Source organism: Mytilus californianus, unplaced genomic scaffold, assembly GCF_021869535.1.
Source record: "Mytilus californianus isolate M0D057914Y unplaced genomic scaffold, xbMytCali1.0.p SCAF_7, whole genome shotgun sequence".
NCBI classification, from domain to species: domain Eukaryota; kingdom Metazoa; phylum Mollusca; class Bivalvia; order Mytilida; family Mytilidae; genus Mytilus; species Mytilus californianus.
This window is the reverse complement of record NW_026262723.1, coordinates 74,252,074-74,324,162: the sequence shown is the minus strand read 5'-3', so window position 1 is coordinate 74,324,162 and position 72,089 is coordinate 74,252,074. Positions and strand designations below refer to the sequence as shown.

General features: G+C 32.4%; 4 protein-coding genes across 8 annotated transcripts in view; 3 read left to right on the top strand and 1 right to left on the bottom strand.

Annotated features, from left to right (window-relative positions):
• Window positions 1-23,862: 23,862 nt before the first annotated feature.
• Window positions 23,863-56,848, top strand: LOC127710300 (uncharacterized). Of its 3 annotated transcripts, none has more exons than XM_052216098.1 (3): window positions 23,863-23,941; window positions 24,475-24,589; window positions 26,465-26,692. In XM_052216098.1, the coding sequence occupies exons 1-3, from the start codon at window positions 23,891-23,893 to the stop codon at window positions 26,641-26,643; spliced, it is 345 nt and encodes a 114-aa protein (XP_052072058.1). In that variant the 5' UTR covers window positions 23,863-23,890; the 3' UTR covers window positions 26,644-26,692. The 3 variants fall into 3 exon arrangements, with proteins under 3 accessions (XP_052072058.1, XP_052072060.1, XP_052072059.1); XM_052216100.1 differs by lacking the exons at window positions 24,475-24,589; window positions 26,465-26,692 and adding exons at window positions 54,539-54,653; window positions 56,334-56,848 and having other exon boundaries at window positions 23,874-23,941; XM_052216099.1 differs by lacking the exons at window positions 23,863-23,941; window positions 24,475-24,589; window positions 26,465-26,692 and adding exons at window positions 53,833-53,930; window positions 54,539-54,653; window positions 56,334-56,848.
• On the top strand, window positions 33,780-36,476 carry LOC127710302 (uncharacterized). Its single transcript, XM_052216102.1, has 3 exons — window positions 33,780-33,889; window positions 34,498-34,612; window positions 36,280-36,476. Exons 1-3 carry the CDS (start codon window positions 33,839-33,841, stop codon window positions 36,456-36,458), a joined length of 345 nt encoding a protein of 114 aa, XP_052072062.1. The 5' UTR covers window positions 33,780-33,838; the 3' UTR covers window positions 36,459-36,476.
• On the top strand, window positions 44,013-47,114 carry LOC127710303 (uncharacterized). Its single transcript, XM_052216103.1, has 3 exons — window positions 44,013-44,110; window positions 44,714-44,828; window positions 46,921-47,114. The coding sequence occupies exons 1-3, from the start codon at window positions 44,060-44,062 to the stop codon at window positions 47,097-47,099; spliced, it is 345 nt and encodes a 114-aa protein (XP_052072063.1). The 5' UTR covers window positions 44,013-44,059; the 3' UTR covers window positions 47,100-47,114.
• Window positions 56,849-65,145: 8,297 nt separating the features above from the next.
• Window positions 65,146-72,089, bottom strand: part of LOC127710297 (cytochrome P450 2U1-like) — a 9,953-nt gene continuing 3,009 nt past the window's right edge. For 2 of the 3 annotated variants that reach the window (XM_052216093.1, XM_052216095.1), the window contains exons 2-7: window positions 71,977-72,089; window positions 71,523-71,679; window positions 69,826-69,962; window positions 67,219-67,315; window positions 66,397-66,588; window positions 65,146-65,490 (exon numbers count right to left, since the gene is read on the bottom strand). The exon at window positions 71,977-72,089 is cut by the window's right edge and continues 14 nt beyond it. In XM_052216093.1, coding sequence (XP_052072053.1) covers window positions 65,306-65,490; window positions 66,397-66,588; window positions 67,219-67,315; window positions 69,826-69,962; window positions 71,523-71,679; window positions 71,977-72,089 — 881 coding nt within the window. In that variant the 3' untranslated portion in view covers window positions 65,146-65,305. The remainder of the gene's footprint in view (window positions 65,491-66,396; window positions 66,589-67,218; window positions 67,316-69,825; window positions 69,963-71,522; window positions 71,680-71,976) is intronic. The other variant, XM_052216094.1, reaches the window with a different exon arrangement.

Here is a 72,089-nt window from a genome sequence, read left to right as displayed (position 1 = left end):
ATGTAAATACAAAATAAATAAACTAAGGGAAGAATAATACAAGTAACATGTTATACCGCTGTAAAATGTTAAACAATTAAAGAAAAACAATATGCTTGAACAAAAATATCAGTCATTTGCAATTACTTTAAACAAAGGTAAAAGAAAATAATTTTGTTGTTAGGTATATGTGTACAGTTCAAATAGAGAAAGGAAATATTTTTACAAAGTAAATAATGTTGATGTTTATAGTACGAAGAAGTGAAAATTTATAGTAATACCAAACACTTATCAAAGCTGGTATATAGACCAGATATAACCCTGAATAACAAAAAAGCATTACAATTAGTATCAACAGGTCAAATAAACAAGAAAGTACGATTTATGAGTACTCGCAATGCCAAAAATAAATGTATCGACAGGCAGAAGGATAGTTAGGAGTTAACCTCTTTATAGATCAAAATGAACGTGGGTGTGTCTCTATACATCCCGTTTGAAAAGAATACAAATTTAGTTATGTTTTAATTTGCTGATGACAAAATTGATATTAGTGCCAATGTAAACTATATTCAAAGATCTAATTACAACATTGGTAAGATAACCTTTACTAATAGGTTTGTTTAAAGGTTCGATGAGTTTACACGGATCACATAGTGATTTCCGCGCTTTAAGTACAATATTACCGTAAAATTTAGGATGTGAAATACCGTTTTTAATCAGTTTTCTACATGTACAGCCAAATTTACTAATCAAATCTTTGTATCTATGAAAGAATTTAGTAAAATTTTACGTAATTTATGGTAACGAAATCCCTGACTTAATAATTTACCAGTGATGCATTGATTACGTTCGTAAAAATCTATGACATCACTACACACACGGGCATAACGAACGAGTTGGGATATATAAACACCGTATGATGGAGCCAAAGGAACATCGCCGTCTAAAAAAGGAAAATTAACAAGTCGTCTCTTTTCTCGTAAATTTCAGTATGGAGTTTTCCTTTAGAGATTGAAATGTCCAAATCTAGAAAAGGACAACTACTGCTGTTTATGTTCGATTTAGTGTAAAGTAAGTTCTTTTGGGTAAATTTCGGTAATATATTTAGAGAACTCTGGATTATTTAACGAAAAAATATCATCTAGATAACGGAAAGTATTGTTGAATGTATCAACCAAATGTAACAATGACGTGTCTTTACTGACTTTGGTCATAAACTGAGATTCATAGCAATACAGGAATAAATTTGCTATTAAAGGGGCGCAGTTAGTGCCCATAGGAATACCTACTACTTGTCGATACACTTTATCGCCGAAACGTACATGTATGTTGTCCAGGAGAAAATTTAAAGCTTCAATCATATCTTCACATTTCCAGTAAGTGTATCTAGCATACTTTCCTTTTTCGTTACAGAAAAAGGCTTTAAACGAGTTACAGCAAATAAATTTGTAATGAGATTTTTCAAAAGACCATTCAATTAAATATGAAAACCTTTTCTTGATAAGATTGTGTGGAAGTGTAGTATAGAGAGTAGAAAAATCATAACTGTCAACAGAATTAAAAGACAATCAAAAGCATGTATTTAATCTAAAACCTCTAAAGAATTTAAATGTTTTAGACCTCTACAAATATAAACAAAGAAGATGTGATATGAGTGCCAATGAGACAACTCTCCATCCAAGTCACAATGTGTAAAAAGTAAACAATTATAGTTTAAAGTACAACCTTCAACACGGTTCCTTGGCTCAAACCGAACAGCAAGCTATAAAGGGCCCAAAAATGATTAGTGTAAAACAATTCAAACAGGAAAACCAACGGTCTAATCTATATAAAGAACGAGAAACGAGAAACACTTATGAACCACATCAACAAACGACAACCACTGAAATATATATTTGATAAATTTTGAGGGAGAACTCATATGTACATACCGCTGAAGCGTTTTGTGTGTTTGGACGTACATACTTCAGGATTATCCCGATAATTTACAATGTAATTGTAATATTTTTGGTGAAAATATTTTTAAATCGTATTATATCGTTTTCTTCTTGGAAAATATTAAGCCAATCTTGACCGAACTTGGCCATAATCATAAATTGAGGTGCACAATCTAAATATGTTTGCAGTCTTCCTGTAAAGTTTCAGCAAAATGGGTTGAAAACTAGAAAGAGTTAATTTCAATACATGTACCATCTTTTGTTATTTTGCTGAGAAATGACTAAGTTTCAAAGTCTGAGAGAAAAAAATTAAAAATAAATAACACAAATTTCATTACAGCAGGTACCCAACTTCAATATATGTACAATCATTTTGAGAAGTATAACTGATCTGTGTTGAAACCTGTAAGAGGAGTTGATTATACAAAACTGGTAAAATATTTTGTTAATGTTTTTGGAAATCGAAAAAAAGAACCGGAAGATATAAAAGGCATATTTAAAACTCATAATTCGAAAAAAAAAAAAAAAAAAAATGACAACACCATGACAAAGAACGAAAATTACAAAAACACTACACAGAAACTAAATAACCCCGCCAGAAACTGGTGTAGACTCAAGTCCTCCTGTATTGTAAGCAGTTCCTTCAAAAACTGTGGGAGGAGTTGATTAGGTGCCCTTTATGTCCAAGCCGGACAATAAAACGGACAAAGGAGAGCATACAATAGAAACCTTTTAAAATCAAAATCTGCCGAAAGTTACTGAAAATAAATATTATTCTCGAATCTTTAACATTAAAATAAATAGATATTGATCCTCAAAAATACGTAATGCTTTGACAAGACAATATTATCATGATTATAATATTTTTTTTAAATGTCTACCAAGTCAGAAGGTAATATGGTTAAAGTAATGTACTGTTCTGTGATGCAGCTACTTCCTCTTGATCTTCTTTTCATATATACATAAAACATGATTTTTTAAGTGCTTTTATATTTCATTTGTTATTTATTGCACAAAGGGGAATGATAACATCTACATTAGAATCTTTACTTCATTGTACAATAAAACTATATTACTACGCATTACTTTAAAACTACTCTTATGAAAGTTCTGACTGTAAACCCTTTATAAATGCAAACTAAAAGAATGAAGAAGTAATTAACCACTCTGGACACTATATACTTCAAATAAAATGTATATTGTTATATAATAAAAACAAATCCACAAAATTGCAAAATTCGGAAAAAATGTTTTTTAATGAGTTTTTCACTTTTCTGTGTTTCTTAATACAACAAGCAGAAAATAAATCGTCGGAATAACAGAGAACGCAATTAACTTTTTATACATTGTGACTTGGATGGAAATTTGTCTCATTGGCACTCATGCCACATCTTCTTATTTATATTGTCACTTAAAGCATTAGATATGTAGGACTCGGAAGTTCGATGGGGACGCTGAAGTGCGATGGTCACGCTGAAGTGCGATGGTCTTCGCTGAAGTGCGATGGTCTTCGCAGAAGTGCGATGGTCTATAAATGTCATTAGTTACAGTTTAATACTAAATGAGAGATCTTTCTCTTTAAATTTGTTGCATGAGGACATTATTCTCCTTTAACAGTTTATCTTAACGTAATCTCAGCTCTCAGCTCTCATGAGTTCCACGTTTACCGTAATATCACGTAAAGTCTCTCTGCGTACCAATATGTAGTTAGAGAATTCGAAGCTTCATAGTACGTAAAGAAAAACGAATCTTCTGTAGATTTCGAAAAAGGATCTAAATTATCTAAATTTCCCCTGTCTACTAATTATTTCCCTATTCCGGTAGTAGTAAAATATGTTTACAAGTTGTATTCATGTCGAATACTAGTATGCAAAAACATTCCATATTTTCTCCAGTTGCAGTAAAAACCACTGTCGGTGATAAGTTTATAAGGCCCTTATTATATTGCATTTTAAACAGCTATCGCATTTTCAGTCATTGAAATTAGCACTGGTTTTTTATAGAAAATAACCTTTGTATGTATCGTCTTGAATAATTGTATGAACGTTGGCTTATTTTTGTCCAAAGTATACTTCAACGATACAATTAGAACTGGAAATATTTATCATTACTGTGTTTAAGGTAAGGTTTGCATGAAACCTGGACTCTTTTCTTAGTGATATTATACCAATATGATACATCATTTTGTTCAGGGAGGAGTACCCAATCATTTAATGAAAAAAAATCGAACATCGCCCGTCCCGTTTTTTCAGGTGAAAAGCTCACAATTCCGATTTTTGACGATTTTTAGGGAAAATTGTATTTGAATTCTTCTGAAATAATAATGTATGCGAGTGACTATAACCAAATAAAACTGAATCAAACATGTATAAATAATTGTAGTCCAATCACTAATGATAAATTCTAATTAAAAAAATCATAAAAAATTTCCTAAAAACAAGATTTTTTAATTTGTTGGTTAAAAAAACCCTGTTGCCATGGCAACAAAAAGCCAAAAATATCCCTTTTGCAGGTCCACCGTTTTTGTAAAAAACTGTGAACCTAAAGATTTTACTATTTGCATTATAATGAGCTAATGAAATTGATATGTCCCCGAACTCGTTTTTACGGAAATGGGCGTTATGTGTTCATCTTGTCATTTCTGTAAAACACAAAAATATTTTTTTTGTTGATCTGCAAAGAAGAAAGTCATCTTTAATAGCATCTTTTTACAAAGAATCATTTTGTCTTGTAACACTTTGGGATTGACCATAATCAATGAGAGAAAACAGTGATTAACTTAGGGATAACATCAAAAGATTAATGTAGGATAAAAAACTTAATTAAAATAGTTTGGGGGTGGGGGGATAAAAGTTGCTGCAAGTTTTGTTAATTTGACATCGATTTTACATATATCCATATTGGTCAATCAATTTTTCCAAAATTAAGTTAAGAGAGGGGAGGGGGGAGGGGTCAGTGAATAAACTATGTGAATTAAGTTTATTTTTATTCCTACATTGATGTCGTCCCAGTGGGAAGGGGAGGTGTTTAACTTTGGTCATACTTGTGTATTAATACATGTACAATACTCTGATTTTGAAGGAGACACTTATATTCTTTCAGTGCTTCAAACTGTAATATTTTTAATCTTAGGAAAGCATTCAAATTGCCATTAAAAGTAATGAAAATTGCTTTATTGTCCCATGTTGGGTAAATTGATTGTATGCAGCAATTAGATGAAAAGACATCAGTGTTGACTAGTAAAGTCATTCACAGCAGCCGTGTTTATTCCATTCATTTAAATCTAGACATTAACAAATATTATTCAAATATGATGAACTATTTATGACTAAGCAGGGGGAAGATAAATTACTGGTATGATTTGTCCAATTGTTACACATGATGTTCAGATTTGGGGTCTTTGACCAAACAAACAAACTACATGTTCCTATGCACGATGAAAGACGAAACAGACGATGGCCTGGGAATACAAATGACCAGCCGTATATGTATTGCTCATATTTAAAATAAGAAATGTAGTTATGTAGACCTGTAATATGAAAATCTTACACATACTTTCAATAAATTAAAATCAGTTCAATGAAGTTCACAGGAGTAACGGCACTGTAGTTGAGGAGTCCCCACCGTCAATTGGCGATTTGATGTTCGCAAATGCAGTTTTACTGTCGATGCGTAGGGGAGACAGTAAAACGGAAATTTGCGACCGTCAAATCAAAATTGATTGTGGCTACCCTTCATCCACAGTAATGTAATTCCGATTCTAATGCATTACAAAAAGAAAAAATACGTTATAGCTTGGAATAAATGGGGAATGTGTCCATGGGACACTGATGATGCCCCCTCTTGCATAAACATAAAAATTATAAAGCATTACGTTTAAATTTTATAACATTTGGTTGAAGCTAACTAAAGGTAGAGAACAGAAACGAAAAATTCAGAAAACGACCTCATACAAATACTTCGAGCGTCGTCGCTACTTCATTGTGATCTCTTATATACGGAGAAAGACTAAAAACTAACAATTTCCCGGATTTATAGTGAGTCCGTTCATGTGTAGAGACACATGTCATCCTTGTTTTTAGATACATTGATTCAAAGTTGACTGATATGTATAGAAGTTTGTTTGATTAGAGGTTGTAAAATGTCCGGTGGCAAATACTTCATGCATGTTCAGGTCGACACAATACAATAGTTGTGTCTGAAAGACACATTTTTAATGCATCCATACAAAAAATTACTATTAGAAACATTCCGTCAGCCTTTGTAAAAGTGATTGATAAAATAACATTTATTTCGCATGATGTAAACGTGTGGGTTGTGTGGGTTGTGTGCGTATTTGCAGACAAACCTTGCAAATTATACATTTGAAAAGACCAAGTTCAACATTCTGTCATTCGTAAAAAATATGCAATAATAATTTCTGGGAATGTATATATGCATCCTCATAGAAAACAAGTAAAACACCTGACGTATTATGTAAATTCCAATCATTTTAAACGAAATTGACTAAAAGTGTCACAAAAATGTGCTGTTTTTCACTCAATCCTGCGTTTCTATAATTTGTATTTATACTTTATAAAAAATTGGAAACGGCGTGCATCAGAATTACAAATTCAATGAAAGAGACACCTTAACAGTCAATGAAAAAGTTATCGGGGTTCAACTTCTTGAAGCAGAATAAACAACATGTCTATCTTGTGAAAGGACAAGACGGGGACAAGCCATAAATTTAAAAACACAAGATATTGGATCGATTTCTATTGAAATGAGCTTCCCATACATTAGTTTTTTTTTTAGGATTTACGGCGGGAGACAAGAGAGAGGGGACGGAAGAAAGGAGAAAGGTATCCCCTGTCCGACCCCTCATAAATCTAGAACTGTAAAAAGTGACGACATCAAAATTTATATTTATTCTGTGTTTTTGTGGTAAAAAACATTGTGCATAAGTTTTATATCAGTTGGTTGAGGCAAACTAAAGTTAGAGAATGGAAACCAATTTTGTAAAAACGGACGTACACTATGATTCGTATATTCGGATGGACGTACAAACAGACAAGGATAAAATTCAATGCCCTCTTTGCTACGGCGGGGACATAAAAATGCACATTTATGAAATAAGGTAAAATTCCGCGAAACTTTTTGTGTTTCATTTGTTTGATGTGTTTGAGCTTTTTATTTTGCCATTTGATAAAAGACTTTCCGTTTGGAATTTTCCTTGGAGTTCGGTATTTTTGTTATCTTACTTTTTAATACAGTTTTATTATTGAATATTTTTTTTCTATTAAAAAGGAACAAAAGTGAAAACATTGGATATTTCCACTAATGAACGTAGTTAAATCCAGTTTACTTGTCGAAGTTAAAACCATGTTGAATCTTCATTCGATGACCAAAAAATATTGGAAAGATTGCAGTTTTTTTTTTACATTATGTTACAAAATTTTGGATATATTTCAAATAAAGGAATATATAACTCGTGACTATTTTCCCGGATATGGCTGTCCTTTCAGTCCTTTCAGGTTTTATCAGCTCTTCGATATGTTAATAAGTTTTGGATTTTCAAATATTTTGGCATCGAGCACCACTAAACAGACATTTATTGTCGAAGTGCGCATGTTAAGTTGGTATATGAAATTAAAGCCAATGATAACATACATCACTAATATGCATGGACGTATCTCCTAATAGATAGACTGATTTACAAATGAAAGTACATCTTGCAAAACCAAAACTTATTGACAAAGTTATAGTATTTACTATTCATTTACTAAACTTCAAGATAGAAATTGAAACTACTAGAATAATTTCGGGGTTTTATTCAAATAGAAAAAGAGAAACTTCTGCACCCTTTAGAGATTCAATCTTTCGTGCTTAAGATTTCTGATTGTTTATTCGTTCCTCAATGGACTACGAAACTGCGAAGTAATTATTCTTATACTTTGGAAATAATAACTGTGTCAAAAAAAAAATATCGAATAATTATTTTATTCATTTGCTTATTGAATAAATAATTAATAGACGGTCTTTTTACAGAACCACTGTAAACTGGATTTTCAGGAAGTTTACTAACTTTAATACGTTGTAACTAGATATTTCTATTCAATACATTCTAAATTGTTCTATTAACAATATCTGATTACCTAGCATAACAAATATATATTACAATACTAAAATTCCACATTCATATGTCATATATATTAACCTACATTGTAAGTTCTTTGTGTCTGTTTGTTTTGCTCACACATTGTTGTCAATATGATGAAATTCTTTGCGACTGTCATACAAGAGAGAGGTAAATTGGCTAGCTATAAAACCAGGTTTAATCCACCATTTTCTTTATAAGGAAATGCTTGTACCAAGTCAGGAATATGACAGTAGTTTTCCATTCGTTTTGATATGTTTGAGCTTTTGATTTTGCTATTTGATAAAAACTTCCGTTTTAAATTTCCCTAAGTGTTCGGTATTTTTGTTATTATACTTTTTTGTAACTGACGGCAAATAAATTATCTTGTTGTTCGGTATTGTTTAGTAGGTTTAACTCTCAATGACATAGACAAGTCAGGAATATGACAGTTTTTTTCCCGTTCGTTCTGCTGGTTGATGGGTCCTAATTTAGATTTTGTCAGTTTTTACCCCCTTTTTTAATTTACCTTGGAGGTAGGTATTTTTGTTGTACTTTTCCCTAGACAAAATCTCTCTAGAATTGTTACTTACTTGGGACATACATGTAGTATCTAAATGTAAATCACATTTGAGAAAAACAATTTGAACAAATCACTTTTAATTTATTAAGTGTTAATTGCACTTCCTAAAATCAATAGCCGATATTATGAATCTGAATTACTTATTGTGTTATATTCCCAAATAACAACATTTAATTTGATCTTGTAATACAATCATCATCCACAAGACAGCCTATGTTTACATTATTCCACAGGATATGCCGAAGCACAAGAAATAAGTTTGGAATTCTAAATACGTATTAACGAGCACATAGCAGTACCAGTACGGTGAATTGAACTTGATTAAGGGCAATTGTTCGACAAAAATAGGTATCGTAGCATATTTTTTATAGAAAATTAAATAAATCTCTCCGATTTATTAAGGGAAATAGGTTTGACGTACTGAAATCATATTAAATACTGTGAAATAACAATATACAAAACGGTTGTTTCTTTATCTTGTCAGTTGTCGGTAGGTTATCAATAAGTACCTCACAATAATTTAAAGGAAGAGAGTCGTTTTTGATTCTATTAATTGTTGAAGACTGCAATTCAAAATAATGATTATACTTGATAGCATTATTTCGAAGGTATCATTTTTAAACTTTTAATATTATTTCAAAGGTATCATTTTTAAACTGTTAAAGTTTTTTTTTTACTTTAAACTTTTAAAAGAGTGTACTTTTTTTTTTATCCCATTGAAATTCCGAATAACGTCAAATGTTTGTACATAAACTCATCATAGGTACCAGGCTTAAAATTGTGTACGTCAGACGCGTGTTTCGTCTACAAAAGTCTCATCAGTGACACTTGAATCAAAACAGTTTTAATGGCAAAATAAAGTACAAAAGGAGGATCCAAATTTTTGAAAGGTTTGACAAAATATTCCTGGGATATCTTAGGCTTACTCTATGAACGAATAAGATTATTTGTTAAATTATTGTTTGATCCTTTGCTTATGTTCATATTTGACATTTGCTTAAGTTTTCAGTCACATTGCTATGCAAATGATAAATTTGATAAGATTTTAAAAATTGACGGAATATTTCTTTTTAAAATTTCTACGGTAGGACACTTTACAGGGATTGTTTTTTTTTTAAAGTGAAACCTTAGACTGTAATGCAATAATTGAATTTATAAGCAAATAATTCAATATACATGTAAAAATAAATTGAAAAAAATAGGAAATTAATATACTCATTTATATTTTGTGAAAATTTTCACGGTAACGCCCACTTAAAGCAGATTATTAATAACATATTAATAAACACTATTCAAGTAGTTTCTATTCTTAAACAAGCTTGATTTTTACCATGATAGAATATATCAACTGCAATTGAAAGTAACAAACCCACTTTAATATTTAACAAGATTCTAATTGCTTTACTTGACAGCAGTGGATTGTCAGAATTAATTTGATCCTTTGAAGTGTGTAATTTTTTCCATGTAACTAGAATAGTTTCGATAAATTCATCATCAATAATCGTATATGTATCTTATCGATTTTTCTTTGAATTCTAGAACATAAAAGAAATAATAGGAACGTACATATTTAAAATGTTTTAACAATACCTGTATAAGAGTCGGGACTATTTACAGCTTAAAATATTGTATAGACACTTGTTTATGGTTGGACGTCGAATATTGAATATCTTTTTGGTACGGAGTTGAATATTTAATGGCCTATTTCTTCCTTTTGTCATATTGCATTAGTATTTCAATGTATTTCACTGCATGCAACTTGAATCTCTTTTCAATTCTGCGTTTAAAACTCCCTTTTAAAAAAAAAGAATTGGTATGAAACTAGCAGCTGACATTTATAGTACAGATTGTCTGATTCAAGTGATCGTAGCATACCTTATTGGTAATTCTAATGCTCAAAAGTATATAAATGAATATATTTCTTAATATCACAGATATTCATCGAGAAATTAAACAAAAATAGATAAATGAACATAATTGTTTGTTTTTTCTTGTTCAGGAAAGAAAGGCTGAACGAATATGAAATTCTATAAAATTAACAGATATAAAATAAAAAAAAAACGTTTGCTGTTCTCCGATTTGTCGCATGCTGGAAGTTTTTCCGAAATTAAACTCAAATGTTCACACATCACAATAAGAAAAAGAAGATATGGAGACATAGATATTTGTATAACTGCGGTAACTGTTTAAGACTTCCCAAATAATTTGAATAAAAGAGAATTATAGGGTTAACGCTTATGATGCAAATAATTAATACAGAATAACCTATAAAAGTAAATACAGAAGTCATTACACAAGATGACATGTAGAATTTCTCTCAAAAACTTATTTTTTTATTCGCAGAGTGTGTTCGTTATTACATGTGGAAAGCGATTCTGAATGGTCGAGTATATTGAAAATAAGAAATGAAATATGATGAGAAAATATTTTGAGGTGCAAATTTCGATGCTTTGAATCATTATTTGCATAAATTGGGTAATGTATTATATATTGGAATCCATTTCAGAGACACATCTCCAAGTTGGAGTCATTCAGTAGTAAAACAAAAAATAAGCTCGTACTAAATAAAAAGGATTTTTGATTATGGCTTGAATTTCTTTCAACATGTAGTCACAGAGTTTAGATTAAAACTCATTTTAGGTTTTTCAAAGATATGTTAATAATAATAAAAAAAAAACGAACAATTTGTTCATCACCAATAGTACTTTGCAATAACATATAATCTACACTGACATTACAGGATGAGAAAAATGACAAAGTGTCATTTGAAGCATTTAACAACAAATATGTTAACTCAATAAGCGCTTCGGTTCACCAAATTTTACAGTGTTATTTCCAGTATTTACAAATATGTTTAATTTAAGGGTGTAAACTACTGGTCACCCAAAGTTAGGCATTACAAATACAAACCGTATAGTAAGTTGTAACAGGCCCAGAGATAACAAAGTGAGAGACAATTCAAAAGTGAAAACAAACAGCCTGATTTAGGCGAATAACATTATGACAGACGGTAACCAACGACAACCACTTTAACTACAGACTCCAAGCTGAGGACAGGTATGTGCATATGGAGGATTTAAAAAATGTTTATAAGTGCTTAGCTCTCCTTTATCCTGGGATAGCGGTAAAACAACAAAACATAAGAACTGTGGAAATAAGTTTAATAGCTTGATAAGAAAGGTACTAAGCACTGAATAGTAAAACTTTGAGGTTTCTAATGACAATGCTTTAAAGCATTAATTGTATAACATAGTTACTTATTAGAAGTAGCAGTAGTTTACAGTTTTTCCAATATCATAAATTCATTATGAAAAAGTGAGGCGGAAGATACCAAAGGGATGTTCAAACTCATTAGCCAAAACCAAAACAGACAACGCCATAGCAAAAATAAAAACAAAACCAAAAAAAAAGCGACGAAAAGACAAACAACAGTTTACAAAATAAAGACTAGGCAACACGAGCCCCGCCAAAATCTGGGGGTGATCGCAGGTGCTCCTGAAGGGTCAGTAAATCTTGCTCTTCATGTAACAAGTTGCAAATCCAGGAAAATCAAATACTGGAGGAATAGTTTGAACTACAAATTGACCAAGACAAGGCGGGTCGACAGGACAAGCGTCGTCTGATATTTATGCAAATTTGTTATTCCACTTTCAGAAAAAGGGGGATAATTCCCCCAAGTGCCTGTTATCCGTAATGAAATAATTCATGTACTCCGTATTTACATGAAAGATGAACGAGATTTGCCTTTGAACTCTGTAAAGTAAAAAAAATCGTGATACATCGAATTCAACTCACTCACAAATATCTAATGATGTATACCGATTATATTTATTTGTCACTATAATCAAATGATTTGTTCAATTCTAATATAAAACGTAGTTACATTTTATGTGTGTTTTTTTTATAAAGTTTGAATGTACAATTATAAGATAAATATGACTTATTATTTTTATATAATATTTATGATAATTCTAATTTTTAATCTAATAATTATTACTACTGGTGAGATTCGAAGCATTTTATATATTTTTAATTTTTATTATTCTATCTTCCTTTGCGCTTACACTTAGGAAAGTGGTTATGACATCCTAGCTAAAATAGTCCTAACATAGCTTCGATATGCATGCTGAGACATGTTGTAAGTCAATCTTAATAATATCCTAATTTATTCCTGAGGTAGGCCAAAGGGCAGATCCTTGGACAACTTCGATAAACAGGCCCCATGTCTGTTATCTTTAAGTCGTCCCTATAATTGAAATATCAGTGAAGGAGGCGCATTATTCACACAAGGTTGGACAGTTTAATAGTTTTTTTTTTTTTTTATTGAATCAACATTTTCTGTCATAAATTGCTACCATTATGTCGGTAATGACATGAAACCATTTTTAAAGATAAACTTTATTCCAGTGGGAGTCTCCAAGCACTATTAATAAAATCAATGCAAAAACTCAAATAAATACTAAGTTTTTAAATATATGGTTTAAACATGTAGTCAATTAACATTTGAAATAAAATATTTTCAAATTTAGTTGTGTTAAAGATAATTCAACTACTGAAAGAATATTAATGCACAGTGCGATATACAAATCTATCATACAAAATAATTATGACATTGTGTAATAGTATTGCATTTTGCAATAATATATTATTTATAATGACTTTACAGTAGAAAAAATGTGTCGTTCGAAGCATTTGAACAGTATAGTATCTACGTATATTCTTGCTAACATTGGAAAAATATACTTTTCATCTATCATTGGCCCTACTAGCATATTTGGTACATATATATATTAAAGGAGACGTCGCATTATGAAACGACTATCCACTAAAGAACAAAGGAAAACGGAGTTAATAACTCATGTCACAGAAAGGCCTTCAACTACTAGTATGAGATAAACCTCTTTTGTGTAGAAAGCTATAACAGTCAAACCAAAATATCAAAAACTGAAAAACAAAAACAAACGAGCTGTTTTAACCTAATAACATCAAACGAAAAACAATTATGACAGACTACAACTGATGACAACCACTTGACTACCTCATACTGGTTTGAATTATTATATAATGGTAAACATTCCTAAAATGGTCAATTCTATCTCGAATTTGTAACTTAATACGCAAAAAAACGCAGAAATATCTGGTATCATTCGCCCCCCACCTCTCCCCATTTGAATTGTATTGATTTCTGCTCTTTAAGCGAGTACCTTATCATCACTGTTATTTAGGAGAACATAAGCAATTGGCACGTTAAGACACGTAAACTATACATGGACAAAAGAAATAAAATTAAAAAGACTACAATCTAAAAGAAAAAAGTACGTATAGTTTACATCTTTCTCGTATGATGTTAAGTAACGGTGTTGTATTGATCACAAGTATGTGTCCAACAATTATTCACACTTTTTAAAATTTCAGTAATTTTTCGTTTTTATTTTTTTTTTTATGGACAGGCTTTCAAATTGTTACCCTTTTAACCTTTTATATCTGTTTGGGTTCCTCAACCAATTTTGCCAATATAACAAAACAAAAAAACAACTGTCAAACAAGTGTGAGGTTTAGCTAACTGTAAAACCAGTTTTACCCCCCCCCCCGCAATTTACAAAGCCAGGAATATGGCAGTTGGTTTTTCACTTGATTCGTTGATTGATAGCGAAAATTGATTTTGTCAATTTTTACGAACTTGCCTTGGAGTTCGGTATTTTTGTTATAACTTTTTGTTACGCCATTCCTGCATTTTTATCTTCATAAGACTCCGCAGTGGTGTTCGAACCAAAGCAGTTGAAAGGTCAATTCAAAAACGAAGATGAAGAGCATTAAAAACCGAAAGCCGAAACTATGTGCAACATAAGGCTACTAGTATGGCAATCTATGCCTGGGGTAGTTAAAACATTAGTGTTTCGATCAATGCAACAATGCAACATTGTATTCCATACCACATGAGGGAGATGTATTCATTAATTTAAAATAATTTCCAAAATTAACAATACACGTTATTTTCATGCCAGTACCGAATTAATGGCTATTGGGCTGGTGAATAGAGTTTTCCATGTGAAACTGAAATATCTTAATTTAGGAAAGGGCAGTTATTGCTGTTAACATTTTAATTAATTGAAGTAAGTGCCTTTGTGTGGATTTTGGCAGTATATATTGAGAATTCCTGAATTTTTAACGAAAAAATATCATCAAAATAACGGTTTGTGTATCAATGAAATGGACTATCAAAAAGGCGCAATTGATGCCCATAATAAATACCTACAACCTATCGATAGACTGTTGCCAAAACGTACTTAAATGTCGTCAGATAGCTTTCTGAAGTAGCAAACACTTTTTTTACCCTGCTTTCCACATCATGTGCTGTTTATATATTCTTGTTCAAGTTAGTGGACATCCTGTTAGTAGCTGCAATGTGTAGTTGTTTTATTCTGTTTTTTATGGCATACGGTTTCGTTAGACTATAGTAAGGGTGAAATTCAGGCGCACATAAGACTGGTTAAACCCACTACACAGTGTGTACCTTTATCAAGTCAGGCTATCAAAACGTGGGTTGTTAATTGTTTACCTATAATTATACGTCTTTTTTCGTCACTGGATTCGAGTGTTGGTGGTTAAGGTCGTCTATCATAAATTAGTCTTTTTTGCAATTATGAATAAAAGAAACGTAATGTAAACGTCAAAGAGACAGTCATCCAGTAAAATTTGAAAAAAATCGAAATATACCAGAACAGAATATAAAGATACGACCATCATTAATCATAAGTAAAGCTTTACATCGTCACTGGGTATAAATGTAAAATAACTAAAATACCGAACTCCAAGGAAAATTCAAAACGGAAAGTCCCTTATCAAATGGCAAAATCAAAAGCTCAAACACAGCAAACGAATGGAAAACAACTGTCATATTCCTGATTTGGTATAGGCATTTCATTATATAGAAAATTATGGATTAAACCTGGTTTTATAGCTAGATAATTTACCTCTCACTTGTATGACAGTCGCATATAATTCCATTATTTTTACAACAATGAGTTCGCATAAAACAGACATAATAGGTAAAAATGTCAAAAATTGGGGTACAACAGTCAACATCGTGTTATAATCTCAATCAATATAAAAACGAACAACTATGTCAACAACGAAAAATAAAATGGTATATAGCACATAAGGAAAAATGAAAAACAGGAATACAAAACAAGACCGTAGGACAATTATCAGAAGAAAAAATTACAGCTTTAATAATTTCATCACAGTGCCAGTAAGTAGAAGACGGCTTTGTGTATTCCAGAAAACAAGTTTGCACTGTGATTTTCAAAAACACATTTGATTAAATAAGAACATGTCTATTTGATAAGATTGTTGAAGTATAATGAAGAGAGTCGAAAAAAAGTCATACCTGTTAAGGCTGGATTTGATCCGGCCTGTTCAGACACGTCGCACAAAACTAGTGGCCAATTAAGAAATATTCGAGTTGCTGCGATGAAATTTCATTTAATGTATACTTAACAAAGCTTAGATCTAAGGTCCTTCAAATTTGGGAAGAACATGGAAAATTCAGTTTAAATTTATCAAGACTTTAATGTTATTTGGTCATGCAGGACAGTACTTTCGTTTTCATTCATCACAGTGACTAATCTTTTTCCAACCAGGTATGCGTTGACCGAAAATCAACTAACTAGATCCAAAACTTCAGTATCAGTATTGAAAACAATTAATCATCTTGAAAGATTACTCTATATGACTTTTCAAACTGGATATAGTAAAATTGAAATTAATTTTACGCAATTAAGAAACTTTTCAATTTATCATTAATTGTATGAGGTATGCATTACAGACTAAAACAATGTTTTCAGATATAAATTATCAAATTACATTATTATATTTACGGTTGTATCTTTTTCAACGGACATATAATCTATTAATTTATTTAAATGTTTCAACTTACGTTATTGTACTTAATTCACATGACATTTTAACATTATTTCAATTAGCAAATACTTGTTTACTCACTTTTCCTAGTATTGTGTTATCATATATAAAAAAAGCAGACTCGATTACTCAGAAGAAAAATGTCAAAAACGATTATTGTTGCTAATTCATTTCGTTTGATGTCATGAACTACTGAAAATAATGTCGTGTGAACTGATTAATATTTTGTCTTGGGTACGGGATTATTTTATTAGTTGTTATAGGTTTAAGACTAGCTTTCAGTACCTGTGAGTACTCTAAGATTGATACTATGTGTATTGTTACTTGTTTGGGTTCTTTTTGTGTTCTTTGTGGTGATGATGAGTTAACCTTTTTCAACGGATTTTTATAGCATGCTTCTAAATTGTGCTGTTACACCACTATCCCGAGCTAGGGAAAAGGTCTGGGGTCCTTAAACATGTTTAACCAACAAATATTTTATGACTTTTCAGTTTCGCATTAGATAATATATTTATATATATTTATTTCATTTATTACATAATGATATTTTAATATTCTTGATCCAAAGCTTTTGATGACAGAATATTTGCTCTTATATTCTATAGACATATGAAAACAATATAAGTCTCTAGTGAAAACGACTTTTTATAACAAATTTCTATCAACATTGCAAGAAAAATAAGAAAAAAAATTCTCTCAAATGTTCATCTGAAAAGATTTTTTTTCTCACTCAAAGGTTCCTTACCCGACGCCGTGAAATGTGCAATGATCGTGCAAAACAATAATATTATAAGTGTTATCAAGTCAAAAATAAACATCATGAGAAGATTAAACAATAATAGCTTTCGAAAAAGCAACAGTACTAGACTAAGTACTCTCGAATTTGAACCCGTTATTAAAGAAAACTACCTTTTTGTGATAGGGGTTAGCAGCTGAGAGATTGAATACCCTACCTTTTTCATATATTTTGAATAACACAAATACATAACCTATCATATAATTTTTGACACAAAAAACTACTTAACGCTATCATGTTTACGCTATTTCATTGAGAGATAAAGATTTTTGACAAATATGAGATGTATTTACCACTGTAGTTTCATTCTGGGAAAACAAATCAACGTCTGATTAGTTTTTGATGTTTATGATTCAATCAACAACTGTGTCATTATATATATTTGATCTCACTTTCTCCATCTTATCATACATCATGAAGCTTGAAAAGAGTGGCCTATTCTTTACCACTCATTACATAGTACATTCACTCGACTAGCTAGCTTAGATAGATTCCTGTAGTAGCGAACACTTTTTGACCCTGCTTTCAACATCATGTGCCATTTATATATCCTTGTTCAAGTAATAGGTCATCCTGTTAGAAGCTGCAATGTGTAGTTTTTTTATTTTGTGTTTTTATGGCATAAGATTTCGTTAGGCTATAATTTAGTAAGGGTGAGATTTGTGCGTACATAAGACTGGTTAAACCCACTACACATTGTGTACATTTATCAAGTCACGCTATCAAAACGCGTGTTATTAATTGTTTTCCTTTAATTATACGTCTTGATATTTTTTTTCGTTACTGGATTCGAGTGTTAGTGGCTAAGGTCGTCTGTCATAAATTTGTTTGCAATTATGAATAAAAGAAATGTAATGTAAACGTCAAAGAGACAGTCATCTAGTAAAAATTGAAAATAAAATCATAAAAATACCAGAACAAAATAAAGATACGATAATCATTAATCATAAGTTAAGCTTTACATCGTCACTGGGTGTGAATGTAAAAAAAACAATTACCGAACTCCAAGGAAAATTCAAACGAAAAGTCCCTTATCAAATGGCAAAATCAAAAGCTCAAACACATTAAACGAATGGAAAACAACTGTCATATTCCTGATTGGTAAAGGCATTTCCTTATATAGAAAATGGTGGATTAAACCTGGTTTTATAGCTAGATAATTTACCTCACACTTGCATGACAGTCGCATAGAATTCCATTATATTGACAACAATGTGTTAGCAAAAACCAGACATAATAGGTAAAAATGTCAAAAATTTGGGTACAGCAGTCAACATCGTGTTATAATCTCAATCAATATAAAAACGAACAACTATGTCAACAAAGAAAAACAAAATGGCATATAGGACAATTATCAAAATTGACTCAACAGTACAGGTTAAGAATATACAAAGACAAATAAAAAGAACTCTATAACATGTAATTACGATGATAAATAACGTCAGTACCTAGAATCTATACTTCAAGACCATCATGTATTATTTGTGAAGTTGATACGGAATATTTATCGACAAGGCAACGGTATCTTCCGATAAACTTTTTTTAGAAAAAGGACGAGATGTTCCTTGACATAATCCTGGTTCATCAACTTTCTTCTCAGATACTGCCTGGTGACATTTTATAAAGTCTGAGTAGCAGCTTCAATCTCTTGAATACCGAATGAGTTTGGGAATGTATATCCCATATGCAGGTGAAGTTGGTATATTGCTGCTAAGGTGGGGGAAATTGATGATTTAGAAATTTGAATCGTCATGTTTGTCATAGATTATGGTACTGAGATGACTGCTTATGTCAAATTCGACGTATAAGTCTAAACATGAGGCAGAGGAAGCCGTGTTAATTGCTTCTTTTATTTCTAGTTCGGGAGGATATATCAATGGAACCCAATGAAAATAGTTTGGATTGTTAATGGAAATAACAACATCAATATATCTGAATGTGATACTAAATGATCTGGCTTCTTTGATCTTCTTGTTTTGACAAGTGTCTGAAGGGACTCAGACTCATATGAAAATAAGAAGAGGTTGGCGAGGAGAGGTGCACAGTTAGTATTGGAATGCCGACAATTTGTTGAAAAAGTCTACCTCCAAATTCCACAAATATGTTGTCAATAAGGAATTCCAACATACTGATCACTTGTTCCTCGTTCTCATGTTTTACCTTTTTGTTCACTTTTAACAAAATATGCCGTATGGTATCGCAAAGGAATACATTTATAGCGTATGCTACCATTTTTATGTTGAAAAGCAATGTGGGTTATTTCTTTTAGACGATTTTTCAATTTCACACGAGGAACAATATGTTGTTAATTTTACTTAAATTTTAATGTAAATTAAAATGTCACAAATACTACGATAGGTCTACAATCAAATCAAATTCTTTAATGGACATCTTTTTGTTTTTATATGAGAAACATCAAATAAAAAAAGGTAGAATAACAAATGTATACTAACACGTCAACGTGTGTGTCAAGGAAAGCTACTTTTGCTGCGTCTCTCTAATCCCACCACCCCCGACAAAAAATGTAAATAGACAAAATGTGACCAAAAATTTTATTATCGAAAAAATTGAATATTCAGGACTAACATAAATCATATGAATAAGTCAGAATCTACAATTAATGTCTCTTCATTGATGCCCAAGACAAAAATATATGAAAATCATACACATAATTGAAACGTTGAAGACCTAATTAAAACCATATAGGACCAAGGCTTATATTCACGACGGGGATACATTCCGTAATTTGAAATTATTTCCTAAGTTTAATAACGCCACATTTCAATGAAACAAAATCAGTACCAAAGTACTATGCTGGATTAGAATTTGACAAAGTATATGACGTACACTGTTTATAAACGCCTTCATAAACGAGTTATTGGGTCAAATAAGAAGAGGTTAGCATGGTCATATTCATCACGACCGACCGATCATAAAATTTAAATTGCTTGTTAATAGTAAACATATAAAAATACTTGTTTAAGAAATATACACAGCAAGTTTTTTTTGGGAATATTTTGGCTTGAAATAAGTCTTTCATTTGTGTATTTTAACAATAAGCTAAGTAAATGAATGTATTTTCAAAATTCTTTGGCAAAGCAATGAACATTAATATCTCGCCAATATCTGTCGAGTCCTTTGCAACGATTATTCACAAAAGTAATTAAAAAAAAAATGAACATCTTGCTTCAACTGAAATGCTTGACTAATAGTATGAGATAGTGTCGCGTGAATATTGTCACACTTTCAAATAATAGATAATAATTGCTAATAAATAACTCACCTGCAAACCAGTTATGACCTCTTCATAAAACATGACCGCATCTTCAGTTTCAATTATATCCGGTTCTCCTTGGAGTATTACGGTAATTGCATAATGTCCAAATGTTAGGTTTGACAAATCTTCTGGTAATATTGCAACCTGTCCCGTTTGATCATTCTCTGATACAATACCAGGAATTACAACATCTTGGTCAGCATGTATGAGCATATCAATGGTCATATTGCTACCTGTACTGGTATAGGAAAAGGATAAAGTGCTGGTATTCCCAGCTTCTACTGTGACATTATGACCGTTATCAAGTGTCAATCCATTCACAACTGTAAACAATTGATTGAATCAGTTTTGTAGCTAATCATACAAGAAAAACAAAAAATACCAATTCAAGATAGAGGAATAGTATAATGTTAATCACTTATCTTTACTTGTCACTTATCTATGATGAGTTTATTTGCATACAGTATTTCAAAATACAATTGTGTTCAAATCGGTAGGTTTTTATATGTTTGGACAAACTAGTTTCTCTCACGTATATAAGCGGATAATTCTCTAACTATGTAAAAATGTTCTTCCAAAATCTGAAACGATAGCATACTTCAAATGGAATGATTGTCAAAAGAAAGCAATGTTATCGAAAGCGATCAGAAGTTCATCTGCATAATGCTTTGATAAATTAAAACAACCAATTTATCACCTTCTAATATAACAAGATTACCTCGACTACCTGTATTTCATTTACAAAAATGAATTACTTCATCTCTAAGAGTCTACGAGTAGGGAGGGGGCTATATTGTATTCATTTGTCCGTCCGTTCATCTAACGAATATTTACATCACACTTTCTCAGGTAATACTATATAACTTCATATTTAGTCACCAGCTTGACAGTGATGAGTTGTAACATATGAGTACAGCTTGACAGTGATAAGTTGTAACATGCGAGTACAGTTTGACCATGGTGAGTTGAAACATGTGCGTACAGCTTGACAGTGATGTGTAGTAACATGCGAGTACTTTATTTACCTGTAAGATACCTTCCTGCATTTTTCAATATGTTGAATGAAACCTAAACATTTCGTGAGACTTTTCTCAAGTTCTCCTGAACGGAATTACTTTGTATTCAGCCATTCGATGCAGTGATAGAGTTGTAATGTATGCGCTTTGTAGATCTCTAAAATATTTACCTCCTGTTTTCCGGTACATTGAATTATGAGTATGCTAGTATTGGTGACATCTTTTTTAATAGTTTCTTTTTTAATATATAATTTTCAAACTCTTTGAAACGAACAAATTATTTTTATGTAGGTATGTTTATACTTTGAAGTATTTTCTTATAAACTTCGATATTCTATACAGAAATATGCTAATTATTGATATAAACACCTTTTTCATTCTCTGAAATACTGCAACAGATTTTAAAGACTTATACATACATACCCGTAAAACAAATGTACTGTAGGAAAAGAAGTACTAAACAATCCATTCCTAATCTGTGCTTCATGTGTAGAGTAAAATGTCTTGTTTAAATTCAATAAACGCTATTTTACATTTGAGATATTAGTAAAATAACAAAACTCTCATAAATCGGCATTATGACTTAATCATCAGATCAAAGAATAATCTCTGTTCTCAAATTCGATTTATATCTGTGTAAATTGAAATGAATTAAATCAATGTTTCTATGCGCGCATCTACTGAAATGTAAAACATCCATTAAATTAACAAATCAGCATTTCAGCTTCGGTTTTAATTTTTAATGTTGTTATTTTTCATTGCAAATTTATGTTTTTTTTTCAGACGAATGCAGACATTGATTTTTGAAATAAGGAAAAAAATTATAGATGGGATGCTTTTATTCTTATAATCACGAACATATTAATATGGCATTATCTTATTTTATTTATAGTTTACTGTAGAATTCGATGAATTGGAAAATACTAATATTTGAACGTTTTGTTTTAATAGCTAATCGTGATCAAATTGTTAAACTATTATTTGAAACTACTAGATATCAAAAATGCACATCTTCAGCATTAATTTTCAAAGAGTGCATCGGCAAACTAAATAATTATTTTTGGTTAAAAAAGACTATCAGGTTTCAATGGAAATCGACTTAGAATTAAGAATATTTTATGGCGCTTATCTTACTAAACTGATTTAAACAAGATGACGAATATTTTAAAAGGTTCTCCTTTACAGATACACGTATGCTTAGTTCGGCAGGAATTTAGGTTAGTATTAATTGTATAACCTTTACTGTTGTCCGCTCAGTTTCGGAGAAGATGATACAAATATAATTCCTCAGGCTTCAGTGGGAACTATTATATGGTTATTGATGCTATCATTTGAACAATTTGAAAAGATTTTGCCTTGATTTTGAAAAAGAGCAATATTGCTTTTCTGTCCGTACGCGACCGGTTCTTCCCTTTAGACCAACTGGTACCATTTTGGCCATCGGCGCTATATGTGTAGGAACGTGAATGTACATAAAAAAAAATATGTGTATAACAATGATATTTAGTTAGCCAATTCTTGAAATAGGAAATTTCGTAAAATATTGACAAAAGTTCGAATAAAATCATGCCTCATTCCATTTGAATAGCATTTTCGTTAAATACTGTTTAAACGAACCTCTTTTAAGAATGAGTAGATGACCCAATTGTCTCATATTGCTGCCGCAAGGAAACTTCGATCTTCTACATGTTAAAAGGCTCCTTAAAATATAATATTAGAGAGTTCTATACATAATTAAAATTAAACAGTAATGGAAATTTTATTAACGAAAGTGCCCTTTCACAATATCTACCAATACCCCACTACCGTTCAAACAAATTGACGTCATTGCTTATCATAATATGTGAATTTTTTTTTTAAATCTAATTAATCCAATAGATTTTCTAATTTGAATAGGTTTTGTGGGTAAAATGGTCTTAAAAAGGTGCTCTCTCAGAAAAAGCCAATGCTACTTAATTATTTTTAAAACACTATAAAATTCTCTAAACTTTAGCATATAAACATAATGTCCAATGTGGGGGCTGAATTGGAAATTTTTTAAAGACAAAATATCCAGAAGAACTAAGCTATTCACGGAAAACGTAGTAAATAGACAACACGATTGCAAAATCGGAAGTTCAAATTAATGCTGATAAACTTTTGTTGTACTGTAAACGTGTCACGTCCTTATCATTGTAACCTCTATCTGTTATGCTAAATTTATATCGTCTATTAACTTGTACAGAATATAATTCATTAATTAAGAGCAGAGTAGAGTGAAAATGATTAAAGAATTTACTATCATTTCCTTGGTTGTTGTATCAATACATGCGGTAAGTTTCAATTTAGTATTTAAAAGCATCGGGGACAGACCCAGGACAGTAAACAGTTTGGATGGGACTCAAGCCAAAAACAAAAAGGCAAAAAGCTACAAAAAAGATTAATTGTCTATGCATTATTGATTAATCATATCGCTGACTGTGACTTAATTGGTCTGGAGAGTGGATTGAGGGGTCAGGTCCTTCTAAACCGCGATTGAGGAAGAAAAAGGGAGGTGGCTGTGGATTGATTGTCTGTCCTTGTTATAATTTATAAATCTATGATTTGTTGATTTGTATGTATTGCTTTGGTCCGTATTGATTAGCAAATAAAGTTTATTATCATATATGTAACTTATTTGTAATACAATATTCGAAAAAAAAATCATTTGAATCTCTTAATGCATCTAGTAATTAGTACACAAGGATAATCCTATATGGATTAGCGTAATAAGGGTATTTGTATACAACTAAAAGTGCACAAAAGAATTATAGTTGCAAAAATAATCAAACAGTTATTGATTAACATGTGTTTTTTTTTCTTCCAGAAGACGATGTGTAGACTCGATTCAGAATGTGCATCAGATGAATGTTGTTACTATCACGAAGGACCTATGATTGTCAGCAAGAGAGATGTGTTGCCATTTAATTCCATGCATCAAGGTACATAAGTACTTCAGCTGTAAGCTGAGTCGGTATATATGGAGATATGGTGCAATGCGGGAGAATTATAGATTCGCCATCCTTCAGCCGATTTTTTTTACTCGATATCAATAAAACCAAATATTCATTTCATTTAAAAACAAATGTTCAAACAGTTAAACAAAGAACCTGGAACAAATATAATAAAAGCAGATGCGAGATATACATTAGACGGCAACCCAGGGCAACGACTAAAACATTCAAAAGTAAAATATCAATAATACCGAACTCCAAGGGAAATTCCAAACGGAAAGTCCTTTATAAAATAGCAAAATAAAAAGTTCAAACACATCTAAAATGGAAAACAACTGTCATATTCCTGACTTGGTACAGGCGTTTCCTTATGTAGAAATGGTGGATTAAACCTGGTTTTAAAGCTAGCTAATTGACCTCTCACTTGCATGACAGTCGCATAGAATTTCATTATCATTCCAAAAGACTTCGAGAGGTCAACATACTTATACATCAAGCTCTAGATCGTCTAGAGTCCTTAGGAAAGTTGTGAATAAAATAGGTTTTTCTACCATCCACACCCTGAATGACAAATTTATTTAATAGATATACTACATCATTTGGTCTCTGGTGGAGAGTTATCTCATTGGCAATCATACCACATTTTCTTATCTTTATAAATACAAGCACTGCGTACTTGTATTGGGACAGTCACATAAATATGTGGATATGTAAAAGTATATTTTGTTAAGTTCTTAACTCCCCCGAATCTGTACATTTTGTATCTGTGGATTAATAAAGGTACGAAATAGAACGTAGTTACTACTATAAAATAAGCACTGAACTCTATAATAACGGTATAACAGATAACAAAAACACAAAAAAAAATAAGAAACATCCATGTATTGGGAAATGATCGATGTTACTTGAAGCAAGCTCAAAATGCCTTACCTTGTGATAATAAATCATGTAGCGTTACATTGAAGTTTCGGCTGTTGTACTTTAGAGAAGCCTCAAGACTTTATAAAGCAAGGTTATAAAACATACAGGAATACTAAGCAATTGCCAAAATTGTATCTGATCTGTATAACATTTCAATATTAGAAAACAAAAGAAACATTTAGTCCGGTTTTAAACTATCAATATATATGAGTAAATTGATGTAAAACACGAATACCATCTGCAATGATTGAACAATAAAATTCTTACATGTATTTGCCAAAACGAAATATTGGCCAAATATAAAAATAAGAAGATGTAATATAACATGCAAAGTACATTTTGAAACTTGTTATAAATAATATTACCGCGAAAAGCTTTGTGTGAAGTTATACGCTTTAATAAGCGCATCTGCGGGGTTGTATTCCGAAGGCACATGCTTTCCTCGCGAATTCCGGTAATACATTATACAATTTTTAACGAATTGCTGCAGGCGGAACCATACTTTCTCAATGTAAGTTCTAAAATCTAAGACTTGTAAAACTTGTTTTACTTATTTGTGTTCTATGTACTCCTGTTGTAAACAAACAATTAATAAAGACAAATACTACCTTCATCAAATCTTGAGACGCCATTGAAAACACTCGCGTATTTATCACAATTGAGAAAGGAATACTCCATAAAAAGGCACCAACGAAAAATTACCATCAAGGAAACAAACATTCACAATTGAAAAAGAAAAATCGTCCTGTTGTTGTACATTTTGGTGTGTACCTTGTCATGAAAAATTCTAATATGATGTTTTTTTTTCAATTTGAGTTAAAAGCAATGTTATTTAAATTTCAAATATCCTGCTCGGCTTGGCATTAAGTAAGCAATAATTAATCCACCAATAACTATTTTACCTCTGGATATAAAATATTCAAGATATATATTTTCTTTCAGGTGGTTGGTGTGAGAAATATCTCGCTCAAGGAGCACGGTGTAATCCTTTTTCCAAATTGAACGGCCACTGTAGCTGTGGAAGTGGTCTTAAATGTACACGTTTTCCATACACAACTACATCATCAGTCGTTAAAAGAAAACTTCTTCCAGGAGATTACCTCTGCTCACCAACTCCGTAAACAGGAATAAAACTTAAAGATACTATTGGTTATTTCATATATTAGCGTTTAAAGATACTGATCTTTAACTTTTAAAAATATAGTAAACGTTTGACAGTTTCAACACAACTGCATAGGTTTGCTAAGAATGATTTTATTCTTAAAATTCTCTATGTATAATGGCGAAAATCCAATGTCTAAATTCTGAAATCATCTTCACGAACTAAATTAATCTTTAAAACACAACACCTTCTGCAAATTATCTCATTTTTTTCTTGGCGCCAATTTGGAGTTTAATTGTCCATTTCAAAACAATTAACAAAAAAGCTAATGCAAGTTAAAAATGTTCTTATATTCTTATATTTGGGCAGCAATTTAACAAGAGTTCAAACAAAACAGATCATTGAAAAGAATTACAAGAAGCCAAACCAAACAACGCAACAATTGATCAATATTTGAATAGCCCTATTCCTCCACCATAAACAAAAGTAAAGGAAACGGAGCATAGATTTAGTTTTGATGCAAATAGAAATTGGAGGTGTGGTATGATTTCCAAAGTGAGAACCATCCACCAAAGAACAAGTCTTAATGACCGTATAGCAAGATTCTGTAATCACAAAATATGAAACAATTCAAAAAAGAAAATGAACGGACTTGATTCCTTTAATAACATTAAACGAAAAATAGTTACGGACCATAACCACCTACTTGAGACTAGTACATAAAGAATTTGACGGCGTTAAACGTGTTTTGGAACGCTCAACACTTTGTCAAACAACAGTGGAACAGCACAACATTAGAACAATAAAAAAAATAGAAGTTGTTGCAATACTTCTTTGTTGTACAAATAGCGTGACACTCACCCTACTCGTAGCATCGAATTGTCCCGCTCTTACGTGACTGTGTATTTATACATCCCGTAAGCGGGGTAACGGACACTCACAAAATCAAGGCACTCGGGTAATGCTATCGAATGGGAATTACCATATTTTTGTACTTCAGTTAACCCATGCGGTTGGAATTAAAAAAAAAAACTCGCTGCCCAAAAGCAAAGGGAACTTAACAGCAGAGCACGACTAATAATCTCTTTCAGCGTAAATGTTTAAGAGGAATCTCCCTGGTACAACAGCAATATGCCAATAAAACTATTGCTGTTCGCTTTTTCTTAAAAGTTTGTTCCCGTTGTTTTCAACATTTTAAGTACATCTAGAAAACTCTTTATTATTTAAGGTTTATTACCCCTTGAACCTTTTGAAGGCCTGTGTATTACGAAATTTATAAAGTGCTATAAAATCGAAACAGTTAAGATACTGATTAAAAGAAGCTTGACATTTTGTACTTATATCAAAGGGAAACACCGTTCACAAAAGGAATATTCCTTATATTAGGAAAATTGGGATTTCGTGGTAAATAAAGCCAAGTATTTTACAGGAAATCCAGACTGTATTATAGAAATTCTCGTTTTAACTTTTTAAATACATATTACTTATTCGTTTGTTAATGTTACACTAGTGTTAATATTTTACAAACAGTCCTAAACAACCTTTCCAATCCAACAATCACTGCGCTGAGTCACTAAGGTTAAGCGCGTCCTAGAAGGTGTAATTGAACATGTCCATAGTTGTACTTGTTTCTAGTTACTATCTATATTTGAAAACCTATTTTAGGGAAACTGTTGCGAGCACAGTGCACGCAGTAATCGTTTATCGATTAAATACCATTTTTTTGAAATATAAAAGCACAAGTAGAAAGGCTATGGGTTTTTCTAATTCCCATATACTTATCATTGAAACAACAAAAGGGTAAAACATCCATAAACCATAAAGCAAAAACATATCATCAAGATAAGGGAAAGTGTGATTTTTTTTCAATGGAATTTGGAAGAATCGAGCTCTTTTAATGAGTTTGGGCATATTAATATGATAAAATATGATTCATAACGCAGGAACAAGTCTGCTATCTAAATGGCACATACTTCTAAAATGGACAAGATAAGCTTACGAAAAAAGGCTTAAAACACACATCAGTTTGTTATACTCAATCATTTGCTTACCTTTTTGGTACTGTTTATAGCCAAGTTACTGTTGTTTGTCTTTTCTGTTTTATTTTAACTATCAAATTATCAAGTCCTTAGTCTGTCTTTAGCGTAACAGTTTTTTTTCATTGTTCCTTGTATTTTTTTTACCCTGTTTTAGTTAGATATATTATCGCATTCATTATCCAACATTGCAATGCTTTCCAGATGAAAGTCCAAGCATACTTTTTTTTCTTTTCTTTGAATGTATCATATATGTTTTACCATAGCATGCAAAAAGAAAAGTATACACAATACAACAATTGGAATATTGTTAACTGTGATTTTTCAGTATTGTTGGCAATAACTAGAGCTCCCATCATTAACCGTACGTAGAATTGATAGCATACACCATCAAATCAAAAGTTTCCGCGTTATCCAGTCGTGAGGATCCTTCGGTCATTTAAGGAATTTTTTTATCTTATTTTTCTGTAGACTCAGCTTTGTCTTTTTACTACCGTGTATTGTCAAGCTTGGTGTCTCATAATTGTTTCCTAATAACTGAATGTACAATGTTGTAGCAAACTGAAGCAGCTGACCCCGCTTGTTTACCTTCAATTTTTAATGGCGGCAAACCTCGTGACACATTGGATCGGCATAGGCGAATAAAATCACCCTAGGACCAATTACGGGAATTACAGTCTGAGGCAATTATGTTATTTGTTTGTATGATAGTGTTTTGAAATTGTTTGCAATGAATTGGGGGTTTATTTAACCGGAAACCTCATTATTTAACATGAAATTTGACAGCAAAATTAATGGAATTTTTATGAATAATCAGAATATTGATCTCTTTTTTTAAATAAATAAAGTACTGAGATTGGAAAGCATGTTGATATACCAGTAAAGACCAAAATTAAATCATGAAAAATATATATTACACATAATAATTATAGAAACAAACAAATTAGAATCTACAATCACTAACTCTCTCCTCATGTACACTATGAAAGGTGTCACCTCTTCTCAGTTCCCATGGAACTTCCTTAGAAGAAAGTAAATATTTTCACAAATGTACCCAATGCTATCAAGTAGTACCCACTTTGTGAAGATCAAACTCACACTCTTCCATGTCTATTCTGGCATAAACTACCTACATACACATAATTTCACCCATTGTTTCCCAATATTGATTCCTCGGTGTTGCAATCCTGGAGTCGGTTTCAAAAAAAAACTTACGACTAAGATTGATCGTAAGTATAAGAAATATTCTTGATCTTAAATTTTTTGTTGTCTTCCTGTTCCTGTTAACCTGGTCTTTTGAAGTAAATATTTTTACTAAATCTATCTTGCATGTTACATCTCTTTCATGAATAACAAAATTTCACAGACTTACCATGTATACTTCCCTTTTATGCTCCTTCTTCTTCTTAATAACAAATGTTAATTAAACATTACGCTTACAAAGATAACTTAGTGTAGGAATATAACTTCTAAATAAAGGTACACAATAATTTTAAATGTTTCAAATCAGATATATAAATTTCTGAAAATACATAAAAGTATTTTATAAACAAATTATGAATAGAATAATCTATCAAATTTAACCAATTGTCTGACAATCTGCCATTACATGAAATATTCATTAATAAATATGAAATTTGGCGATGAATAAGGGAGATTTCACCACATATAGGACTACTATAGTATTCAATTCATTTCTATTACCTTGAAATCACTCTAATTGTGTCAATTCAACTTGGTTTTAACTTGAATTTAAAAAAAGAGAGACAGCTAGGATGTGTATAAAATAGTTTTTTTTTTGCCAATTAATATACTAATTAAAGTTTGAATTGTTTTTTTTTAAACTAATCCATACTTCCTGCACAAAAGTATGGCATTACGGTACATGTGCACTGACAAATTGTGTTCTTAGTTGATTTAACCAATGTAATTATCTAACTTTCTTTCATTTTGGGTGCTTTTTCGCGGGAAAATCGCTTAAAAACGTTAGATGCTTGTCATTTTGAAATTCTTTAGAATACGATTTGCTTGGCCTGTTTGTTCTGTCATGAAGCACGATGACCCGTAATGAAATGTAAACAAAGCAATGGAGGCCGGAAGAGGGGTTTTCTGAAGTTCTGAATGTTTTTTATGCATTCGAAAGTCAGGTTTGAAATGACCATTAGAAAATCTAAATTGTTGTACAATTCTTCACAATTATAATGAAAACATATCTTTAGAAATCTCACTTTATTTAGAATTGTAGAAAAAGCTTATTCTCGGCACTAATTGTATTAGCGTAGTGCGTCAATGCGGTGTTTACTCACGTGATAAGTACAATAACAAAGTCCGACCGAACTGACATTATGACCAATTACAGACATCGGTAGGATACATGACATTTTTCAATAATTATACATTAAGAAAATATGCTTTGGAAACATTAGCGTTGTATTTCCTCTTATGAAAATCGTGTGACATTGTCTTAATTCATAATTATATTGTACAGATAACTGTCCTTAAAATAATTTGTTGGTTGTAGATCTTTGATAGATTATGTTAATTTTATTCACATTGACAACTGTTTTAAACTTTGGATAATTTAGAGCTTGACAAATCTCGTTTGCAAATGTTAACTGTACGACAATCTCTAGATATCATTTGCCAATAAGTCATGCTTTTTTGTGTCGCAGTTTCCTGTCTTATTTTCTCTACCCTTCTCTTATTTCACAAATAATATATATCAATGCAATCGGAAAACAACTGACAAAATATAAATATTATTCTTGCAAATAAAAATCGTCAATGTACGGCAAGCTACGCGAAAGGACTCTATTAGCTACAAGTTAGCTAAAAAACCTGATGGTAAAATTGTAAATTGAACACAACGTACAATAAAATCATAGTTATCACCATCCAATATATATATACATCAAAGGAGGGGCATTATAACATATACACAGCAAACGAAGGGAGGTTGTAAAGTAAACTTGCGAAAAGCACTCATACATTGTAAGATCTTTGAATATTGTTTTCATTGGCACTAACATCGATTTTGTCATCAACAAATTAAAACATAACTAAATGTGTATTCTTTTCGAATGGTTTTTTGTGATGTATATATACACATCCACGTTTATTTTCTATTTAGAAATTGTTTTATCTATACATAACATCATACATATTTATTATAAGGTTAAATCCTAACTATCCTACTGCCTGTCGTTACTTTTATTTTTGCATTGCACAAGTCATGTCGTCTTTGACTCTCCATGGCGTTAACACACTAAATCCCTGCCTTGGATGTGTTTTAATTGATTTTAGTCTCTGATGCATGTTTTTTATTATTAATTGTTTTTGGCTTTTAACTAGGTTTCAGTAACTTCGAGTACTCTCAAATCGTACTTTCGTGTTAATTTGACCTGTTGACACAATTTGTAATGCATTTCTGTTAATCAATGTTTATTTTGTTTTATATATCGTCTTACTATTTTTAAAATGTACCACCTTTGATAATTATTTAGTATGACGAAAAAAAATCACTTCTGTATTCGTACTATGAATAACATATTTATTTTGTAAAAAATGTTTCTGTACTCCTAACAACAAAATTATTATATTTAAATTTATCTGTGTACGTTTCTTTATTTAACGGCATTTTGTCCTGGGTTAAAGTTGTCTTTTTGACATTGAAACATCTTTTTTTATTTATATTGTGTCATAGCTCAAACTTATTTGTTTAGTGTATATCTACTTGTTTTTGTGTAATTTGTCTTTTTGATCGAGTTAAGCCATTTTAATTGATATTTTATTGTGTGTCTTTTTATGTTGTAATGTTATACCAATTTTTTCAGGTAAGGGTGAAGGTTGGCGCCTGTTAAAACGTTTAAACCCGCTGCATTTTTATGCACCTGTCCTAAGTCAGGAGCCTGTTGTAAAGAGGTTGTCGTTTGTTGGTTTGGTTCATAAGTGTTTCTCGTTTCTCGTTTTTTATTTAGATTAGACTTAGACTTGGTTTACCTGTTTGAATTGTTTTACACTAGTCTTTTGGGGGCCCTTTATAGCTTGCTGTTCGGTGTGAGCCAAGGCTCCGTGTTGAAGGCCGTACGCGTACTTTGACCTATAATTGTTTACTTTTTACACATTGTGACTCGGATGGATAGTTGTCTCATTGGCACTCATATCACATCTTCTTATTTATATTACAAGGCATCACCGTCAAGTTGCTGATCAAATATGATGTCATACTGTTCGATGATAATGGAGAAATTTGCTCTTCAACTGTTTCGGTTTTTATACATCCTTGGCTTTCAAATATTCGGCTTTGAACGTTCCTGATGAAGTTAAATCCAGAAAAGCGCTTCGGACTCATTACATTTATAGTTTGTTGTTTTCGGTAAATTCGGTAAACAGGTACATGTAGCTGTCTGAAAGATCGAACGGATGGATGCATGAATAAACGGACAAGGCGTTAACAAATAGTCCCACTTCTAGAGCGGGGATATAGAGAGACAGCGACAAATCATCATAATGTACAGTTTTCAACATTAATGAGGTGACTATAAAAACAGTCATGCTCGAACAAATCTTCCCTCAACACTAAATTTTTTAAACACCAAATATAAATATATAAGGGAACAAGAAAATTTAACCAAAGCGAGGCTTCTGGCTTTAAGACACGCACTTATTATTTTGCGGGCTCAAAATATAATTTTTTTAAATCGAAAACTCACTTTGTATAACAATATACCGAACTCCACGGTACATTCAAAAAGGGAAGTTTTTTCACATGCTAACAAGTGAATTTTTATTTTAAATCTAAAAAATCCAATAATTGTTAAGTCTTAAAAAGGTACTCTCTAGCTCAGAAATATAGCCAATGCTACATTCCTAAAACACTATAAAACTCCACAAACTTTAGTATATAAACATAATGTCCAATGTGGGGGCTGATTTGGAAAAGTTTTAAAGTCAAAATATCCAGAAGAACTAAGCTATTAACGGAAAACGTAGTAAAAAGACAACACTTGACTGCAAAATCGGAGGCAATAAATTAGTTCAAATTAACGTTGATAAACTTTTGTTGTACTGTAAACGTGTCACGTCCTTATCATTGTAACCTCTATCTGTTATGCTAAATTTATATCGTCTATTAACTTGTACAGAATAGAATTCACCAAGAGCAGAGTAGCAGTGAAAATGTTTAAAGAATTGACTATCATTTCCTTGGTTGTTGTATCAATACATGCGGTAAGTTTCACTTTAGTATTTAAAAGCATCGGGGACAGACCCAGGACAGTAAAAAGTTTGGATGGAGCACAAGCAAAAAACAAAAAGGCAAAAAGCTACAAAAAGGCTAATTTTCTATGCATTATTCATTTATTATATTGCTGAACTTCATTGGGCCTAGAGAGTGGAAGGAGGAGTCTGGTCCTTCTAAACTAGGCCGCCATTGAGGGAGAAAATGGAGGTGACTGCGGATATATCGATAATTGATTGATTAATTGATTGATTGATTGATTGTTGCTCGCTTAACGTTTAGCAATGTAATTGTATGTTTATTGTTATAATTTATAAATCTATGATTTATTGATTTGTATGTATTGCTTTGGTCCGTATAGTCGTTATTAGCAAATAAAGTTTATTATTATATATGTGATTAACTTATTTGTAATATAATATTCGAAAAAAAAAGATCATTTGAATCTCTTGTTTCATCTGGTAATTAGTACACACGGATAAACCTATATGGGTAAGTGTATTAGGAGTATTTGCTAACAACTAACAGTGCAGCAAAAAAAAAAAAAAATTTTGACTAAAAAATCAAACGATAATTGATCAACATATGTATTTTCCAGAAGACAATGTGTAGACAAGATTCAGAATGTGCATCAGATGAATGTTGTTACTATCACGAAGGACCTATGATTGTCAGCAAGAGAGATGTGTTGCCATTTAATTCCATGCATCAAGGTAAAAAACAACTTCAGCCATAAGCTGAGTCGGTAGAAATAGAGATATGGAGCAACACGGGAGGAATATAGATTCGCCTTCCATTAGCCGATATTTTGTAACTCAATATCAATAAAAACAAATATTTATTTCATTTTAAAACTTGTTCAATAAATAAAAAAAGAACCGATTACAAATATGAATAAAAGCATTGGCAAATAAAAAAAAGTTTTATCGTACAAATAAACCAAGATGTGAGACATACATGAGACAGCAACTCAAGACTAAAACAATCACAAGACTTCGAAAGGCCTATACTACAATTTGATCAAGCTCTAAATCGTCCAGAGTTTATTATAGAAAAGTTGTGAATAAAATCAATTGTCTACCATTCACACCCTAAAATTTATTTAGATATACTACGTAATTTGGTCTCTTGTGGAGAGTTGTCTCATTGGCAATCACACGACATCTTCTTGTTGTACAGACAACCACTGATTACTTGCATTTGGACAGGCATATAAACATGAGGATTTGTAAAAGTATATTTTGTTTAGTTTTCAACTCCCCCCCCCCTTTAAATCTCGATCAGTGGATTATAAAAAGGTACATAATAGAGCTATAAATAAATAAGTACAGAAAAAGCACTTAACTGTATAACAACGGTATAATATAAAGCTAACAAAACACGAAAACAATCATAAACATCACCGTTTTACAGAATGCTCAATGTTACTTGAAGCAAGTTCAAACTCCTTTGCTGGCTAATAAGAAGTCATGTAGTCTTACATTGTAGTTTCGGCTGTAGTACTTTATCGGGGCCTCAGGACTTCAGAAAGCAATGTCATAAAAATATAGGATCCTGAGCAATGCCAAGAGTGTCTCTGATCTGTATGACATTTTAATACCAGAAAACAAAAGACACATTGAATCTTATTTTAAACTATAAATAAGGGAATTGAAGTAAAACACGAAAATATAAGAGGCAATGTTTGAATAATAAAAGTTTAATTATCCAATACGAAATATAGACCAAAGAGCATTTTGAAACTTGTTTGCGTTATAAATGATATAACCTCGAAAAGCTTTGTGTGAAATTATACTCTTTAACGAGCGTATATACTGGGAGGATTGGGGAATGTTACGGAGGCACATGCTTTGCTCGCGGATTTCGGTATTGTATCATACTTTTGCTAATGAATTCCTGCAGGTTGAACCATACTTCCTCAATAAATATCAATATAAAGTATAAAATTAAGTAAAACTTGTTTTATCCAATTATGTTCTATATAAACCTGTTGTAAACAAACTATTGATAAAGACAAATCCCACTTTCATTGAAACCTTAGACGCCAGTGAAAACACTCGCGCAGTTATCACAATTAAGAAAGGAATACTCCGTAAAAAGGAACAAAAGAAACTTCAAGGAAACAAACATTTACAATGGAAAAAGAAAATTCGTCCGGTGGCTATACATTTTTGTCTGTACTTTGCCATGAGAAATTCTAATATGAGATTTTTTTCTATTATTTCCATTTGTGTTCAAAGCAATGTAATTTAAATTGCAAACATCCTGCTCGACTTGACATTAAGTAAGCAATAATTAATCCACCATTAACTATCTTCTTGTTTCATATAAGAACTTTACCTCTTGATATAACATATTCAAGATATATATTTTCTTTCAGGTGGTTGGTGTGAGAAATATCTCGTTCAAGGAGCACGGTGTAGTCCATTTTCCAAAGTGAACGGACACTGTAGCTGTGGAAGTGGTCTTAAATGTACACGTTTTCCATACACAACTACATCATCTGTCGTTAAAAGAGGGCTTCTTCCCGGAGACTACCTCTGCGCACCAACTCCTTAAGCAGAAATAAAAAGATACTAGTACTGTAATTGGTTATTTCATATATTAGCATTTAATTACGCTAATCTTTTACTTTTAACTTTTAAAAATATAGTAAAAGTTTCACAATTTTTCAACACAACTGCAAAGTTGTACTTATATAAAAATAAGAAGATGTGATATGAGTGCCAATGAGAGAACTATCCACCAGAGTCCAAATGACATAGAAGTTACTAGCTATAGGTCACCGTACGGCGTCTTTCTGTGGAACATAATGGATGTACACCATTGACTATATTCATCAGCAGAGAGAAGCACTGTAAAACTCAAAATATTTGTGTTGCAAAGACAATACCTTCAGCAAATTATCACATTTTTTGGCACCACTTTGGTGTTTATGTATTTATTTCAAAATAATTAAAGTAGCCGGGGTGTCTTCCTCCATCTTGGATTTTGAAATTGCAGATAACAATCGGTCTAGATCTTTAATGAAATGTGCAAATTTCAAGTGTAGTATGTAATTCATGTGTAAGACTTTTCATGTTAATATAGAAAATTATGTGTTTTATCATATTTACGGCTGTATTTTACATAAAACAGAATATTTTTGTTTGATTCATATTTTTTTCAACTTTGCCACATAAAGGGAGATAATTCAGATATACGGTGAGATAACTCAGATAAAGTTATTTTTATAATATAATGTGTTGTGAATTTACCTTTTTTTATATGTAGCAATAAAACGAGTCCGTTGACCCCGAAAGCATATTATTAGAGCTATCTTCTCATATTCTATCTTAAAATTCTATAGTGCAGTATTCTTCAAATCACACAAAATTGGGTTTTCCATGCATAATCTATACAAAATCTGACAATTTTGCACAACCTGTAGCGTGAAAAAAAGCCCGGTGGCCCATACTTTTTATTATATTTTGGAAAAAAGCATGATAACTACATTTTGACAAATTATTAAAAAAGTGCTATGGATTTTAATTTAGACCCCCATCTACCTTAATAGACAAGCTAATGTGATAACTAATATTTTACATATGAGCCCTAATTAAATACAAAAAGATTATTAAAAATGAATTAAAAGAAACCAAAATATACAACGAAAACATTGACAGATATTAAAATAACCCTGTTCCATCACCCCAAACAAAAGAAAGGGAAATTGAGCATATGGTAATTTTAATGCAAATAAAAATTAGGAGATGTGGTATGATTTCCAAAGTGTATAAGCAACAACCAATGGCTTAAGACTGGCACATAAAGAATGAGGCGGCGTTAAACATGTTTTTGAACGCTCAACATTTCCCCTAACGTCAGACAGCAGCGCAACGGCACAGCATTAGAACAACCTAAAAAATACAGAGCCGCCGTAGAGTTGTTGCAATAATTCTTTAATCTGCAAAAAGCGTGCCACTCGCCCTAAACGAGGCATTGATTTAACATCCCTTATCCCGATTTTAAGTGGCTGCGTATTTGTACATATCAAACGCAGCGTAACAGACGCCACTATGGAACGCCACCACTGTCTTGTTATGCCCATTTTCATTATATGATGTGCATTTACCTTTATATGATGTGCACTTGTCATTATATGATGTGCAAACACCTTTATATAATGTGCAAATATCCTTATATGATGTGCAAATATCCTTATATGATGTTCAAACATCATTATATGATGTGCAAACATCATTATATGATGTGCAAACATCATTATATGATGTGCAAAAATACTTATATGATGTGCATATATACTTATATGATGTGCAAATATTCTTATATGATGTGCAAATGTACTTATATGATGTGCAAACATTCGTATATAATGTGCAAACATTCTTATATGATGTGCAAATATCCTTATATGATGTTCAAATATCCTTATATGATGTGCAAATATACTTATATGATGTGCAAATGTACTTATATGATGTGCAAAGATCCTTATATGATGTGCAAATATACTTATATGATGTGCAAATATACTTATATGATGTGCAAATATACTTATATGATGTGCAAATATACTTATATGATGTGCAAATATCCTTATATGATGTGCAAATATCCTTATATGATGTGCAAATATACTTATATGATGTGCAAATATCCTTATATATGATGTGCAAATATCCTTATATGATGTGCACTTGTCATTATATGATGTGCAAACACCTTTATATGATGTGCAAATATCCTTATATGATGTGCAAATATCCTTATATGATGTTCAAACATCATTATATGATGTGCAAACATCATTATATGCTGTACAAGCATACTTATATGATGTGCATATATACTTATATGATGTGCAAATATTCTTATATGATGTGCAAATGTACTTATATGATGTGCAAACATTCTAATATGATGTGCAAACATTCTTATATGATGTGCAAATATCCTTATATGATGTGCAAATTTACTTATATGATGTGCAAATGTACTTATATGATGTGCAAATATCCTTATATGATGTGCAAATATACTTATATGATGTGCAAATATCCTTATATGATGTGCAAATATCCTTATATTAAGTGCAAACATCTTTATATGAAGTGGTTGTGTCATTATATTATGTGCTTGTAATCTTACATGATGTGGTTCGGTTTTCTTCACTATATGATGTCGAAACGTCATTATATGATGTCCTTTCATCGTCGTTATTGTCAATGAACATGATTACGATTAGAATTATTACTGTATACGTCATAACTGATTCCGATCTGATTCTGCGGAGTAACTATACACCCGGCTCAAATCTGTAGCTAGCGCTAGCGAAAGTGCAATTTAAAGGAAAAACGAGACAATGCAATTTAACAAAAATCAACGTTTCAAACATTTCGGAGGAAGATTAAGATCAATTAATACAGGAGCTAGTTGAAGAAATTTCCGGCTGCGGCGAAAATATGATAAAACAAATTTTGGGGCTCTTTATAGCTTGCTTTTCGGTTTGAGCAAAGGCTCCGTGTTGAAAGTCGTACTCTAACCTATAATTGTTTACTTTTTACAAACTGTGACTTGGATGGAGAGTTGTCTCATTGGCACTCATACCACATCTTCTTATTTCTATTCATTGCAAAAGACACCGTCAGTTTTAAAAGTATTTCATAACAATAGCTATAAAATTATCTACTCATACATAATATGGCGAGATGGTTCGTTTTATAAAGTTTTATTGAATAATATAAATGGTAAGATGTATAATGTAATATTGAATATGTACAGTGATATTAAATCTAGAATATCATATAATGATTGTAATTCGGAATACCTTGCTTGTCACAATGGTCTACGACAAGGAGAAAACTAATCACCGTTAATATTTTCTTTACTTTTGAATGACTAAGAAAATTTCTTAGTCAGTAAAAATATTACAAGACTTAAAACTATAGCAGAAGATCTGGAAGGAGAATTAGAAATATATCTTAAGTTTTTTATCATATTGTACGCAGATGACACGGTTTTGTTGGCCGAAACAGCACATGACCTGCAGACTCAACTCAATGCCTTCCATGATTATTGTAAGGCTTTGAAATTGAAGGTAAACGTTGACAAAACCAATTTTCTTACAATAACACTAACATTGAGACAGTAAAGCAGTATAACTATTTGGGAATTGTTTTTACTAAAACAGGGAATTTTAATATGACAAACAAACATTTATCCGATAAGGCCTTAAAAGCCATATACGAAGTCCAGAGAATGGGAAGGATGTATCAGCTTTCTGTAAAATGTCAGCTTGATCTTTTTGACAAAAAAATCAAGCCCATTCTGTTGTATGGGTGCTAAGTATGGGGTTTTAGTAATAATGATACATTTGAAAAGATACATTTAAAATTCTGTAAATTACTTTTAAATCTGAAATCCTCAACACCAAGTTATATGGTTTACGGGGAACTAGGTCGCCATCCGGTCGACATAGATATAAAAGTTCGAGCAGTATTATTTTGGGCAAATTTGATATCCGGAAAACAAACAAAGTTTTAGTTTATATTATATTAACTTTCTCGCCATATGAACGGTCATCATAACATGCAGACTACATGGATTCTGTTTGTCAAAAAAAATATTTCAAAATTGTGATTTCTCATATATATTGGAAACACAAAATTTCATTAATAAAGACTGGTTAAAAACTGTTATAAAGCAAAGATTGTTAGACCAGTTTCTTCAGAATTGGAATTCGCTAATCCAAAATTCGTCAAAAGCTATTATCTACAATTTAAAAGAAAAACCGGGAATTTGAGAAATATTTTAATATTTTGAACTTTAAAGATGCCGTTGTTCTCTGTCGATTTCGAACGACTAATAACAAATTGCTTATTGAAACAGGAAGGTTGCAAAACGTATTTAGAGAAAACCGTTTTTTTGCAATCAATGTAATAATCGACAAATTGGAGACGAATATCGCTATATATTTGAATGTACTTTTTTCGATCAAAAACGTAAAGAGTATTTATCATCCTATTTTGTACAACGACATAATAGTAAATACAGTTAAATTCTCTGAACTTATGTCGAGTACTCGAAAACCAGTCCTGAAGAAGCTATGTTCATTTATAAAAAAATATAAACACGTGTGTTTGTCCTCCTGGCTTGTGACTTTTGTAACCTCTCTCCCTTGTTTTGTATATATTGTAAATAGTTATTGTTGTTATCTCTGTACTGATGTCATGCATTGGCTTAATGAGAATAAAGATATAGATATAGAATCCATAATTATACCGGTATGGATGATTGATTGATTAATTTGTTGATTGATTGTTGTTTAACGCTAATTTCAATACTATCATGCTATTTCGTGGCGATGAGTTTATTATTGGTAGAGGAAGCCGAAGTGCCCGGAGAGAACCACCGACCTTCGGTAGGAAAACTGGCAATTTTAGTCAATTAAGATTGGAGTCGAGCTTACCTGCTACGTGCGGGATTCGAACTCACAACCTAAGTGTTGACAGGCAAGTGATACAGTAGTTCGATTACTTAGACCACTCAGCCACCGAGCCGCCCCCCCTCCCCCGAAATGAATTAAAGGATATATGGAATGAACTTCAACTCGGTGCATTACATTTGCGTGCAGCTTTTTATTATGTTTTCGTGCATATATTTCACAGCTTCAACTAGATGATTATGGATGGATGCGTTACGTCCAGCGGCAAATTGATATGTATATTCGTACGAGAACATATTAATGTGATATGAATATTAACTCTGCTTTGTACTAGACCGACACCCTGAGCCGGATTTTTAACATGCTAGTTCACAAGGTAACAGTCCGAAGGAAGACATGTCACCTTACCCGGACACATTGTTCTGATTCCGAGCAGACCAGCCTTTACTCTTATACTCCTTAATTTCGCGTGCTTAGCAGGGAAGCTGCAAATATCAATTTTAAAGTCTTTGGTTTTGATCCGGCCAGAGTTCGAACCAACGACCTCCCGCACTCGAGGCGAACATGCTACCACGAAAGCACCGCCACTAGACAGTAACCCGCTATATAAAATGTTTCGTGGGAAGCCGCTCATATATACACCTCCAGACTCAAGTAAACAGGGCTAACGTACCAACCATTTTTTCTTGGTGAGTGGGGGGCATGTTTTTTTGTTAATAGATATAAGAAGATGTGGTATGAGTGCCAATGAGACAACTCCCCATCCAAGTCAAAATTTATAAAAGTAAACCATTATAGGTCACAGTACGGTCTTTAACACGGAGCCTTGACTCACACCGAACAGTAAGCTATAAAGGGCCCCAAAAAATTACTAGTGTAAAACCATTCAAACGGGAAAACCAACGGTCTAATCTATATAAAAAACGAGAAACGAGAAACACTTATGAACCACATCAACAAACGACAACTACTGAACATCAGATTCCTGACTTAGGACAGGTGCAAACAAATGCAGCGGGTTTAAACGTTTTAATGGTACCAAACCTTCACCCTTTTACTGAAACAATAGTGTAACGTCACAACATAGAAAGACACACTATAAAATATCAACTGAAATAGCTGAAATAATGTTTGATTCCAAATTACTTGAAAGATATTTTATCTATTTCAGAAGGGAAGCGAAATAGTTTGTTTCCATTTTAAATGAGGGAAAAAATAAAACAATAATGAAATTAAAAAAAAATAACCATCTTATTTTTTATTAAAGTCGAAAAATTTGTTTGTCTTGAGCACAAGGCAATACACGTGCTCCTGCCCACATTAGATGAAGATTCGGTGCTTAACCAATCTGATTAAGATACAAATGTACAGATCATCTGTCTAAGCTTTGGTTACAAGGATCTGACAACACTTCATTTTATTTTCTGTTCTGGTAAATATTACATCAGCCAATGAAATTTCAGCCTCCATATTTTTGAAGGTGTGGATTTATCCGACAAAACCAGAGAATCCCAATGGTCTTTAAAACAGAAAATAGAATGGAGCGTTTTCAGATCGGCATAAGCAAAGCTTGAACACACAATATCTGTAATTTAATCAGATTGGTGTCTAAAAAAACATAAAAAAAACTGCATTTATTTATTGTTTACTGAGACCTGTTGGTCTCTTACAGATAGAGAGTTGTGTTTTAAATTTTTCTAAGTGAAGATTTACGTCAGCGGCTTTTAATATTTTGCGTTTATCCTGGAAACTACAATAGATAAAAAAAAAAAAAAAAAAAAACAAATAGTGCAATGTGTCTGAATATACTCTATAGTAAAGGTCCCATTTGGGCAATTTTGGCTCTTTTAGAGTTTTGTTGTTTTATTGACTATTATCTTCATAAATTATCTATAGAGATACCTTTCCTTGCAAAATGGTATAGACAAGAACAGATATAAAAATAAATAAATTAATAATTATGGTCATTTTCTTTCAATGGGGGGTGGGGACGTGGGAGGAAACATTGGAATTTCTCTTATTTTTTTCAAGTCTATACCTTGAAGAAGGAAAAACAATCAAGACCTCCCTTTACAAAGACATTAGTGAGGTGACTATAACATAATTCATGCTCGAACAAATCTTCCCTCAACACTAAATTTTTTAAATACCAAAAATATAAGAGAACAAGAAAATGCAACCAAAACGAGGATTCTGACTTTAGGACAGGCACTTATTATTTTGCGGGCTCAAAATATTTTTTATTAAATCGAAAACTCACTTTGTATAACAAAAATACCGAACTCCAAGGAACATTCAAAAAGGGAAGTTTTTTCACATGCTAACATGTGAAAGTTTCTTTTTAAACCTAATAAATCCAATAGATGTATGGTCTTAAAAAAGGTGCTCTCTCTGAAATATAGCTAATGCTACTTTTCTAAAACACTATAAACTTTAGTATATAAAACATAATGTCCAATGTGGGGCTGATTTGGAAAAATTAAAGTCAAAATATCCAGAAAAACTAAGCTATTTACGGAAAAAGTAGTAAAAAGACAACACTTGACTGCAAAATCGGAAGCAATAAATCAGTTCAAATCAACGTTGATAAACTTTTGTTGTACTGTAAACGTGTCACGTCCTTATCATTGTAAACTCTATCTGTTATGCTAAATTTATATCGTCTATTAACTTGTGCAAAATAGAATTCACCAAGAGCAGAGTAGTAGTGAAAATGTTTAAAGAATTGACTATCATTTCCTTGGTTGTTGTATCAATACATGCGGTAAGTTTCACTTCAGTATTTAAAAGCATCGGGGACAGACCCAGGACAGTAAACAGTTTGGATGGGACTCAAGTCAAAAACAAAAAAGCTAAAAGCTACAAAAAAAATGTTAATTTTCTATGCATTATTCATTAATAATATCGCTGAACTTCATTGGGCCTGGAGAGTGGAAGGAGGAGTCGGGTCCTTCTAAACTAGGCCGCCATTGAGGGAGAAAATGGAGGTGACTGCGGATATCTCGATAATTGATTGATTGATTGATTGATTGTTGCTTGCTTAACGTTTAGCAATGTAATTGTATGTTTATTGTTATAATTTATAAATCTATGATTTGTTGATTTGTATTTATTGCTTTGGTCCGTATAGTCGTTATTAGCAAATGATGTTTATTATTATATATGTGATTAACTTATTTGTAATATAATATTCGAAAAAAAAGATCATTTGAATCTCTTGTTTCATCTGGTAATTAGAACACAAGGATAAACCTATATGGGTAAGTGTATTAGGAGTATTTGCTAACAACTGAAAGTGCAGCAAAAAAAAAAAATTATTTTTGGCTAAAAAATCAAACGATAATTGATTAACATATGTATTTTCCAGAAGACAATGTGTAGACAAGATTCAGAATGTGCATCAGATGAATGTTGTTACTATCACGAAGGACCTATGATTGTCAGCAAGAGAGATGTGTTGCCTTTTAATTCCATGCATCAAGGTAAAAAACAACTTCAGCCATAAGCTGAGTCGGTAGAAATAGAGATATGGAGCAACACGGGAGGAATATAGATTCGCCTTCCATTAGCCGATATTGTTTTACTCAATATCAATAAAATCAAATATTTATTTCATTTTAAAACTTGTTCAATAAATAAAAAAAGAACCGATTACAAATATGAATAAAAGCATTTGCAAATAAAAAAAAAGTTTTATCGTACAAGTAAACCAAGATGTGAGACATACATGAGACAGCAACCCAAGACTAAAACAATCACAAGACTTCGAAAGGCCTATACTTCTATTTGATCAAGCTCTAAATCGTCAAGAGTTTATTATAGAAAAGTTGTGAATGAAATCAATTGTCTACCATTCACACCCTAAAAATATAGGATCCTGAGCAATGCCAAGAGTATCTCTGATCTGTATGACATTTTTATACCAGAAAACAAAAGACACATTGAATCTTATTTTAAACTAAAAATAATGGAATTGAAGTAAAACACGAAAATATAAGATGCAATGATTGAACAATAAAAGTTTAATTATCCAATACGAAATATAGACCAAAGAGCATTTTGAAACTTGTTTGCGTTATAAATGATATAACCTCGAAAAGCTTTAATTGAAATTATACTCTTTAACGAGTGCATATACTGGGAGGATTGGGGAATGTTACGGAGGCACATGCTTTGCTCGCGGATACCGGTATTGTATCATATACTGACCGACTTTAGAAACGCAACACTAGATTATTCTTTTTAAATTTTTGAATGAATGTGGCACTGTCAAAAGCAATGACTGCCTGTAACAAACGCCAAAATGATTGTCAGAAAGATCAACCAATTCTGTTTCACATGTTTTGGGTTCTGTTTTACACCTTCTGAATATGCGTTTGTTCCACCCATTACAATGGGTTTTGGCAATTATGCGGCTGAAACTTCAGGGCTTTAAATGTTTTTCTCCAGTGGATTCTTTGGCAGTTGAGGTTATGGAAAACGTTTATGGCATGAATCTGTGTGCAATGACATTCGACAATTTGATAAGCAGTTGACGTTGCGGCCGCAAACATGTCTCGCAAATGACGTTGCGTAATCAAATTCTATTGACGTTGCATTGTCACTACATGATGATCTGGTCATTGATGGTAAGCAACAAATCCTGTCTACCTGTATCGATGTCGGAAGGACAGTAAGACGGGTTTCTGAAGTCAAACTGTATGGTTGCAGCACGTTCACGTTTTCTTGTTTGCAGTATTCTTATGGGCTGATTCAGTTTTTTATTCCTCAGTCTTGGCAATATGTAGATGCAACATTTTTAAACTGATTTAAGTGTGGCCAAGGATTAAAAGAACTGTTTCACGAAGCAAAACAAACTGAAAAAATCTTTTATGGGTTCCAAATTTCGCTTTACGAAATTCGTGCGACTTCAAAAATCCGGTATGTTCAATAACCACAGGTAAGTCAGATGTTGATTATTTCTTAAGAGAAAGAAGTATGGTAAGCATTAATAGTAGTTGTATGAGAATCAAACATGATGTGGGAAAAAAAATCAACAAAATGAGTGTTGAGTTTTTAAAGTCAGTCAGTATACTTTTACTAATTAATTCCTGTAGGTGGAACCATACTTCCTCAATAAATATCAATATAAAGTATAAAATTTAGTAAAACTTGTTTTATCCAATTATGTTCTATATAAACCTGTTGTAAACAAACTATTGATAAAGACAAATCCCACTTTCATTGAAACCTTAGACGCCAGTGAAAACACTCGTGCAGTTATCACAATTAAGAAAGGAATACTCCGTAAAAAGGAACAAAAGAAACTTCAAGGAAACAAACATTTACAATGGAAAAAGAAAATTCGTCCGGTGGCTATACATTTTTGTCTGTACTTTGCCATGAGAAATTCTAATATGAGATTTTTTTCTATTATTTCCATTTGTGTTCAAAGCAATGTAATTTAAATTGCAAACATCCTGCTCGACTTGACATTAAGTAAGCAATAATTAATCCACCATTAACTATCTTCTTGTTTCATATAAGAACTTTACCTCTTGATATAACATATTCAAGATATATATTTTCTTTCAGGTGGTTGGTGTGAGAAATATCTCGTTCAAGGAGCACGGTGTAGTCCATTTTCCAAAGTGAACGGACACTGTAGCTGTGGAAGTGGTCTTAAATGTACACGTTTTCCATACACAACTACATCATCTGTCGTTAAAAGAGGGCTTCTTCCCGGAGACTACCTCTGCGCACCAACTCCTTAAGCAGAAATAAAAAGATACTAGTACTGTAATTGGTTATTTCATATATTAGCATTTAATTACGCTAATCTTTTACTTTTAACTTTTAAAAATATAGTAAAAGTTTCTCAATTTTTCAACACAACTGCAAAGTTGTACTTATATAAAAATAAGAAGATGTGATATGAGTGCCAATGAGAGAACTATCCACCAGAGTCCAAATGACATAGAAGTTACTAGCTATAGGTCACCGTACGGCATCTTTCTGTGGAACATAATGGATGTACACCATTGACTATATTCACCAGCAGATAGAAGCACTGTAAAACTCAAAATATTTGTGTTGCAAAGACAATACCTTCAGCAAATTATCACATTTTTTGGCACCACTTTGGTGTTTATGTATTTATTTCAAAATAATTAAAGTAGCTGGGGTGTCTTCCTCCATCTTGGATTTTGAAATTGCAGATAACAATCGGTCTAGATCTTTAATGAAATGTGCAAATTTCAAGAGTAGTATGTAATTCATGTGTAAGACTTTTCATGTTAATATAGAAAATTATGTGTTTTATCATATTTACGGCTGTATTTTACATAAAACAGAATATTTTTGTTTGATTCATATTTTTTTCAACTTTGCCACATAAAGGGAGATAATTCAGATATACGGTGAGATAACTCAGATAAAGTTATTTTTATAATATAATGTGTTGTGAATTTACCTTTTTTTATATGTAGCAATAAAACGAGTCCGTTGACCCCGAAAGCATATTATTAGAGCTATCTTCTCATATTCTATCTTAAAATTCTATAGTGCAGTATTCTTCATATCACACAAAATTGGGTTTTCCATGCATAATCTATACAAAATCTGACAATTTTGCACAACCTGTAGCGTGAAAAAAAGCCCGGTGGCCCATACTTTTTATTATATTTTGGAAAAAAGCATGATAACTACATTTTGACAAATTATTAAAAAAGTGCTATGGATTTTAATTTAGACCCCCATCTACCTTAATAGACAAGCTAATGTGATAACTAATATTTTACATATGAGCCCTAATTAAATACAAAAAGATTATTAAAAATGAATTAAAAGAAACCAAAATATACAACGAAAACATTGACAGATATTAAAATAATCCTGTTCCATCACCCCAAACAAAAGAAAGGGAAATTGAGCATATGGTAATTTTAATGCAAATAAAAATTAGGAGATGTGGTATGATTTCCAAAGTGTATAAGCAACAACCAATGGCTTAAGACTGGCACATAAAGAATGTGGCGGCGTTAAACATGTTTTTGAACGCTCAACATTTCCCCTAACGTCAGACAGCAGCGCAAAGGCACAGCATAAGAACAACCTAAAAAATACAGAGCCGCCGTAGAGTTGTTGCAATAATTCTTTAATCTGCAAAAAGCGTGCCACTCGCCCTAAACGAGGTATTGATTTAACATCCCTTATCCCGATTTTAAGTGGCTGCGTATTTGTACATATCAAACGCAGCGTAACAGACGCCACTATGGAACGCCACCACTGTCTTGTTATGCCCATTTTCATTATATGATGTGCATTTACCTTTATATGATGTGCACTTGTCATTATATGATGTGAAAACACCTTTATATAATGTGCAAATATCCTTATATGATGTGCAAATATCCTTATATGATGTTCAAACATCATTATATGATGTGCAAACATCATTATATGATGTGCAAACATCATTATATGATGTGCAAACATCATTATATGATGTGTAAAAATACTTATATGATGTGCATATATACTTATATGATGTGCAAATATTCTTATATGATGTGCAAATGTACTTATATGATGTGCAAACATTCGTATATGATGTGCAAACATTCTTATATGATGTGCAAATATCCTTATATGATGTTCAAATATCCTTATATGATGTGCAAATATACTTATATGATGTGCAAATGTACTTATATGATGTGCAAAGATCCTTATATGATGTGCAAATATACTTATATGATGTGCAAATATACTTATATGATGTGCAAATATACTTATATGATGTGCAAATATACTTATATGATGTGCAAATATCCTTATATGATGTGCAAATATCCTTATATGATGTGCAAATATACTTATATGATGTGCAAATATCCTTATATATGATGTGCAAATATCCTTATATGATGTGCACTTGTCATTATATGATGTGCAAACACCTTTATATGATGTGCAAATATCCTTATATGATGTGCAAATATCCTTATATGATGTTCAAACATCATTATATGATGTGCAAACATCATTATATGCTGTACAAGCATACTTATATGATGTGCATATATACTTATATGATGTGCAAATATTCTTATATGATGTGCAAATGTACTTATATGATGTGCAAACATTCTAATATGATGTGCAAACATTCTTATATGATGTGCAAATATCCTTATATGATGTGTAAATTTACTTATATGATGTGCAAATGTACTTATATGATGTGCAAATATCCTTATATGATGTGCAAATATACTTATATGATGTGCAAATATCCTTATATGATGTGCAAATATCCTTATATGATGTGCATTTTCCCTTATATTAAACGCAAACATCTTTATATGAAGTGGTTGTGTCATTATATTATGTGCTTGTAATCTTACATGATGTGGTTCGGTTTTCTTCACTATATGATGTCGAAACGTCATTATATGATGTCCTTTCATCGTCGTTATTGTCAATGAACATGATTACGATTAGAATGATTACTGTATACGTCATAACTGATTCCGATCTGATTCTGCGGAGTAACTATACACCCGGCTCAAATCTGTAGCTAGCGCTAGCGAAAGCGCAATTTAAAGGAAAAATGAGACAATGCAATTTAACAAAAATCAACGTTTCAAACATTTCGGAGGAAGATTAAGATCAATTAGTACAGGAGCTAGTTGAAGAAATTTCCGGCTGCGGCGAAAATATGATAAAACAAATTTTGGGGCTCTTTATAGCTTGCTATTCGGTTTGAGCAAAGGCTCCGTGTTGAAAGTCGTACTCTAACCTATAATTGTTTACTTTTTACAAACTGTGACTTGGATGGAGAGTTGTCTCATTGGCACTCATACCACATCTTCTTATTTCTATTCATTGCAAAAGACACCGTCAGTTTTAAAAGTATTTCATAACAATAGCTATAAAATTATCTACTCATACATAATATGGCGAGATGGTTCGTTTTATAAAGTTTTATTGAATAATATAAATGGTAAGATGTATAATGTAATATTGAATATGTACAGTGATATTAAATCTAGAATATCATATAATGATTGTAATTCGGAATACCTTGCTTGTCACAATGGTCTACGACAAGGAGAAAACTAATCACCGTTAATATTTTCTTTACTTTTTTCGATCTTTTTGACAAAATAATCAAGCCCATTCTGCTGTATGGGTGCTAAGTATGGGGTTTTAGTAATAATGATATATTTGAAAAGATACATTTAAAATTCTGTAAATTACTTTTAAATCTGAAATCCTCAAGACCAAGTTATATGGTTTACGGGGAACTAGGTCGCCATCCGGTCGACATAGATATAAAAGTTCGAGCAGTATTATTTTGGGCAAATTTGATATCCGGAAAACAAGCAAAGTTTTAGTTTATATTATATTAACTTTCTCGCCATATGAACGGTCATCATAACATGCAGACTACATGGATTCTGTTTGTCAAAAAAAATATTTCAAAATTGTGATTTCTCATATATATATTGCAAACACAAAATTTCATTAATAAAGATTGGTTAAAAACTGTTATAAAGCAAAGATTGTTAGACCAGTTTCTTCAGAATTGGAATTCGCTAATCCAAAATTCGTCAAAAGCTATTAACTACAATTTAAAAGAAAAACCGGGAATTTGAGAAATACTTTAATATTCTGAACTTTAAAGATTCCGTTGTTCTCTGTCGATTTCGAACGACTAATAACAAATTGCCGATTGAAACAGGAAAGTTGCAAAACGTATTTAGAGAAAATAATCGACAAATTGGAGACGAATATCGCTATATATTTGAATGTACTTTTTTCGATCAAAAACGTAAAAAGTATTTATCATCCTATTTTGTACAACGACATAAAACAGCTAAATTCTCTGAACTTATGTCGAGTACTCGAAAACCAGTCCTGAAGAAGCTATGTTCATTTATAAAAAAAATATAAACACGTGTGTTTGTCCTCCTGGCTTGTGACTTTTGTAACCTCTCTCCCTTGTTTTGTATATATTGTAAATAGTTATTGTTGTTATCTCTGTACTGATGTCATGCATTGGCTTTATGAGAATAAAGATATAGATATAGAATCCATAATTATACCGGTATGGATGATTGATTGATTAATTTGTTGATTGATTGTTGTTTAACGCTAATTTCAACACTATCATGCTATTTCGTGGCGGTGAGTTTATATTGGTAGAGGAAGCCGAAGTGCCCGGAGAGAACCACCGACCTTCGGTAGGTAAACTGGCAATTTTAGTCAATTAAGATGGGAGTCGAGCTTACCTGCTACGTGCGGGATTCGAACTCACAACCTAAGTGTTGACAGGCAAGTGATACAGTAGTTCGATTACTTAGACCACTCAGCCACCGAGCCGCCCCCTCCCCCGAAATGGAATAAAGGATATATGGAATGAACTCGGTGCATTAAATTTGCGTGCAGCTTTTTATTATGTTTTCGTGCATATATTTCACAGCTTCAACTAGATGATTATGAATTGCTTGACGTCCAGCTGCAAATTGATATGCATATTCGTACGAGAACATATTAATGTGATATGAATATTAACCCTGCTTTGTACTAGACCGACACCCTGAGCCGGATTTTTAACATGCTAGTTCACAAGGTAACAGTACGAAGGAAGACATGTCACCTTACCCGGACACATTATTCTGATTCCGAGCCGACCAGCCTTTACTCTTATACTCCTTAATTTCGCGTGCTTAGCAGGGAAGCAGCAAATATCAATTTTAAAGTCTTTGGTTTTGATCCGGCCAGAGTTCGAACCCGCGACCTCCCGCACTCGAGGCGAACATGCTACCACGAAAGCACCGCCACTAGACAGTAACCCGCTATATAAAATGTTTCGTGGGAAGCCGCTCATATATACACCTCCAGACTCAAGTAAACAGGACTAACGTACCAACCATTTTTTCTTGGTGAGTGGGGGGCATGTTTTTTTGTTAATGTTTGATTCCAAATTACTTGAAAGATATTTATCTATTTCAGAAGGGAAGCAAAATAGTTTGTTTCCATTTAAAATGAGGGAAAAAATAAAACAATAATGAAGTTAAAAAAAAAATAACCATGTTATTTTTTATTAAAGTCGAAAAATTTGTTTGTCTTGAGCACAAGGCAATACACGTGCTCCTGCCCACATTAGATGAAGAATCGGTGCTTAACCAATCTGATTTAGATACAAATGTACAGATCATCTGTCTAAGCTTTGGTTACAAGGATCTGAAAACACTTCATTTTACTTTCTGTTCTGGTAAATATTACATCAGCCAATGAAATTTCAGCCTCCATATTTTTGAAGGTGTGGATCAATCCGACAAATCCAGAGAATCCCAATGGTCTTTAAAACAGAAAATAGAATGGAGCGTTTTCAAATCGGCATAAGCAAAGCTTGAACACACAATATCTGTAATTTAATCAGATTGGTGTCTAAATAAACATAAAAAAACTGCATTTATTTATTGTTTACTGAGACCTGTTGGTCTCTTACAGATAGAGAGTTGTGTTTTAAATTTTTCTAAGTGAAGATTTACGTCAGCGGCTTTTAATATTTTGCGTTTATCCTTGAAACTTCAATAGATAAAAAAAAAAAACAAATAGTGCAATGTGTCTGAATATACTCTATAGTTAAGGTCCCATTTGGGGAATTTTGGCTCTTAAAAGAGTTTTGTTGTTTTATTGACTATTATCTTTATAACTTATTTATAGAGATACCTTTCCTTGCAAAATGGTATAGACAAGAACAGATATAAAAATAAATAAATTATAATTATGGTCATTTTCTTTCAATGGGGATGGGGACGTGGGAGGAAACATTGGAATTTCTCTTATTTTTTTCAAGTCTACACCTTGAAGAAGGAAAAACAATCAAGACCCCCCTTTACAAAGACATTAGTGAGGTGACTATAACATTATTCATGCTCGAACAAATCTTCCCTCAACACTTAATTTTTTAAATACCAAAAATATAAGAGAACAAGAAAATGTAACCAAAACGAGGATTCTGACTTTAGGACAGGCACTTATTATTTTGCGGGCTCAAAATATTTTTTATTAAATCGAAAACTCACTTTGTATAACAAAAATACCGAACTCCAAGGAACATTCAAAAGGGAAATTTTTTCACATGCTAACATGTGAATTTTTTTTTTAAATCTTATAAATCCAATAGATGTATGGTCTTAAAAAAGGTACTCTCTCTGAAATATAGCTAATGCTACTTTTCTAAAACACTATAAACTTTAGTATATAAAACATAATGTCCAATGTGGGGCTGATTTGGAAAAAGTTTAAAGTCAAAATATCTAGAAAAACTAAGCTATTTACGGAAAACGTAGTAAAAAGGCAACACTTGACTGCAAAATCGAAAGCAATAAATTAGTTCAAATCAACGTTGATAAATTTTTGTTGTACTGTAAACGTGTCACGTCCTTATCATTGTAACCTCTATCTGTTATGCTAAATTTATATCGTCTATTAACTTGTACAGAATATAATTCACCAAGAGCAGAGTAGCAGTAAAAATGTTTAAAGAATTGACTGTCATTTCCTTGGTTGTTGTATCAATACACGCGGTAAGTTTCAATTTAGTATTTAAAAGCATCGGGGACAGAACCCAGGACAGTAAAAAGTTTGGATGGGGCACAAGTCAAAAACAAAAAAGCAAAAAGCTACAAAAAGGCTAATTTTCTGTGCATTATTCATTAATTATATTGCTGAACTTCATTGGGCCTGGAGAGTGGAAGGAGGAGTCTGGTCCTTCTAAACTAGGCCGCCATTGAGGGAGCAAATGGAGCTGACTGCGGATATCTCGATAATTGATTGATTGATTGATTGATTGATTGATTGTTGCTTGCTTCACATTTAGCAATGTAATTGTATGTTTATTGTTATATTTTATAAATCTATGATTTGTTGATTTGTATGTATTGCTTTGGTCCGTATAGTCGTTATTAGCAAATAAAGTTTATTATTATATATGTGATTAACTTATTTGTAATATAATATTCGAAAAAAAAGATCATTTGAATCTCTTGTTTCATCTGGTAATTAATACACAAGGATAAACCTGTATGGGTAAGTGTATTAGGAGTATTTGCTAACAACTGAAAGTGCAGCAAAAAAAATAATTATTTTTGGCTAAAAAATCAAACGATTATTGATTAACATATGTATTTTCCAGAAGACAATGTGTAGACAAGATTCAGAATGTGCATCAGATGAATGTTGTTACTATCACGAAGGACCTATGATTGTCAGCAAGAGAGATGTGTTGCCATTTAATTCCATGCATCAAGGTAAATAACTACTTCAGCCATAAGCTGAGTCGGTAGAAAGAGAGATATGGAGCAACACAGGAGGAATATAGATTCGCCTTCCATCAGCTGATATTTCTTTACTCGATATCAATAAAACCAAATATTTATTTCATTTTAAAACTTGTTCAATAAATAAAAAAAAAGAACCGATTACAAATATGAATAAAAACATTAGCAAATAAAAGAAAAAAAGTTTTATCGTACAAGTAAACCAAGATGTGAGATACACACGAGACAGCAACCCAAGACTAGAACAATCACAAGACTTCTAAAGGTCTATACTAGCTACTATTTGAACAAGCTCTAAATCGTCCAGAGTTTATTATAGAAAAGTTGTGAATAAAATCAATTGTCTACCATTCTCACCCTAAAATTTATTTAGATATACTACGTAATTTGGTCTCTTGTGGAGAGTTGTCTCATTGTCTTCTTATTGTACAGACAACCACTGATTACTTGCATTTGGACAGGCATATAAACATGAGGAGATGTAATAGTATATTTTGTTTAGTTTTCAACTACCCCCCCCCCCCTTTAAATCTCGATCAGTGGATTAGAAAAGGTACATAAAAAAACTATAAATAAATAAGTACAGAAAAAACACTTAACTGTATAACAACGGTATAATATAAAGCTAACAAAACACGAAAACAATAATAAACATCACCGTTTTACAGAATGCTCAATGTTACTTGAAGCAAGTTCAAACTGCTTTGCCTGCTGATAAGAAGTCCTGTAGTCTTACATTGTAGTTTCGGCTGTAGTACTATATTGGGGCCTCAGGACTTCAGAAAGCAATGTCATAAAAATATAGGATCCTGAGCAATGCCAAGAGTGTCTCTGATCTGTATGACATTTTATTACTAGAAAACAAAAGACACATTGAATCTTATTTTAAACTATAAATAAGGGAATTGAAGTAAAACACGAAAATATAAGCTGCAATGTTTGAACAATAAAAGTTTAATTATCCAATACGAAATATAGACCAAAGAGTATTTTGAAACTTGTTTGCCCTATAAATGATATAATATCGAAAAGCTTTGTGTGAAATTATACTCTTTAATGATCGTATTTGATGGGAGGAAAAGGGGGAATGTTACGGAGGCACATATTTTGCTCGCGGATACCGGGATTGTATCACACTTTTACTAATGAATTCCTGCAGGTGGAACCATACTTCCTCAATAAATTTCAGTATAAAGTATAATATTTAGTAAAACTTGTTTTATCCAATTATGTGCTATACAAACCTGTTGTAAACAAACTATTAATAAAGACAAATCCTACTTTCATTGAAACCTTAGACGCCATTGAAACACTCGCGCAATTATCACAATTAAGAAAGGAATACTCCGAAAGAGGGAACAAAAGAAACATAACCTCATCATGCACAAGGAATCAAACATTTACAATGGAAAAAGAAAATTCGTCCGGTGGCTATACATTTTTGTCTGTACTTTACCATGAGAAATTCTAATATGAGATTTTTTTTTATTATTTCCATTTGTGTTCAAAGCAATGTAATTTAAATTGCAAACATCCTGCTCGACTTGACATTAAGTAAGCAATAATTAATCTACCAAAAACTATCTTCTACTTTCATATAAGAATTTTACCTCTGGATATAAAATATTCAAGATATATATTTTCTTTCAGGTGGTTGGTGTGAGAAATATCTCGCTCAAGGAGCACGGTGTAATCCTTTTTCCAAAGTGAACGGACACTGTAGCTGTGGAAGTGGTCTTAAATGTACACGTTTTCCATACACAACTACATCATCTGTCGTTAAAAGAGACCTTCTTCCCGGAGACTACCTCTGCGCACCAACTCCTTAAGCAGAAATACAAAGATACTAGTACTGTAATTGGTTATTTCATTTCGCTAATCTTTTACTTTTAACTTTTAAAAATATAGTAAAAGTTTCACAATTTTTCAACGCAACTGCAAAGACATAGAAGTTACTAGCTATAGGTCACCGTACGACGTCTTTCTGTGGAACATAATGGATGTACACCATTGACTATATTCACCAGCAGATAGAAGCACTGTAAAACTCAAAATATTTGTGTTGCAAAGACAATACCTTCAGCAAATTATCACATTTTTGGCACCACTTTGGTGTTTATGTATTTATTTCAAAATAATTAAAGTAGCTGGGGTGTCTTCCTCCATCTTGGATTTTGAAATTGCAGATAACAATCGGTCTAGATCTTTAATGAAATGTGTAAATTTCAAGAGAAGTGTGTAATTCATTTGTAAAAGAGGGACGAAAGATACCAGAGGGACAGTCAAACTCATAGATCGAAAACAAACTGACAACGCCATGGCCAAAAATAAAAAGACAAACAGACAAATACTAGTACAGATGACACAACATAGAAAACCAAAGACTAAGCAACACTTACCCCACCAAAAACTGAGGGTGATCTCAGGTGCTCCGGAAGGGTAAGCAGATCCTGCTCCACATGTGGCATCCGTCGTGTTGCTTATGTTATTACAAATCCGGTAAATAGTCTAATTCGGTAAGTCACATTCGTGAAAAGGGAGGATATTGTAGTTACGACATAAGGAACATATCCGATATCATCTGTGAAACGGTTATTCCATAACGGTCAACCAACTCGTGATGGCGTCCGTAAAATTTACGAAGGGATGATTTCAACTTCCTCATTTGGAACTCTTGGTTTAATAGCTTCCTTGTGAGCAGCAATCCTCTATCAATGAAATCATGATAGGAAACACAAGCCCGGGAATATCGTATCAATTGGGAGATATATACTCCGTATGCAGGTGCTGCTGGAATGTTGCTACATAGAAATGGAAAGTTCACAATTGGGAAGCTGAAATCATCTCTTTTGTCGTAAAGTTTTGTTTTCAACCGACCCTCATTGTCAATTTCTAGATGTAAGTCAAGATATGAGGCAGACTTAACTGTATCTGTAGTATCCTTTATCTCTAGTTCGATGGGATAAATTCGTTCAACATAGTCACCAAATTTTGTATTATTTAGTGAGAGAACATCATCCATATAGCGGAACGTAGAGTTAAAGGATATTGCTAACTTCTTATCTTTCTTCCTAAGAAGTTCCTGTATGTAGTCAGCCTCATAATAATAATGAAACAAGTCGGCAAGAAGAGGGGCACAATTGGTTCCCATTGGAATTCCGACAGTCTGTTGAAAAACACGTCCTCCAAACGTAACAAATATGTTGTCAACCAAGAAATCTAGCATCCTGATAATGTCAGTTTCAGAGAATTTTTTGTTTGTATCAGAGTGATTCTTTACAAAGTAGGATTTATCCCTTCCCAAGACAAGATACTTGTATCTACGTTCGCCATTCCTTTTAATGAAACAAAGTAATACCAACTCTTTCAATTTGTCTTTTAGTTTGGAATGGGGAATACTTGTGTAAAGTGTAGAAAAGTCAAATGTTTTAATACTATTGCAAGATGAGAGAGTCTTAGATTGTATGTACTCTTAAAGATCTTTGGAATTTTTTAGTATCCACATCTGATTCACGCCACCTCTAGAATAGGCAGTTCCACAATAACTTTGGAGCCCGGCTTTGATTGCTGATAAAATAGATGTTAATAATTTAGAAAGAGGTTTCGTGGAGCACTTGGAAGACCCAACAATATACCGTTGTTTGTAAGGACACTTATGTAGTTTAGGTATCCAATACAGTGATGGAATATCCAGTTCTTCATCTTTGGTTGAAATTCCAAAGGAACAGACTGTAAGACTTTTCATGTTAATATAGAAAATTATATGTTTTATCATATTTACGGTTGTATTTTACATAAAACAGAATATTTTTGTTTGGTTCATTTTTTTTCAACTTTGCCACATAAGGGGAGATAATTCAGATATACGGGGAAATAACTCAGATAAAGTTATTTTTATAATAGAATGTGTTGTGAATTAACCATTTTAATATGTAGGAAGAAAACGAGTTCGGTGACCCCGAAAGCATATTATTAGAGCTATCTTCTCATATTCTATTTTAAAATTCTATAGTGAAGTTTTCTTCATATCACACAAAACTGGGTTTTCCATGCATAATCTAATACAAAATCTGACAATTTTGCACAACCTGTAGCGTGAAAAAAAGCCCGGTAGCCCATACTTTTTACTAAATTTTAGAAAAAAGCATGATAACTACATTTTGACAAATTATTATTTTAATTTAGACCCCCATCTACCTTAATAGACAAGCTAATGTTATTACTAATATTTTACGTATGAGCACTAATTAAACAAGAGTTCATACAAAAAAAATATTAAAAATGAATTAAAAGAAACCAAAACATACAACGCAAACATTGACAGATATTAAAATAACCCTGTTCCTTCACCCTAAACAAAAGAAAGGGAAATTGAGCATAGGGTAATTTTAATGCAAATAAAAATTAGGAGATGTGGAATGATTTCCAAAGTGTGTACAGCACAGCATAAGAACAACCTAAAAAATACAGAGCCGACGTAGAGTTGTTGCAATGATTCTTTAATCTGCAAAAAGCGTGGCACTCGCCCTACACGAGGCATTGATTTAACATCCCTTATCCCGATCTTAAGTGGCTGCGTATTTGTACATCTCTCAAACGCGGCGTAACAGACGCCACACTAAAGCGAGGGTAATGCTGTCGAATGGGAGAAGTTCAGGAATTACTATATTTCAATACTTCAGTCAACCCGTGCGGTTGGATTTAAACAAAAAAAACCTCACCGTCCAAAGGCAAAGTAAAATTAACAACAGAGCACGAAAAATAGTCTCTTTCGGTGTAAATGTTAAAATGCAGTTTTCCTTGTAAAAAAGAAAAAAAATCTGTAATTGCTGTTCACATTTTCTTATTGTTTGTTCCTGGCGTTTTCTACAGTATGTATAAAAAACTCTTGATTAAACAAAATTAAATCATCAAGATAATTGAATTTAGACCTATGCTACATCTATCTTTAAATACCCAAATGTTGCAAAACATCTATCCTACGTCCATGACAAATATGTTGTTGTACCCGCAGATAAAGCCCCAAACAATATCGTTTTTGTGTGTAAATCACATTACATATACTGCTTGATAAATGAATTAGGCATTGACTATTCACTTGGAAACTCAACATACACCCCCACGACACTTACCAAGGAGGAAATCCTGGATAATCAAAGGTCTGTTCTATGTTCCTTTGGAAATTCAACCAAAGAACCGTATATTCCTTCACTGTATTGGATATCTAAACTACATAAGTGTCCTATTCTGGACGTGAATCAGATGTGGATACTTAAAATTCCAAAGATCTTTTAGAGTACATACAATCTAAGATTCTTTCAGTTTGCAATAGTACTAAAAAATTTGACTTTTCTTCCCTTTACACAAGTATTACCCATTCCAAAATGAAAGACAAATTGAAAGAGTTGGTCCTGCTTTGTTTCGTCAAATTGAAAGGCCTTCGTAGATACAAGTTTCTTTTCTTGGGGAGGGATAAATCATACTTTGTAAAAAATCACTCTGATTCAAACAAAAAATTCTCTGAAACTGACGTTTTCAAGATGCTTGATTTCTTGATTGACAAAATATTTATTACGTTTGGGGTACGTGTTTTTCAACAAACAATCGGCATTCCCATGGGAACCAGCTGTGCTCCTCTTCTTGCCGATTTGTTTCTGTATTCATATGAGGCTGACTTCATACAGGAACTCATTAGGAAGGAAGAAAAGTTAGCAGTATCCTTAACTTCACTTTCCGCTATATAGATGATGTTCTCTCACTAAATAATTCTAAATTTGGTGACAATGTTGAACGCATCTTTCCAGTCGAACTTCAGATAAAGGATACAACAGATACAGTTAAGTCTGCCTCATATCTAGATTTACATCAAGAAATTAACAATGATGATTGGTTGAAAACAAAACTTTACGACAAAAGAGATGATTTCAGCTTCCCAATTGTGAACTTTTCATTTCAATGTAGCAACATTCCAGCATCGCCTGCATACGAAGTATATATATCCCAGTTGATACGATATTCCAGGGCTATTATTTCCTATCATGATTTCCTTGATAGAGGGTTGATGCTCACAAGAAGCTTTAAAACCAAGAGTTCCAAGTGGTGAAGTTGTAATGATCCCTTCGTTAATTTTAAGGACCCCATCACGAGTTTGTTGACCGTTATGGAGTATCTGTTTCACAGATGACAACGGATTATGTTCCAATTGTCGTAACTACAATCCCGTCCCCTTTTCCCCGAATGTAACCTACCGAATTAGACTTATCACCGGGTTTGTATTAACATGAGCAACACGGCGGGTGCCACATGTGGAGAAGGACCTGCTTACCCTTCCGGAGAACCTGAGATCACCCCAGTTTTTAGCGGGGTTTGTGTTGCTCAGTCTTTGGTTTTCTATGTTGTGTTTTGTGTACTGTTAATTCTCTGTTTGCTTTTTTTTCTTTTTTAGCCATATCGTTGTCAGTTTATTTTCAACTTATGAGTTTGAATGTCCCTTTGGTATCCTTCGCCTCTTTTTTAATGAGTTTGGATATACTGTGTGATTCATAACAACACAGGAACAAGTCCGATATATAAGAGGCGCAGTTGTTGTCCATACTCTCAGATCTGTACTTGGTGTCTTTTTTGTTGAGGGGATGTATAAATACCCTTCCAAGTCAGGTCCGTGTTTTTTGCTACAAGTACAAAAAAGTCATGTATATGTTTTTCTGCTTTGTATTGATCTGATGAGTTCTGCTCTTTTCAGCTGATTTGTATAGTTTGTTCTTATGTTGTACTGTTACACCACTGTGCCAGGTAAGGGGGAAGGTTTGAAGCCAGCATACTAGTTTTACTCCGTCACAATCTGTATATGCGTGTCCCAAGTGAGCAGCCTGTAATTCAGTGGTTGTCGTTTGTTGTTGTATATCATATTTGTTTTTCGTTCATAAATCAGGCCGTTGTTTTTCTCGTTTGAATTTTATTTGTTTTTCATACAAATGAGAGGTTAAGCTAGCTTTAAAACCAGGTTTAATCTACCATTTTCTACATAAGGAAATGCCTGTACAATGTACCAAGTCAGGAATATGATAGTTGTTTTCTATTCGTATGAGGTGTTTGAGCTTTTGATTTTGCCATTTGATAAAGGACTTTCCCTTTTGAATTTTCCTTGGAGTTCGATTCGTATATTTGTTATTTTACTTTTCAATTGTTTTACATTTGTCATTTCGGGACCTTTTATAGTTGACTATGCGGTACTGTTTTTTTCGTTGTTGAAAGCAGTACGATGACCTATAGTTGTTAACTTTCATGTCATTTAATCTCCGGCTGAAAGTTGCCTCATTAGCATCTTCTTATTCTTATATTGGTAGGATTGTTTACAATCAAGTGTAGTTGACCATACTGTACCGCTATTTTTACTCGGTAATTTTTACTGGACTTTGACCATTGTTTTAGTAATGTGACAATGAAACCTTGTTTACGCAACGGTTTATATGAAGCTTTTATTATTGGTAGGATTGTTTGCCATCATATATAGTTGATCGTATCATAACTTTTTTTTGATCCGAGCATTTTTACTGGAGTTTCGGACTTTTTTTTTTGGAATATTGTGACTAGTATAACTCCTTGTGAACGCAACTGATCTGAGACCGTGTTACAGAAAACCTTGATACTTTGAAGTTGTGTTTGCCGTCATGTGTAGATAACCATATCATACCGTCATTTTGATCTTATAAAAGTAAGAACATGTGGTGATAACTCTCCACAAGAGACCAAATGACGTAAAAAGTTTACTTAAATCATCATTTTGACGGGAATTTTAGGACTTTGAGTTTTTTTTGGAGTATTGTTGTAACAACACATTGCAAACGCAACTCCTCTGATACCGTTTTTCAGAAACCTATTATATGTGGAAGAATTGGTTGCCATCTTGTGCAGCTGATAATATCAAAGGGTCTCTGGAAGGGGTTTACATAATTTACATATTATACCGTCACGTTGATCCGACAATATTCAGGGAGTTATCGAAATTTGACTGTCTTTTGGAGTATTACAATAGCGTCATTTGTAAACGCAACACCTCTGATATAAATAAGAAGATGTGGTATGAGTGAGACAACTCTCCATCCAAGTCACAATGTATAAAAAGTTCACAATTATAGGTCAAAGTACGGCCTTCAACAACGGAGCCTTGGCTCACAGCGAACAGCAAGCTATGAAGGGACCCAAAAAGACTAGTGTCAAACAATTCAAACAGGAAAACTTACGGTCTAATCTATATAAAAAAAAAAGAGAAACGAGAAACAACTATGAACTACACCAACAGACAATAACCACTAAACAACAGGCTCTGATACAGGCTCCTGACTTAGGACAGGTGCAAAACAAAGCAGCGGGTTCAAACGTTTTAACAGGTGCCAACCATTTGACAGAAAGCTCTCATGCTTGGTAGGATTGTTTGCCTTCATGTGTAGTTGATCATATTATACCGTTATTTTGATTTGACTATTTTTATGGGAGATATGGGACTTTTACCATATTATTTTAACTATCGTACCACGATGACATATTGGGCCGTACGATAACCTATAATTGCTCACTTCTATGTCATTTGGTCTCTGGTGGAAAATTGTCTCATTGGCAAGCATACCAAATTCTTCTTTTTTTCATATTATGCATGTTTACCATTATCAAAAATGCTTGCAACCCTCGTGTCATGTATGTATTGATAAATGAAACTTATTTCTAGGGTAACTGTGACGAAAAAAAAGTCCGCATCATTGTATCATAGAAATCGTTATCTTACTTATAATTAAGTGCCAATCTGCATAAGAATCAGGCAGTGGTGAAAACATGACAAACAAAAACCCGCTCAACTTTACATTAATTTAATTTCAGAATGTATAATGGACCATGAATATAACATTCGTTTCCTTTCCCTGTTCTGGTAATTCAAGATATAATTTGGTTGAAATGCTCTAGAAAATAACAATTAAGGGGAGATAACTCCGTAATTTGCTATCATTCTAACCCAAATTCATCTAGATATTTCTCGAATTACCAGACACGAAGAAACGAAAGACCTACCACTTCTAACTCAGGATGAGGGTACCTTCAAAATATGGTGGTCAGGTCGGTGGGTTTTTTTCGGCAATGTATTGATTTTTTTCTAAATTGCCTGATTCTTACAAAGACTGGCACTTAAAAAAGAAGTTTATATCCAGAAGCGTCTTTGAGTTTTGTGTTCACACACTTATGACAAATTAAATAATGCATAATTTTTTGCTCAGTTTCTGGTAGCGTTATATTAAAGCATATAGCTGTTTGTTTGTTTTGTATTGGTTTGTATTTGCTAAAAATAGATACAACTTGGCAAATTCAGGGGGAATACATTATATATTGAGAATTGAAATACGATGCATGATGCCTCATTTACCCGGATATAACTGAGATCTCTGTTATCTCTTATCGCCTTTTAACATTTCATTATTTTTTTCTTAGCAAAGTGGTCTTGTAACGTAACATTCGATCACGTGTCTGGGAGATGGAACAGATTTTCTTGCGCCGCTAGCATTATCAGAGCCGCCAGTACGAGGTTTTCCAATACGTTGGGATCAAAATAAAGTCATTAGTATCAATACTCTGATCGATAGACTTCAATAATTCTCTGACCAGCTCTGTCGTTTGATCTGGTGTTTCACCACTCCCTCCGTAAGGTATACCATTAATACGAAGTAGATCGCGACGACCGTTCTGTTCTAAAGCATCAATATCGTCACGTAAACTTTAGTTCTCCTTCGATCTATTTCGGATTTATGTTGTATTGTTGCTTTGACGGTATAATCTATCCTTTCATGTAAAATCCATAATAAAAGTTCTCTTAGTTGCAGAGCTATATTAATAATATCGGGCTCAAGGAGCAAGTAATAGTTTGTGATTGTATGTTAGGCTCTTGTACTTGTTGGTATTGGAGTGAACTGAGACCAGCTGGAACAGTAGCATGATGTATAACAGATGTTTCAATATCGACCGGATGAGATTCAGGGTCAGATTGAGACGACTAATGAATCTTATTACAGATTCGTTTTCTGGTGGCGATGACTTGCTGAGACGTCGAAGTCGATTAGTATTATCAGGTGTTAGCATTTGTTAACTGTTTCTTGATTACGAAAGTGTTTACCAATATACAGGTGTTGGATTGTTACATATTTATATTCAATTTCGTTGAGAAGACCTCATACATCCTCAACGATCAATTAACAAACCATTTCATATCCTCCTAGTGGTAAAAAGTGTCTTAGTTTACGGATTACATTTTCAAAAAATAACAACTTGGAGCAAAAGAAAACACGTCTTTTACCAGAACAAGCATGCGCAAAAAGGGTAAACATACCATGTTGAAATCAACATAGAAAAATAAAATTGTCGAAAATTCTACAAAACAACGACAATATGTAACAGATGATCCTTCAAGACACGCCATACAAAATATTATAAAACACATATATTTATTTTGAAATGAAAAAGAAGATAGATAAAAAGGAAGGGAAAAGAAAACTATTTCAGTATTGAACTAGTATACATTTCGTATGTGTTATATGATAAAAATTAAATTATAAAAAAGCAGTAATATCTTGAAGGTATCGTCAATATTCCACAGGCTTTATATACATTTTGAAGGGTTTTGGAAAAAGAGCAACCCCAGACCATTCTCGTTCCATAGGTAAATTGTTCTTGTCTTCAGGAACTAATTCAAATTTGTGTAGTATATTTGTGATCATCAGAAAAAGAGACATGTCTACCGTTGGTGCACCTACACATCGTCTTGGTCCTAGAAAAGATACGCATTACTTTAGGCGATAATTAGACATATAGGGTGTTAATACTCTGTTGGTTCTTGTAGTCTAAATTTTAATTTGAGACCTTATCTGGCGTTGCGTCAATTTTTTTTATTCTTGTAGTCTAAATCTTAATTAGATACCATGTTTGGTGATGATTATCACTCCTAAGCTCGTGTTTTGAAAACTATTACCAATAAAAGCATTTGAATAAATGGATCGTCATAATAGTAGTTTGGGGACATCAAGCACTTGGGGACATCATGCACTTGGGGACATCATGCACTTGGAGACATCTTGCACTTTAGAAGTGGTGATAAATTAGATGCAGCAATAATACAAAAAAAAAGAGTCATGAAGCCCAGTATTGCAACCAGAAGAGGCTAATTATCACTCTTACCTCTATAAAAAGAACATGAAATAATACATTTTTAGAGAAAGCTATGCTCATTTGACACATGAATTGATATTTAGTAAACCAAACGTATCTAATAACCCACCTTATTTTATAAAAAATACGACAAACTATAAAAACAAAACTTTTAAACGTCAAGATATTATTATATTTTCTCATTATAAAACCAGTTTGAACTGCAAATGAATATGAACAGTCGTCTGCAGAATTTTTATCACAGCTCATCAAATCTGAATTATCCAAAACATGTAAAATCGGAGGTGGAAAGGACTACAATTATTCTCTGAACATTTGGTCTTGAAATATTATTATAATTATCATTATTAGTTAGGAAGGACTTTTTTACCTGATTTTTGTTATTTTTGATTACTGGAAATAATTTTCGAAATTTTTTCAAGAATTTTCGTTCAACATAACAATGTAAGTAAGAAATAAACGCCTATAGACAAATAACTATACTGTAAATTGTATGTTTCACACTTACCCAGACCAAAAGGAAGGTATCCGTTCGTCTGAGGGTTTGTCCATCTGTCAGGATCAAATACGTTAGGATTGTCCCATAGTGTAGAGTCAACCTGTGGATCATTTAAATCATACAGTATGATAGATTTTGCTGGAATATTATACCCGTCGACTGTTATATTCCGTTTGATGGTTCTGTATATAGCAAGTACAACTAGAAAAGACAAAAAAGTCATATGACATCAATGATGCAAAGGATAACATTTTTTAAAGCTTGTATGTATATCAGATCAGCGCTTTAATTTTGTTTACAAATTATTAATGAATACCCTTTTACATTTTTTTTCTCGTAAAAAATTCAAAAAAAATATTTATGAAAAAGGTCAATATTTTAAGGAGAATGAAGACCGTGCTTCAAAAGTGTATCCTTCACGATGAAGGATAAACTTTTGAAGAACATCAACGTGTCGTATGTCATCAAAAAATAAACCTCTTTTATTTAAGCATCAAACAAGTTTATGGTTAGGGTTAATACACAGTAATATATTAAACAGAGGCATCAAACTTGTACAGAAAGCGGAGGAATTTACTGAAATAAAAAAATTTTGTTTCGAATTAAAATATATGATTGGTTATAAAATGCGTCAGTAATATCATCCCTGTACAATACGCTCTACGTCTTTTCAGACCGTTTGCGATGTTATTTCTTACAATTCTAAATGATGTAGTGGTGGGGAAAACATATAAGTACATACTTGCGTTTGTGTTTAACATCGGGAATTTTCTTCACTCTTTACGCTCTTTATTTGGTTTTGTGAAGTACAAAACTCCCTTATATGCATACCTGGTTTTGCAATACGCAGTACTTCTTTGATCGTTGATTCGACGTAACGCAGTTTATCCTTATCATCAAAGGTGACAGTCCCTTTTCCTTTGCATACCTTTAAACACAAGTTAACACATAATAAGATGCTGCAAACACATTAATGTACATCCATGGATATTTTATGTTTACGTTTAAGGAGTTGAGTATTCAATATTGATGCGCATAAGTTAAACTTAACATGGCATTGGTACCATGTATAGTATTTGAATGCCAAAAATATGTTAAATTCAGTGTTAAAATGATATTCTAAGGGTTTCAACAAACAATGACCATAATGAATAAAGACTGTACTAAAAGTAAAAGACTGTAGAAAAGTCTCTGCTGTAATTATAATTGTTCCAAATTACGATGTTAATTCTTCAGTCCGTTAGAATGGACACGCCTGAACTCTGGATTAAATGTTTTATTTCCTTCTTGTTCTTCTTAAAAAGAATCTATAATACAAAACCTCGGCAAGGGTGACATAATTTTAAAATTTAAAAAAAGTTGTTTAGTACAATAAAATGAACGATAGCAGTAAGCTTCAAGCTTGTCACCCCCAGTTATTTAAAATATGGACGTAAATTTTAAGCAAGGTTGAACATCAGTTGACCATACTATATGGAGTTTATGGTCATCCGAATAATCTGCTTTACTATATGTAGTTTATAGTCATCCGAATAATCTACTTCAAGTATTTACAACGAAATGTTTATTAGAATGAAATAGAATATATAGGAAAATCTCAACGAAGTTACCGGGGATGATATGCATAAAACAACTTAGGTCAAGATTTATTCCGAACGAACGGATTTTTCTACATGTCCTACGATAAATTAGAACTACGATTGGATATCTTAACTTAAGGGGTTTTATGCACATCAGCCCAGACTTATAGTTTTGTAAGACGGACGTGCGATTCGTCTAAAAAAAGACTCATCCGTGACGCACGAATAAAAAAAAAATTGCATAAAAGAGTTCTAAGAAATATCCTCCACGTGCACACGTATGACATTTACAATAAAAGGACACTAATGTTACAAAAACATATTGTATAGTGAAAATCTCATTGAAACATAAACATGGGTTTTTGTGAAAAAAAATACCCTCCTCTTCCTTCACAAATTAAAAACAAAGAAATAATTTATCTAACATATCTTTGCATATAAAACGCAAACTAAACAGAACATACAAAACCGTCTATAGCTAAGAGCAACGCGGCTGAGAAAGTCTCAACCAAAGTTTTAGTTATGAACTTTTATGAAATCTTATAACAGTAAAAACAGACAACAATATGTTACAAGTTTTAGCTTTCTAAAAAAAAAACTTTGGTGTGCTTCGCTGTATCATAATTCTAAGTAAGATGTGGTTTATGTGTTTGTTTTAAGTACGAGAAAGGTGTTAGTTATCCCTTTTGTACATATACATGTGCACTCATAAGTATGGTCTCATAAGCCCTTCTTAGATTGGTGTATTGTGGTATACTATAGTTCGTCTATGATTGAATACTTTCTACAAAAACTTACATTTGCGTTAACCAATACCACGAAACTAAAACGGAACATTAGGATTAATAGACGAAAACTTCCTTTTGATTTTAAAGTTCTTACACATGTGTCGACATTCCAGAGATACCGTTTGATTTTGAAAATTTATAATCTGTCATTCCACAGTTATGGTAATATTCTACATGGCATACTCTAGATCTAGAATGTTTGGATTAACTATATACTTCACGCTGTTGTTGGTATTGGCGAATCGAGACAATCTTTGGCTTTGAAAATTTTACAGTTTGTCGTTCCATAAAGTTACGGGACTTTTAACAGTCAATTTTGTCGCAATATTTATTTGCATAATTATATTTCATGCATGTTTTCTTGCACAACAATGATACTAAGTTGTTATTAGATGCATACATATTTCAAATAATCTCACAGTAATTATAATGCACAATTCGGGGGTATCATGTGGTCTTGACGTAGCTGTTTTTTTGTTTATCATTTTGTTTTATAACATCGAATACACGTATTTTGATAATCTTATTGAAGATTACTGGTAGTGATATACATTTTAAGTATTGGTGTGTATGCATATATAGTCAGATGAGCACTCAGAAACTTGTTTATCTTTGTCCCTCTTCTAATTTATCAACTCGAATTGACTCGGCATTATATAGCAAGGCAAACCAGTAAAGGCAAAATTATTAATTGATCGGGTATCAGATCATATCTTGAATACACATACTGATAAATATGTCCATATTTAATATCTTCTCCTGTCCGGGACATGTTCCCAATTCTACATCTCATTCTAGCCAATTGAATCTTTTTCACGTCAACAGGCAACCAACGAAAACCGATATTTGTTTTATATGATTTATACTAATAGCTTCGCACTGTGATGTGATGCGAAGCTATAAATTTCATGTGTTTAGCTTTTCTGAGTTTGCCTTCATCAGGAAGGCTCAAAGACGAATAATTGAAAGCCAATAATGTATGAGAACCAAAACAGTTGAAGAGCAATATGACCAACAAGTACCTATAAATAATATCAAATGTAAATATCATTTCATTATACTTGTTTTACCTTATGTATTTCTTCCCTGCACTTCTTTTGGACATCCGGGTATTTCAATAGATAATACACAATTATCATCATCGTGGCTGTGTAAGTGTCGTATGCAGCAATATACATGTCAATGATAGCTTGGAACAAATTAGTTTCTGAAATTGTTTGTAAATAAAAAAATAAGTTTTGAAATAAGCCCTCCTTGAAATTTTTGAAATTTTTAGTAAAATATGAAAAAACGATTGGACATAGTACGCTAAGCGGTTTCTAGTTTATATGACTTGATAAATTATGAATTTTCTCAATGGAGTTTTAGTTGTCATAACCAATACAAAGGACTTAACATTGGAGATGGGCTACATATGTAATTATTCAACTTGAACACCAGTTGTCATTCCTCGCTATAGTTGGGTTCGTGTGTCTTACTTTGTAGTTTTATGTCTACTGTGTTGTGTTATGATTTATCTTTTGGGGTAATTTTTGTACTTCAATGCCTTGCTGAATTTGATAACCGTTTGTATGCGATTACTTTCATTCAAAACCTTTCTACACCATGGGCGATTTAGAACGGGAGCTCGTCCATTATTTAACATACTGCGGATTTATTTATTTTCGTGGGTACCAGTTTACGTGGATTGAGGAAAACTTTTATGATTTCAATGATATTTTATCTCACGGTTTTTTCAAAGTAACCATGCAAGCCTCTGGAAAATTTGTAATTCGTTGAAAATTTGAGTTCGTGGTTTAACTTTATCCACGAAATCAACGAAAATTGATATCACACGAATAAGGAATCCAAAGTAGTGAATTTCAGATATTTGTTTTTCTTTTTCGTGAACTTTCGTCATTGAGATGCTGATTAAATGATGTTTTTAAACTCCGTTTTAGAAATAATCAAAGTACTGAAGTACTGAACATCTGATGACCGCAAGTTCTTGTGGATGGTCAAAAGCACTTGTCACAGAAAAAAATCACATCTCTATACCTGAAACTGAGGTTAATGTACAGAGTTATTTTTTTTCTGAGACAAGTTCGTGTGTGGATGATGAATAAATGACAGGAAATTCAACCTCACCGTAATAACTATCATATTGTAGTGATACAAATCAGTATACACTGGTTTGTTGTTATATATTTTATTAATATAACAGTTACATATATATATATATAATTTTCATCCATTTGTATATCATTCTATTAATATACTGTTCTAAAAATAGTGCAGTGCACGTGCATGGTGGACACTCTTCTGTAAAAATTCGATTTTTCTAAAAGATTGGATATGAGAAGCATTCATATTTTCCCGCAAAAACAATTACAGAGTTACCGGTCCTTGCCGGGATTGTCGCAAAACGTTATTGAGATATTCTTCCGCATGTTTAACACAATTTTTCGGTACGTGTGCATAGATATTATCAATGATTTTTTACTTATTTATATATATATATATATATATATATATATATCTAACGACAAAACATTTTCATATTATTAATTTATGTTCTAAACAAAAATATTTTTATCAGTATTTATTGAAGAGATGTATTTATAACAAACGATAAGGAATGTTAGTTTGCACTTGTTAATATCCGCGTATTTATCATGTTTATAGATCGGTTACAAACCCAAAACGAAAGTTACGTAATGGAAATCTAGGCGATAGCAATACATCGGAATGCCCTCACGGTCATCGCGATGTAAAAAGTAAGATTTACCTGATAAGGCACTGTCCTTCCTTTCTGATTCAGACAGATTCAAATAAGCAGCTAACAAATCATGTGGTAACTTATGATTATTTTCAATAGAATGATTCTTTAATTTCTGCTTTATATATGCATGTAACTTGTCTATTTCTCCAACTACTTCGTTTACCTGTAAAGAATCTTACACTCACAATATAAATCTAGCAGACATATAAATAATTCCGACTTTGAAATTATGAATATACGATATTAGTTTAGCATATTCCAATTGAAGACTGAGAGGTTATTAATTTTTCTTAAAAAAGTACAGAAATGTCGTTCATCTTTTTTAAAACTTAACTGGAACTTGACATAATAGATGAATGTGATTAACTGTCGTATTTAACAGTTCGAAACTAACTCATAACAAGATCGTTCTTGAAAAAAAGATGTTAAAAATCTTATGTAAGCATTTAGTTAAATATACCTGAGACTTTGAAAACAGAGCAAGCCAACTAAAGAAAGTTTCCATTCTACCTAAACTCTGTCCGTGTTTGAAGACATACGTGATACTGGAACGTAATGTTTTAAATTCCTGGT

Excerpts from the sequence above, each read along its gene's own strand:
- LOC127710300 (XM_052216100.1), top strand. The coding sequence starts at position 23,891 with ATGATTAAAGAATTTACTATCATTTCCTTGGTTGTTGTATCAATACAT. Across the intron at positions 23,942-54,538 it reads TTGTTGTATCAATACATGCG|AAGACAATGTGTAGACAAGA; the intron begins GTAAGTTTCAAT and ends TGTATTTTCCAG. Across the intron at positions 54,654-56,333 it reads ATTTAATTCCATGCATCAAG|GTGGTTGGTGTGAGAAATAT; the intron begins GTAAATAACTAC and ends ATTTTCTTTCAG.
- LOC127710302 (XM_052216102.1), top strand. The coding sequence starts at position 33,839 with ATGTTTAAAGAATTGACTATCATTTCCTTGGTTGTTGTATCAATACAT. Across the intron at positions 33,890-34,497 it reads TTGTTGTATCAATACATGCG|AAGACAATGTGTAGACAAGA; the intron begins GTAAGTTTCACT and ends TGTATTTTCCAG. Across the intron at positions 34,613-36,279 it reads ATTTAATTCCATGCATCAAG|GTGGTTGGTGTGAGAAATAT; the intron begins GTAAAAAACAAC and ends ATTTTCTTTCAG.
- LOC127710303 (XM_052216103.1), top strand. The coding sequence starts at position 44,060 with ATGTTTAAAGAATTGACTATCATTTCCTTGGTTGTTGTATCAATACAT. Across the intron at positions 44,111-44,713 it reads TTGTTGTATCAATACATGCG|AAGACAATGTGTAGACAAGA; the intron begins GTAAGTTTCACT and ends TGTATTTTCCAG. Across the intron at positions 44,829-46,920 it reads TTTTAATTCCATGCATCAAG|GTGGTTGGTGTGAGAAATAT; the intron begins GTAAAAAACAAC and ends ATTTTCTTTCAG.